The sequence below is a fragment of the Culex pipiens genome, chromosome 3 (genome assembly GCF_016801865.2).
Source record: "Culex pipiens pallens isolate TS chromosome 3, TS_CPP_V2, whole genome shotgun sequence".
Lineage (NCBI taxonomy): Eukaryota > Metazoa > Arthropoda > Insecta > Diptera > Culicidae > Culex > Culex pipiens.
Genome location: NC_068939.1, coordinates 57357974 through 57430062, shown reverse-complemented (window position 1 = coordinate 57430062; position 72089 = coordinate 57357974). Strand labels below are relative to the sequence as shown.

The 72089-nt window shown below is 35.7% G+C and overlaps 1 protein-coding gene across 2 annotated transcripts; it reads right to left on the bottom strand.

The window, feature by feature from the left end:
• Window positions 1-28990: 28990 nt before the first annotated feature.
• LOC120416046 (U-scoloptoxin(19)-Sm1a) lies at window positions 28991-70202 on the bottom strand. Of its 2 annotated transcripts, none has more exons than XM_039577703.2 (3): window positions 69699-70199; window positions 36435-36584; window positions 28991-29341 (listed from the first exon to the last, which is right to left on the bottom strand). In XM_039577703.2, exons 1-3 carry the CDS (start codon window positions 69826-69828, stop codon window positions 29208-29210), a joined length of 414 nt encoding a protein of 137 aa, XP_039433637.1. In that variant the 5' UTR covers window positions 69829-70199; the 3' UTR covers window positions 28991-29207. The 2 variants fall into 2 exon arrangements, with proteins under 2 accessions (XP_039433637.1, XP_039433638.1); XM_039577704.2 differs by lacking the exon at window positions 28991-29341 and adding an exon at window positions 35469-35704 and having other exon boundaries at window positions 69699-70202.
• Between the last annotated feature and the right edge of the window lie 1887 nt (window positions 70203-72089).

Here is a 72089-nt window from a genome sequence, read left to right as displayed (position 1 = left end):
TAAATGTTTGCTTCTTTGAACTTTGTTGATACGACCCTAAGTTTCTGAGATATTAACATACAAAGGTTTAAAAACAGGAAATTTGATGTTTTCTAAGTCTCACCCAAACACTCCCCATTTTCTAACGTCGATGTCTCAGCAACTAATAGACTGATTTCTAATGTTAACATATGAAACATTCGTGAAGTTTTCCGATCTTTTCGAAAACAATATTTTCAAAAAAATAAAATTAAGACTAACATTTCAAAAAGGCCAAACATTCAATATTACGCCCTTTTGAAATGTTGGTCTTGATTCAAAAAACTTGAAAGCATTTGTTTTCATTTTTTTGCTTGTAAACCATTGCACAGAGGCTGAAATCGGAGTTTCTCTTATGTAAAAAAATCCGGGGAATCGATTGTTGATGGTTTCATCCACCGCACGAAACGGCAAAGGGTTCATTTTGCCCCGATTCCCCATTTTTCAACAGTTTTTCTTCAAAATCGCTCTGTATTTAGAAAAGAGGCTTCATGAGGCAATCCAAAATATACTTAACTTATGTGAAAATATCCAGGGATCCAATAAAAATAACCACATGCACCGCAAAAATCATCTAGGGCCCATTTAACCCCAATTCCTTGTAAAACAATTTTTAGACGATTTCAAATGTTAGGTCAGTTTTTAAAAATCTGAAAGTATTTTTATCGGAAAAATCAGACAATTTTACATAAGATTGATCATATGCACTTGATAGTTTGATACATCAAATAACATTTGAACATTTGAAAACGTCCAAAAATGCTATTATAGTGGAGAATGGGGTTAAATGGACGAAATGGGCCATAGATGATTTATGCGGAGCATGTGGTTATTTTTATTGGATTCCTGGGACATTTTCACATATTTTGGATTGCCTCATAAAGCCTGCTATCTAAATACAGAGCGATTTTGAAGAAAAATTGATGAAAAATGGGAAATTGCGGCAAAATGGACCCTTTCCGGTTTTGTGCGGTAGATGAAACCATGACCAATCGATTCCCCGGATTTTTTTACATAAAAGAAATTAGTTTGCATACACGGGAATCAGCCGCGATTAATTAAGTCCGATTTTGGGTCCGATTTCACCCACTGTGCATTGCATGGCAATATCTCAGCAACTAAGTGTCGTATCAACAAAGTTCAAAAAAGCAAAATATAGAAAATTTTCTCAGCTCTTCAAAAATATGTTTTTCAAGAGTGGACAAACATGGACATTTCCGAAGTTTTTTTTTTTGAAAGGGTTCTACAAGCTATTGTCTTTCATATGTTTATAGTACCTAATAAAAAAGTCTAGATTAAAAAAAAAATAACTGCGACTGTTTTCAAAAAAGTTACCTAAAAATGGCTATGACTGTAAAGCGGTGCCCTTTATCAAAATTTCATTAAAGTACTTTTCGATTGTTTGAAAAAATCAGTATTGATTCAATAATTTATAACTCGGTTAAAGATGTTTAAACCTATTCTGATAATTTCTGAAAAATTAGCATTTGATGTTCCCTAAAGCATAGCACAAAAAATAGTTTTTTTTTGCAAATCAAGTTTTGGTGACAAAAAGTTAAATTAAAAATCACCAAAAAAATTTTTTGTTTATAATTTTCTTTCCATGTTTTCCTTATCCATTCAAATTTTCATTGAAATTTTTGAGATTTTTGACATTTTTATTGCACTCTGATTTTTTGGGGTAATTTACTTTTAAACTTACATTTTTTTTTTAAATATTCGCACCAGCCTTACGCGGATTTAACTAGGCACTTAACACTATCAAGAAAATCTGAGTTTTACATACAAATTTTAGTAGTATTCATCATAATTTTAAGCGAGGTCAATCGTACTAAAAGAGCAGGAAAAAAAAAAGTGCAGGAAATGCATTGCACTCCTATTTTAACTTAAATTTCAAAAAATAAATCCGAAAAATATTGTTTTGTCCCTGAAAATAAAACATATTAGATATCAAATTTCAAGCTATTTTTTTGTATTTGAAACAAAGCAGGCTTTTCCCAAACACTATAAAACTTTGAGTTTTGGTCTTATAAAAAGATATAATTGTTACAAATTTCTGTACCGCATTTTGCTCGGATATTTTTTCGTTCACCCCTTCCCCCCGAGCCTCACCCCAAAATTCACTAATTAACATATATTTCCTTCAAGTAGACATCCCGATTGCCAACGATTCCAACTCACTATAAAACATTGAAGTTTGGTGTTTTTGTCAGGCCTTCGAAAATTACTGTAATGCTCGGGTTTAGACTGTTAATCATTCATACATTTTTAAAGTTACATGCTACTGTTGACCGAGCCACGTACCCACGCTTCCACCTCATAAGCGGTAGATCGGGGTTCAAATCCCGGCTCGGACCAACACAACTGGTGATATTTTCATTTCTGGATTCGATTGATTAGAAAACTATTTATCTTTATAACCATATGCGGTTTTTTATGTTCAGTTTGTTATTTTAACGCATTGATTTCATAAAATCCCAAAAAAAAGAACGGAATTCGGTGGAAATTGTGAAATTTCTGAGGGAATTCACACTTTTCTCTAAATCACAAAAATCCACAAACTCTAATCATCAGTAACAAGATTTGAATCAGGCAAGGTGTTCAAATTGCTCCAATTGGTGGAGCACAATTAACAAAATATGTTGATTATATAGAGCGTCTTAGCTGTAACTAGTCAAAAAGTTATTTAATCGGAATTACCTCATCAAAAGCAATAATTACTCTTAAACTTTAATCCATAATTAATGCCAGAAACCCCTTCAATGCATTTCAATTCAAAACACAGATAACTTTGCCGCCAGGTAGTAATTGAATATCTGATGGAGTCCTTATTGTAGCAAAAGACACAAAACTTTTCTACGCGTCCCAACGCCAAATTACTTCACCGTGCCAGCACCGGGACATCATCCTTAGAGACGCCCAGCAAGGATAAGAATTGTTCGTGTTGTCCCTGGGGGAAGGGCAAAGGAAAACTCAGGAAAAGTAACGACCGTCGAACTAGCACCGCCCAGTGGCAAGTCGGTGCGCAAATATGTTCGCTGGCGCTGTGTATAATTAATGAATTTTTAATTAGGTTTTTGGCAAATACCTTCAATTAGGATACGCTGTCCTAAATTCCACCCTCAACTAAAACGACTTTTGTAGCTTCCTAATGAAGCAATATTGTTCTGTATAATTCCTTTTAAAGATGTTCAAACCGTGTTTGATCACGTTTGATAATTGAATTTTAAACTATTTGTAAACTACCAGCTTCAAGTTTAAATCAACAAACTGCAAAACAAATACACTGTTTTCATAATAACTTCTCCACCAGCAGCCGTGAACTTTGTCTATTGGTCAACCCAAACATCCCCGAAACGTACCCTTTCCAACTGTAACGAACGAAATTCGATTGTGTACCCAAACACCGGACAAACGAAGAAGAACTTTCGTCCACCGAACGGCCCAAATGAACCGGAGAACCAAAACTTTGCGAAAGTTTCTCGCAATTTTCCGGCCCACATTATACGTATTTCGTTGAGGCTGTACAGTTTTCCAGTTTCTTTGCGCCCTGCAAAGCAGTTATCCGGAAAAGGAAAAAGTTTATTTGGAAAAGAAAATCTATTGTGCTCTGTACGATTCTCCTAGTTGTGCTGTTTCCCTTGTCTGCAAAAGATTCATTAAATTCTTTTTTTATGTCCGTTTTAATGCAAATCAAACCTCTTCCTTTTGCTTGTAGGCTCAATACGCTGCCTTTAAGCGTTCGGATGGAAACTTTGTTTAAGTTTTATGTATTATACTATCCGAAGTCCTCGGAAAAACATATTTTCAGATAAACATATAATGGAATAAAAAAATGTGCAGGTGGTTATGTTACACATGACCAGTATGACAAAGAACTTTGCAAGATGGTTGTTGAAATTTTCGATTACATTGTCTGGTCCAAATTTCTCAAGATTCACTAGATTCATAATTACCATAAAGTTTGATACCCATTTTAACCCTACTCTTATGGTTCGGCAAATGTCCCCCCATCGGAACATCCCCGTGGCCTCCGGCCACTTCGGATTGTGGCCACTTCTGCTGAAATGTCAAATTTCATATCTAGTATCAAAAATCATAAAGTTTGATACCCATATTGCCCCAACTCTTATGGTTCGGCAAATGTCCCCCCATCGGAACATCCCCGGGGCCTCCGGCCACTTCGGTTTGTGGCCACTGCTGCTGAAATGTCAAATTTTATATCCAGTATCAAAAATCATAAAGTTTGATACCCATATTGCCCCTACTCTTATGGTTCGGCAAATGTCCCCCCCCCCCCTCCCCTCGGAACATCCCCGGGCCTCCGGCCACTCCGGATTGTGGCCACTACTGCCGAAATGTCAAATTTCATATCCAGTATCAAAAACCATAAAGTTTGATACCCATATTGCCTCTACTCTTATGGTTCGGCAAATGTCCCCCCATCGGAACATCCCCGGCGCCTCCGGCCACTCCGGTTTATGGCCACTACTGCCGAAATGGCAAATTTCATATTCAGTATCAAACACCATAAAGTTTGATACCCATTTTGCCCCTACTCTTATGGTTCGGCAAATGTCCCCCCATCGGAACATCCCCGTGGCCTCCGGCCACTTCGGATTGTGGCCACTTCTGCTGAAATGTCAAATTTCATATCTAGTATCAAAAATCATAAAGTTTGATACCCATATTGCCCCAACTCTTATGGTTCGGCAAATGTCCTCCCATCGGAACATCCCCGGGGCCTCCGGCCACTTCGGTTTGTGGCCACTGCTGCGGAAATGTCAAATTTTATATCCAGTATCAAAAATCATAAAATTTGATACCTATACTCTTATGGTTCGGCAAATGTCCCCCCCCCCCCCCCCTCGGAACATCCCCAGGCCTCCGGCCACTCCGGATTGTGGCCACTACTGCCGAAATGTCAAATTTCATATCCAGTATCAAAAACCATATAGTTTGATACCCATAATGCCCCTACTCTTATGGTTCGGCAAATGTCCTCCCATCGGAACATCCGTGGGGCCTCCGACCACTCCGAATTGTAGCCACTACTGCCGAAATGTCAAATTTCATATCCAGTATCAAAAACCATAAAGTTTGATACCCATATTGCCTCTACTCTTAAGATTCGGCAAATGTCCCCCCATCGGAACATCCGCGGGGCCTCCGGCCACTTCGGTTTGTGGCCACTACTGCCAGAATGTCAAATTTCATGTCCAGTAACAAAACCCATAAAGTTTGATACCCATATTGACCCAACTCTTACGGTCCGGCAAATGTCCCCCCATCGGAACATCCGCGGGGCCTCCGGCCACTCCGGATTGTGGCCACTACTGCCAGAATGTCAAATTTCATGTCCAGTAACAAAAACCATAAAGTTTGATACCCATATTGCCCCAACTCTTACGGTCCGCCAAATGTCCCCCCATCGGAACATCCCCGGGGCCTCCGGCCACTCCGGATTGTGGCCACTACTGCCGAAATGTCAAATTTCATGTCCAGTTACAAAAACCATAAAGTTTGATACCCATATTGCCCCAACTCTTACGGTCCGGCAAATGTCCCCCCATCGGAACATCCCCGGGGCCTCCGGCCACTCCGGATTATGGCCACTACTGCCGAAATGTCAAATTTCATGTCCAGTAACAAAAACCATAAAGTTTGATACCCATATTGCCCCAACTCTTACGGTCCGGCAAATGTCCCCCCATCGGAACATCCGCGGGGCCTCCGGCCACTCCGGATTGTGGCCACTACTGCCAGAATGTCAAATTTCATGTCCAGTATTAAAAACCATAAAGTTTGATACCCATATTGCCCCAACTCTTACGGTCCGGCAAATGTCCCCCCATCGGAACATCCGCGGGGCCTCCGGCCACTCCGGATTGTGGCCACTACTGCCGAAATGTCAAATTTCATGTCCAGTAACAAAAACCATAAAGTTTGATACCCATATTGCCCCAACTCTTACGGTCCGGCAAATGTCCCCCCATCGGAACATCCCAGGGGCCTCCGGCCACTCCGGATTATGGCCACTACTGCCGAAATGTCAAATTTCATGTCCAGTAACAAAAACCATAAAGTTTGATACCCATATTGCCCCAACTCTTACGGTCCGGCAAATGTCCCCCCATCGGAACATCCGCGGGGCCTCCGGCCACTCCGGATTGTGGCCACTACTGCCGGAATGTCAAATTTCATGTCCAGTATCAAAAACCATAAAGTTTGATACCCATATTGCCCCAACTCTTACGGTCCGGCAAATGTCCCCCCATCGGAACATCCCTGGGGCCTCCGGCCACTCCAGTCCAGGTGGTGGCAAGTTCCAATGATCGACTCCCGCGACTGCCATGTCTTAGTTGGTCCTTGCCTCCAAGCCATCTGCTCCCAGACCTCCAGGCCGTCTGCTACCGGGCCACCAGGCCATCTGCTTCTGATGTGTTCTCGTCGACGTCCAGCAATAGAATGAATTTTCGGGACCGACCGAGCCGAGTTTTGTTGGCTCGTCGACGATCCGAAAATTATGAGGTGGAGTGGGGGTGATTTTAGATACATCAGTCTCACGTCTCTCTATTGACTGATTGGGAAACGTTCGTTCATCCAACCAGCGTGCACCAAAAAGAGGGGAAATTTGCCGAGAGGGGAATTCGTCACGTAACGTTTTCGCTTCGCGAAAATTTTGGATTGACACCACGTATAGAATCCTTAGGACAAAGTTCTTTGTCAAAAAGCTTTTCATTGTGCTCAAATATGATCACAAGCATGCTCAAAAATTTTATTATTACTCTGTAGAAAACCAAAAATATTACAAAAATAATCTCAGAGGTTTATGGTACACAATTTTCAAGTTATTAATTATCCCTCAAAAAAGGGCAACCCAACCCCAAATTAGCCCAATCAATGCTGAACCCTTAACCCGCATCCACCCACCAATTATCCCAACAGCAAAATTGATTCCGGATAGCCAATACCGTACAAATCAAATCAAACACCTCCCGGTTGTGCCGGAACAAACCACTGCTTGTGCCACCGGATCTCACCCATCAAACAGGTCCTCCCTGTTCCTAGTTCCTGGACGTCCAAACCAAATTTACATAAACTCCTACAGCGACCGACAACAACCACCTCGATGGCCAAGTCGCCGTCAGTCCGGACTAGACTCGTGTCTTGAGCGTGAAATTAAATTCCGGCAGCTATTACGGCGATCCTGGCCCTGGGAGAAACTGCTTCCATTCTAGAGGAAGGAGACCAATTAAAGCTAATTTAATCAGTACAAACATATGTGCTTTCCGCACAAACTCGCCCGAGATGTTTGTTTAAGATGTGGCACAACTTCCGGAGAACTTTGCAGCGCAAAAGCGTCGCGTCCGCTCCGCTCTGTTTGTCCAAGTTTGCTCAAGTCTTCGTTCCCGCAGGAACAAACAAACGTACTTCGGGGGCGACACGACCTTGGAGAGCGTGCTGCCACGTGCATGTGGCTCGTATTGAAATCTGAAAAGTAAATTTAATAATAATTGAATTATGCAAATTTACACCTGGGTGAGCAGTATTCTTTTTCTGCCGGGGACCGCGTGCTTGGAATATTCAAGTACCACCCCCAAATACTTCTTTCAATTGGTAGAGATTTCTTTTGAAATTGCCTTTTTTCTGGTTGTGTTTTTGGCACGAGAAGGAGTTTCGGTAGGACCGTCACTTGAAGCAAATTGCCAAAGCTATAATGCAACACAATCAGAACTAATTCAGAATATTTTAATAATAAAATAAATAAAATAAGAATCGGAAACCGTGGTGTAGGGATAAGCATGATTGACTCTCAAACAGTCAGCTTGGGTTCGATCCCAGATGTTCCCGGTGGCATTTTTCGAGACGAAATTTGCCTGATCATGCCTATTGTATTGGCCCCGGTCTAACCTAGAGGTTAGGTCGTTTGCTCAGTCCAGGTGTAGGAGTCGTCTCCCAGGGTCCAGCCTCGGTGGAGTCGCTGGTAAACATTGGGTAGACAGTTGGACTCAGAATCCAAAGGTCGTCAATTTGAATCCCGGGATCTAGCTAAGGTGTAAAAAGAGGTTTGCAAGTGCCATAACAATCAAGCCTTCAGGCACCTTGTTTCTAGTAGGAATCTCGCAATCAAGAACGCCAAGGCAATGCTGTAGAGCGAATAATTAGATTTTCAAAATAAAATAAGAATATTCTAAATAAACCATTAGTTTCATATTTTACCATCCACAAATCACGCAATCCTTTAACGTTAATTTTTGCAACAGTTTTATATATGAAAAAAATATATAGTAAAAAAATAACTGGCGACCAACCTTCCTTTTGTTAACACAATGGTCATCAAACGGGTGGCGTGCGGCTTACCAGAAATCCTCTAGAAAAGTTATGAACTTGTTTTATACGATAAAGGAAAATGTTTCAAAAGAAATTAAATTAAATCAAATAATGGGAATAACAATTCAATTTTAACACCTTTGATATTTATAAGGATTGGAGAAGTAAAAAATAAGCGTTATCACGGTTAAAAAAACATTTCCAAGTTGAATGTATGGAAATACTGAAAAAAAATCTTTCCTTTTTTAAAAACAGAGATTCTAAATACAATTAGTTTCAAAAAAAGTAAATTTCATTTATTCGCCTATAATAGCAAAACAAAAATCCAATCTGAAGACCACTTCGGATGTTCCTGCAATTTGTGTAAACTTAATTCAAACCTAATTTTTCCAAATTCAAGCAGCATAGGTCTGATGAAACAATGATTAAATGATGCTCTAAGTTTAAAGCTCTGGGTTTAAATTATTTATTATTCACGCGAGTAATTCATTTTTTAGAAATTATTTTCATAAATCCAAAATTCAAAAATAAATACATTCAAAAAGAAATAAATCAAGAATAATTTTACAATACCTTTTGAATTTTGAAAGTCAGTACTGTCACTAAGCGATGTAATTGACTTTTTGTAATTTATATTTTTATTGCAAATGCTTAAACAAGTTAATCCCAATTGAATCGAGTTTAAAATAAATATAATAATACCGTAAGAAAGCCGTTACACAATAAACTGGATCCTTCGGCAATATGATTATAATCTAAATAATTTGTTTTTTTTTTTCTTTGGTTGGCATATTATCCTTTTTGAATGTTGAAATATATAAGAAAATATTTTTCTCAAAAGCAATTATTTTTCGAAGTTTTTTAAAGATACGATAATTTTTCATCACTCATTGTTTGCGAGATATAAATCTAGAATATTTTTCTATTGAATTGACAATTTCCATTGAATTTCTTCCAGAAAGGCCATTATTTAAAGCTCATTTTTCTAAACACATACCACAAAATCTTAAAAATATTTTGATTAAAACCTTGTCCGGATCTATTCCAGAGCAGGTGGAAAAAATAGAAAAGTACATGTTTTGTTATCGTCATCCGAGCATGGGCATTCGTATTATTACCTTTCTGTGGTACCATGACAAATTCTGGTAGGGTTCAGCCCTTTTAAATTTGTCTTAAGGATTATGCAAGAGCAAAATTTGGTATCATACCAATTTAAGGTATTGTTTCGATATTGCAAAATTGCAGAATTTGTCAAAAATAAGATAGCAAATTTTGGTATGATTTTGGTGTAAGACTGTTTCATCAAATTCCTCTGAAACTATGAGAATACTTTTGACCAACTTTGACAAAATCGTAAATTTTGCGCTAAAATGATGTCTCAATGCCAGTGCTTTTATTGAAACCGAATATTTCAAACTTGATATTTAAAATTATTGATATAAAGTGAAGAAACCGCATTTTGATATTATTTTGGTATTGCAGTATTTTAACAAATTCTTTTAAAACTTTGGGCAATTTTGGCCAATTTTGACAAGGGCATGATAATTTTGCGCCAAAATTACTTGGAAACAACAAATTTTATAAAATAATGTTAAAATTATTGAGCAATTCAAGCATTCAATACTACACCTTTTTGAAATTGTAGTCTTGGTTTAAAAAAATGGTATTTGAAAAGATCGGAAAATTTTACGAATCTCATATTTTAACATGGGTAATTCTCTACCAACTCACACGAAATCGGGCAAAGTTGCCCCGACCCCTCTTCGATTTGCGTGAAACTTTGTCCTAATGGGTAACTTTTGTCCCTGATCACGAATCCGAGGTCCGTTTTTTGATATCTCGTGACGGAGGGGCGGTACGATCCCTTCCGTTTTTGAACATGCAAAAAAAGAGGTGATTTTCAATAATTTGCAGTCTGAAACGGTGATGAGATAGAAATTTGGTGTCAAAGGGACTTTTATGTAAAATTAGACGCCCGATTTGATGGCGTACTCAGAATTCCGAAAAAAAATGTGCAGGTGGTTATGTTACACATGACCAGTATGACAAAGAACTTTGCAAGATGGTTGTTGAAATTTTCGATTACATTGTCTGGTCCAAATTTCTCAAGATTCACTAGATTCATAATTACCATAAAGTTTGATACCCATTTTAACCCTACTCTTATGGTTCGGCAAATGTCCCCCCATCGGAACATCCCCGTGGCCTCCGGCCACTTCGGATTGTGGCCACTTCTGCTGAAATGTCAAATTTTATATCCAGTATCAAAAATCATAAAGTTTGATACCCATATTGCCCCTACTCTTATGGTTCGGCAAATGTCCCCCCCCCCCCCCTCCCCTCGGAACATCCCCGGGCCTCCGGCCACTCCGGATTGTGGCCACTACTGCCGAAATGTCAAATTTCATATCCAGTATCAAAAACCATAAAGTTTGATACCCATATTGCCTCTACTCTTATGGTTCGGCAAATGTCCCCCCATCGGAACATCCCCGGCGCCTCCGGCCACTCCGGTTTATGGCCACTACTGCCGAAATGGCAAATTTCATATTCAGTATCAAACACCATAAAGTTTGATACCCATTTTGCCCCTACTCTTATGGTTCGGCAAATGTCCCCCCATCGGAACATCCCCGTGGCCTCCGGCCACTTCGGATTGTGGCCACTTCTGCTGAAATGTCAAATTTCATATCTAGTATCAAAAATCATAAAGTTTGATACCCATATTGCCCCAACTCTTATGGTTCGGCAAATGTCCTCCCATCGGAACATCCCCGGGGCCTCCGGCCACTTCGGTTTGTGGCCACTGCTGCGGAAATGTCAAATTTTATATCCAGTATCAAAAATCATAAAATTTGATACCTATACTCTTATGGTTCGGCAAATGTCCCCCCCCCCCCCCCCTCGGAACATCCCCAGGCCTCCGGCCACTCCGGATTGTGGCCACTACTGCCGAAATGTCAAATTTCATATCCAGTATCAAAAACCATATAGTTTGATACCCATAATGCCCCTACTCTTATGGTTCGGCAAATGTCCTCCCATCGGAACATCCGTGGGGCCTCCGACCACTCCGAATTGTAGCCACTACTGCCGAAATGTCAAATTTCATATCCAGTATCAAAAACCATAAAGTTTGATACCCATATTGCCTCTACTCTTAAGATTCGGCAAATGTCCCCCCATCGGAACATCCGCGGGGCCTCCGGCCACTCCGGATTGTGGCCACTACTGCCAGAATGTCAAATTTCATGTCCAGTAACAAAAACCATAAAGTTTGATACCCATATTGCCCCAACTCTTACGGCCCGCCAAATGTCCCCCCATCGGAACATCCCCGGGGCCTCCGGCCACTCCGGATTGTGGCCACTACTGCCGAAATGTCAAATTTCATGTCCAGTTACAAAAACCATAAAGTTTGATACCCATATTGCCCCAACTCTTACGGTCCGGCAAATGTCCCCCCATCGGAACATCCCCGGGGCCTCCGGCCACTCCGGATTATGGCCACTACTGCCGAAATGTCAAATTTCATGTCCAGTAACAAAAACCATAAAGTTTGATACCCATATTGCCCCAACTCTTACGGTCCGGCAAATGTCCCCCCATCGGAACATCCGCGGGGCCTCCGGCCACTCCGGATTGTGGCCACTACTGCCAGAATGTCAAATTTCATGTCCAGTATTAAAAACCATAAAGTTTGATACCCATATTGCCCCAACTCTTACGGTCCGGCAAATGTCCCCCCATCGGAACATCCCAGGGGCCTCCGGCCACTCCGGATTATGGCCACTACTGCCGAAATGTCAAATTTCATGTCCAGTAACAAAAACCATAAAGTTTGATACCCATATTGCCCCAACTCTTACGGTCCGGCAAATGTCCCCCCATCGGAACATCCGCGGGGCCTCCGGCCACTCCGGATTGTGGCCACTACTGCCGGAATGTCAAATTTCATGTCCAGTATCAAAAACCATAAAGTTTGATACCCATATTGCCCCAACTCTTACGGTCCGGCAAATGTCCCCCCATCGGAACATCCCTGGGGCCTCCGGCCACTCCAGTCCAGGTGGTGGCAAGTTCCAATGATCGACTCCCGCGACTGCCATGTCTTAGTTGGTCCTTGCCTCCAAGCCATCTGCTCCCAGACCTCCAGGCCGTCTGCTACCGGGCCACCAGGCCATCTGCTTCTGATGTGTTCTCGTCGACGTCCAGCAATAGAATGAATTTTCGGGACCGACCGAGCCGAGTTTTGTTGGCTCGTCGACGATCCGAAAATTATGAGGTGGAGTGGGGGTGATTTTAGATACATCAGTCTCACGTCTCTCTATTGACTGATTGGGAAACGTTCGTTCATCCAACCAGCGTGCACCAAAAAGAGGGGAAATTTGCCGAGAGGGGAATTCGTCACGTAACGTTTTCGCTTCGCGAAAATTTTGGATTGACACCACGTATAGAATCCTTAGGACAAAGTTCTTTGTCAAAACGTATTTTTCATCGAAAAAACACTAAAAAAGTTTTAGAAATCCTCCCATTTTCTGTTACTCGACTGTAAAAATTTTTGGAACATGTCATTTTATGGGAAATTCAATGTTCTTTTCGAATCTACATTGACCCAGAAGGGTCATTTTTTCATTTAGAACAAAATTTTTCATTTTAAAATTTCGTGTTTTTTCTAACTTTGCTGGGTTATTTTTTAGAGTGTAACAATGTTCTACAAAGTTGTAGAGCAGACAATTACAAAAAAATTGATATACAGACATAAGGGGTTTGCTTATAAACATCACGAGTTATCGCGATTTTACGAAAAAAAGTTTTGAAAAAGTTACTTTTTGCGTTTCTCTTTGTTTTGTCGTCCGTGTCTGTCGCGGGTGACCATGAACGGCCATGATCGATGACAACCAACTTTTTCAAAACTTTTTTTTCGTAAAATCGCGATAACTCGTGATGTTTATAAGCAAACCCCTTATGTCTGTATATCAATTTTTTGTAATTGTCTGCTCTACAACTTTGTAGAACATTGTTACACTCTAAAAAATAACCCAGCAAAGTTAGAAAAAACACGAAATTTTAAAATGAAAAAATTTGTTCTAAATGAAAAAATGACCCTTCTGGGTCAATGTAGATTCGAAAAGAACATTAAATTTCCCATAAAATGACATGTTCCAAAAATTTTTACAGTCGAGTAACAGAAAATGGGAGAATTTCTAAAACTTTTTTAGTGTTTTTTCGATGAAAAATACGTTTTGACAAAGAACTTTGTCCTAAGGTTTCTATACGTGGTGTCAATCCAAAATTTTCGCGAAGCGAAAACGTTACGTGACGAATTCCCCTCTCGGCAAATTTCCCCTCTTTTTGGTGCACGCTGGTTGGATGAACGAACGTTTCCCAATCAGTCAATAGAGTCCCATAAAATGACATGTTCCAATTTTTTTTACAGTCGAGTAACGGAAAATGGGACAATTTTTAAAACTTTTTTAGTGTTTTTTTCGATGAAAAATACGTTTTTTCGGAATTCTGAGTACGCCATCAAATCGGGCGTCTAATTTTACATAAAATTCCCTTTGACACCAAATTTCTATCTCATCACCGTTTCAGGCTGCAAATTATTGAAAAACACCTCTTTTTTCGCATGTTCAAAAATGGAAGGGGTCGTACCGCCCCTCCGTCACGAGATATCAAAAAACGGATTCGTGATCAGGGACAAAAGTTACCCATTAGGACAAAGTTTCACGCAAATCGAAGAGGGGTCGGGGCAACTGCTGTGTGAGTTGGCGGAGAATTACCCACATTGTAAATCGGACCATTAGTTGCTGAGATATCGACATTAAAAAAATAGTTAGTTGTTTAGGTGAGACTTGGAAAACAACAATTTTCCAGTTTTTAAACCGTTGCTTGGCAATATCTCAGCAACTAAGGGTTGTATCAACAAAGTTCAGAAAAACAAAATATAAAAAAAAATCTCAGCTTTTCAAAAATATTTTTTTCCAAAAGTGGGCAAACATAGACACTTATTTCAAAAAATGAATAACTGCGACTATTTTAAAAAAAGTTATCAAAAATGGCTATAATTTGAAAACGGTGCACTTAATCAAAAATTCACTAAAGTGCTTTTTGATTGCAAATTCAATTTTACATCAAAATCGTTTTTGTAACGAATATTTTGAAAAATCAGTCAAAAATTGGTCAAAATCAAAAAAGTTTTTTTTTTTTGCAGATCAAGTTTTAGCGCCAAAAAATGAATCACCAAAAAAAAAATTGCCACGTATCATTTCTTTAAGTGTAGTCCTTTTCCATACCTTCAACTTTGCCGAAAACACCAAATCGATCAAAACATTCCTCAACAAATACAGATTTTTGAATTTTCATAAATCATTTTTGTATGGACAGCTGCTAAATTTGTACGGAAAATGATATGGACAAACTAATGATGCAAAGTGGCTTCTTTGGGCATACCGAAGGCACCAAAAAAGTGTCAGTTCAAAAGAAAAATTTCAATTGTTAAAAAGACCGATTTCGTAGAGAATTGATCTGTTGTGGAATATTTTTCAATATTTATTTAAAAAAATAAATTTCAGAACCTTATTTTTTTCATTTTTAATGAAGTTGGACAGTTTAAAGCCTTATAGAATAATGAGATCACAGATCTTAAAAAACTCTATCATTTATTTTTGAATATTTGTGATACTCCATAAATATGATTTTTCTTAAGGGGTTTTGTGATACTTTCTACCTTGATTTTATGTTTCATTTTTGGGGTTACATAATTGTTGAAACGATGAGAAAATTCGAGACCAAATAAAAAAAAAAAGATCAGAATCATTTCTAAATTAATAATCTTTTTTTTAAGTCGAATAACAACATTCTACGGTTCACGCAAGAATTCTTTTCAACCCAAGAATTAACTTTGTTACAAGTGGTGTGCCAGCTTTGGGCACGTCTTTTACCGGCAATAAATTACCTCCACAATGAGTGGTGACGAAATTGCAAGTGATTTCATTTCCAAGCTCCCTAGCAGAAACACTGGATGGTTATGCCGATCACGAATCTCTTCTCGTTTACTTTTCTGCTCCGAATGAATATTTGTATTCTTCTTTACAAACAAACTCTTGAACAGCAAAAACCACTTCAAAAAGTGAAAAAGTGAGAGCTTTTTGCCGCATCCGTATAAATCACAAAACACCAAATCACACTCTCTATCTTCAAAGCAAATTTCGTGTTTTGCCTGAATGGCGGTCTATTTTTTGGGGTGTTGTTCTACCGCCACAGTTTGGCCGGAAATCGACTCACTGCACACTGTCGCCACCCCCTTAATCTAGCTTCGGTCACCGAAAAACAATTCCTGACGCGGCGGCCATCATGCGACCACGACGGCCACCAACGGGCCGTGTACCCGTTTGGAATCACTATTTGCGGTGCACTTGTTTGCGGTTCACCAGCAGCCGCCATTGGCACTCAATGAACGTTTACGATTTGGCCGCTGCCGGTGTTTATTGTCCGGTTTGTAGGCTCTCCTTTTCCGCCATGGCGGTCAGGTGAAACAGACTAATTGAATGGTGAAATATTATGCGGTTTGTATTATTTAACCCTTTTTTTATTTGAAAAATTATATAACTGATAATTTTATAAATTGGCTAAAAGGTGACAAATCCAATTTAAAAAAAAATAAGACCAGTTGAAATTTCAACTTGCAAAATTTTCAAATTGAGGAAATTTTTTAAATTAAATGTGTGACAAAAATAACACATCAAAAATTGCTTTTCTGAACCATAACACACATCATTTCACTATTGAATCATTTCCGTTTCATTATTCCAAATGCGACAGATGTTTTCGATAGAAGCCAAAACTTCCCCAACGGAAAAACCTCCCAACCCCCACTGTCAAACTCTTCGCCACGTGACTTGTTTCTTTTCACACGTTTTCGCACTCTCAATTTAGCCAGATTACCATGTGTTTCCGACGACGACGCCAACCGGAGTTTTCATCAAATTGTTCTCCTCGTTGTGTTGTTGCCAAAATTGTTCTACGAGGCCAATCTCCACCCCGCCGACGACCGACACCAGGTTCATCTTGAAGTGATTCTCCTCACCTCACGCGTGGCCTACAATGGATGTGCCAAAAAGTGACTTTGACACGTCCACAGCAGGTTAAGGAAAGGTGGGGAGGGATTTTGGTATTATTTACGATAAAAGTTTCCGTTGTTATTTGAGAAGCCATAATAGATTGAGCAGTGCGTAGTGTACGGATGTGTGTGAGAGTTACTGAGGAGTTGGGGGGATTGCCTAAGTGGATGTCGAAGTATTATTTATTACGGGGAGTCTGCTTTGAGGAAAAAAAATCGATTCCTTGAACGGCCGCCATTCTTCTCGGTGTAACATCACCAACCATAGGCTAAGTGACTAGTACGTGACGAAGATAAATATTTTTTTGGCACTTGGAATTGATATTTACGTTGCCGTGCGATGCAAACTTGTGCTATGTTTTTGGGTTTAAACATACACGCCTTAAACCTAAACACTACTAAGCTAAACACCTAAACCTACTAGTGTCTTCCTTTTAACTTTTAACTGTCGCTGCCCTGGGCTCGTAAGTATTTGATACCCAATGGGTATTACCCATATTTACACGTAGAATTTTGGAGAGCCCGCCGTAGGATTCGAACCAGCAACCTTTGGATTGCGAGACCAGTTCGCGGTCTCCTGATAACCACCTCGGGCGAGACATGCACTACTCCAGTTTTTACAATTTTAAGGTACACAGTAAAAAATTGTGTAAATTTGGAAGGTGTAATTTTGGAAGGTTGAATATTACCTCTTTTATGATGTAATTTTACCTCAATTTAGACTGAAAATGCGACATTACAACAGAAAAGAGGGAAAATTACACATTTTCAGAGTTAAAATTACACATTTTTTCTGACATAGAAGATGTATCCCTTCCCAAATGTAATATTGCCATTATTTTTTTTTTTTCTGTGTATAACGTAGAAAAGGAACTATTTATGTTTAACACACGGAGAAAAATGAGTTCTCAAAATCGTGAACAAGCGTTCATGAAATTCGGAACCACAAACAAAGTGTTCAAATTTCATGGTACGATTTTAAAAAAACGTACCATGTAATTTGAACACTTTGTTTGATGTTCCGAATTTCATGAACGATTTGTTCCGAATTTTGTTCACGATTTTGAGAACTCATTTTTCTCCGTGCATAATGTTTATTTTTAATTAACATGACAACTTCAAAGTATAAAATTTGATTTAAACTTTTAACGGTAAATAGATAAATATTATGACAATCGAAAAAACATCGGAGATTTTAAGATCATCAAGATAAAAATACTTATTCAAAAATCGGGATGCTTGATATTTCATCAATGCGATGACCAAATTGACCAGCTAAAATTATGCAAGATCCATTAGTTTAATTATTCATAGATACATTTGAAAGTCCGAAAAAAAAGTTTTCCAAAAACCTAGATAAAATATTTTATATTCTGCAACATAGGGTGTATATTAGGGTGGGTACGTTTTTCAAAAAGTTCTCGGATCAAGTTTTAGTATGGTTCCCCTTGTAGGGCATGCCCATAGGGACTTTCATGCCAAATATCAGCTCATTTGGTTGTAAACTGGCTGCGCGCATCAGGGTTAAAGTTTACATGGGAATTACTATGGGAAATTGGAACTTTTTGTTCAAACGCTCCTACAGGTCTGGGAACATCACGCGCCAACTTCTGGTATGGTCAGGCCTATGGGGAATGGTCTGGAGAACACTTTTCCCGAAGAGAGCATATGGATTCGTTGTCCCTAGACCTGGCGCATCGGCAAACAATCCGATGTCTCCGGAATCAACGGTTTCCACTCAAAAAGCATCAAATTTTCCTTAGCATGCTATGAAAGCTTGATGAACACCGCGACGCCATATGTCAGACAGCTACCACGTGGGTGAGAAACGGCTGGAATATTTAATTGCAAACCTTCTTTTAACTAGAAAATGATCATTTCGAGTAATCCTGATATTATTTAGTCGAATTCCAAATCTTTGAATAGCAAATTTGTATTTTTTTGCAAATGTTTTAACCACGTGGTAGCTGTCTGACATATGGCGTCGCGGTGTTCATCAAGCTTTCATAGCATGCTAAGGAAAATTTGATGCTTTTTGAGTGGAAACCGTTGATTCCGGAGACATCGGATTGTTTGCCGATGCGCCAGGTCTAGGGACAACGAATCCATATGCTCTCTTCGGGAAAAGTGTTCTCCAGACCATTCCCCATAGGCCTGACCATACCAGAAGTTGGCGCGTGATTTTCCCAGACCTGTAGGAGCGTTTGAACAAAAAGTTCCAATTTCCCATAGTAATTCCCATGTAAAGTTTAGCCCTGATGCGCGCAGCCAGTTTACAACCAAATGAGCTGATATTTGGCATGAAAGTCCCTATGGGCATGCCCTACAAGGGGAACCATACTAAAACTTGATCCGAGAACTTTTTGAAAAACGTACCCACCCTAGTGTATATTTATTATATAACTTATTCGTCTTTTATGGATTACCGTGTTTAAAAATATGTTTGAGATCCTTTTGGATCAAGTTCAACATGAATAAATTAATTTGGTAAGAAATTAGTCAAGCTTGTTTTGATCTCCTTGCGGTGTTAATTCGGAAAGTTTTTGAACAATCCTATGAGAAGCAAAAACAAAACAAAATTTTCGCACAAAATGTATGTTTTTTAATAATTTAAAATATAATACCTGTTATCAATTTTCCAAAGTTCCTAAAACGAAACCAATTATTATTAACGCTGAAAAATGCATTTCTAATTGTAGCGATAAAATTTGTAAGTTTGCTGAAAAAATTACTCTGATTTTCTGAATTGTTTTTAGGAGATATTTTTTGAAAAATATCGAAAAATCTAAACGACCTGGACATTACAAAAAATTTAAACAAAATAAAATTTGTAATAGAAAAATACTTAACAAATTGTCAATACAATGTACTGTTATCAAGTTAAAGCAACTGAACGATTTTGGATTTCTTTTTGTTATTTTTTTGCATTACTTCTGAAAATATCTATAAAAGATAATTTTCCTTACTTCATAAATCAAATGAAATTTTATATTGTTTTTATTTTATTGATTGTAAAGATCAGAAATTTCAGTAAAGGTTTCAGAAGAATTTGCTAAAATGCCCAACCAAACTAGAAAAGTTTATTTTTTTAACATTGAAAATTGGACCTACAGTTTCCGATTTAAAAATTTCATGCTTATTAAGTAAAACTTAGGAGCAATTCTAGCCCAAAACATGTTTTTTTAGGTACTTTTTTCTCGACTCTTTCCGATTTCAATGAAACTTTGTAGACATGTTATCCTACGCTTATACAAGCCATTTTCGTGTATATGGAGTTACACTCGATAATGACATTTGAGAAGGGCGTAAGTATTTTAAATATTTTTGTGTTTCGTAATTTAAATATAGCTGTACCTTGAAGCCGTTGCATCGTATAAAAAAGTGGTCAAAGACAAACTTATAGGAAATTTGACGAGCTTTCCAAAAAAAATACACAAAAAGAAAAAAAAACATGCCACTTTCATGACATTTTTTGATTTTTAAGTTTAAAAGCTCACCTTCAAGGTGAGCCCACGATTTTTTTTCGCTTAAAATTTGACGTTTGACATGGAATTGCTCTTAGACAAACTCATTTTAATCGCTTCAAATTCTTTGTCCAGCTATACTTATAGCTCAGAAACTTATGGCCCAATTCTCAAAGTCTCAGAGTGAAAATTGTAAAAAAAATCTCTGATCTTAAAAAAAAAATCGACGAGGTGCTTTGCTTCACACAAGTTTATTTCTATAATGCAAACCAAATTAATTTGATGTTTTTGGTCTCGTAATATTTTCAAAACAAATAATTATTAGTTATCATCAAAAAAAGAAAAAAAAAATCGAGCATTACATAATCTATGAATATTCCAATGATGTTTATTGATGGTTCTCTCACAAATACAAGTATATTTTTTAGATTGTGAATTTGTTTTTGCTTTAAAAATTATTTTTTTTGTCCTTGTTTACGATATTTTCTAATCTAATCTAATCTAATCAGACCCTAGCGCAGCCAATCTTTCGAAGGGATCCTGGAGAGTGCCTTAGGTTAGATGACGCCTAGCACTCTTCTTGTCATTCATTAACATTTGTAGTGCGCCATTGCATCGGAATGCATTGAAACATCACAAGCGTTAAAGCGGCCAGGCCTACTGCGTAAAGCCATATCGCAGAGATGACTCGTAATTGGGTTGAGTTTGAGCGCAGAGTGTTCGAACAACAACACAATTCTGAATCGACAGGGGAGGAAGAAGCGTGGGGACACACCACCATACGCTCCGAGATTTTGGTTGTATTCGTTAGGAGCACCATGCTAAGAAGGTTTGGTACTCCGGGACCCTCTGGGATGGGACATTGTATTTCCACGAATGCCCTGGATACTATTTGCCGTGGTCATAGCGCCACAACTCGCTCTGTCCTTGTTTACGATATTTTCAAGAAAAAAATAAAAATGATTTTTTTTTCGAATTGCTATTTTTCCGAAAAGTCCTAATTGTAACTTACAACTCTGCCGGACAAAGTTTTATAATAATAAAAAATACAAAGGAATAATATGCGAAATCGTAGAGAACCACTCTTCTGTGCAAAATTTTCCGAATATCAATGATTTTTACCCAGACTTTTAGGTTTTATACCGAATTTACACTCAATTTTAAATGTGTTCAATGAAAATTTCAATTTAATTCATTTTTTTGACCCCTTTTTCTGTGGAAATTTTGAAGGGAGCGGGACAAAAACTCCAAATCCAAGTGAAATTTACTTGGAGATACCGTGGAGATTTTCCCTTGCCCCCATAAAAATGTGGGCCATGAACACTTCCCGTATTTCAAATCCCGTTCCTTGACCCTGGTGCGCAGTAGAGATGGGAGCGGCCGGCAATGGACGGCTTTCATGGTGATGAAAATCTGGTTCAGATGGAGTTGGTTTTATTCCCAATGATCAATTCCTAGACAGCTTGGGCATAAACTATCATCTCTTTACATGGTGAAATTCAACCAAATCTATTTTAATACTGATTTGGTTATTTGTTTGCTAATCACCTTTAAAAAAGAATCAGCTTTGTATGACAATCGCGAGAACGGGATCCTGCTTGTGAACCTAGTCTTCAACGTTAAAATCGATGGTATTGTTTATCCTTAGAACATAAAAATAGCTTTCAATTAGAGCGTCCAATTTCCCGTCCCGGGAAAAAAATTCCCGGGAATTCCCGGGATTTCCCGAAAATAAACAAATTCCCGTTTTCCGGGAAATTTGTAAATTTCCCGGGAATTCCCGAAATTCTAGCACATATACATTTTCTAAATTTTTGGAACTATTTTTTGAAAATGCCCTGACAAAATAATAAATGAACAAACTTAACATGATTTTGTTCAATTAAATGTATTGATTGTTTTATATAATTAATCAGATTATCAGAAATTATGATATCAGAATTATTTCTGATATTATTAATTTTTGAAACAACTTGGAATAGTTCTTGTTTAATGAGTATTAAATTATTACAATTCGGTAAGCTTTTAACAGATTGATGTTATTTCATCAAAAGAATATTAACTCCTTATCTTCAAATTAAAGTTAAGATTTTTTTACGGTTTTGTTTACCTTGATCAAATGAGATGAATATCGAATTTGTGCAAAAAGAAATAATTCAATTGGTTGAATACCTAGTTCTTCAGAAATTACAATTTGAAGTAAAAGAATCATGGAGTTCTGGTGCAACTACAGGTGTTAGAGGGTTAAATGTGAAAACATAGAAGACTTTTTGTGGAATGATGTCAATTTACCGTATAATTTAAATCATGTTGCATAATAATACAAGAAAATCATTGAAAAATTACTTTCTATTGTTTGATCCCGAAAAATGCAAAAATATATTCAAAGCTTGCTTAAAATATTTGGAAACATTGAGTTGTTTGGTGTAAAACCAACACTAAATAGTCATTTACCATTTGTTCAAGAGCTGAATCGAGTATTTGTCATGAGAATCAATTTCTGCAAGTCTTTTTTCTCATTTCAATTAACTAGTCATAGAGGCAAGTTTATAATTTCTCATTAAAAATACCTAAATACATTTTCTTGTAGTTGAATGATTTTTTAAATGCAGTCAAGCTGTTAATTGATCTTCACACTTACTTAAACCATTTATGTTGATGTCCTATACAATTTTGTTGCATAATATTAATTAAAACCAAGATCATACAATTTTGTTGTATAATATTAAGTAAAACCAAGATCATAAAATTTTTCAATAAATTTAAAATTTCCCGGGAATTCCCGGGATTTCCCGGGAAATTGGTTGAAAATTTCCCGTTTCCCGGGAAATTTGTAACCCCGGGAAATTGGACGCTCTACTTTCAATACACACTTAAAACGAAAACTAATCGTCATTTTGAGAACGATTCTCATTGAATGATCCCCCCAATCAGTATCAGGTGACAGTTTCGGAAAATTTGCATTCCAATCACCTCTATTCATTGAGCCCTTCCAACCTGATGCCAATCATACAGTTTCAGTCATCAACAGAACACGACGTCCACACAGATTCGTATCACAGCAGCACGACTAGCCAGTTGTGATAGTGACGAGAAAGTCATCGGTATTCCCGACGAACGCCCGTAACGTGATTTTTCTAGCTATAAAGAGGACATTTCGTCCTACACCCTTTTCCCTTCTGCAGAACTGTCTACGGGTTGAGGTGATTCGATTCAATTGAATCCATTTCTGCAGCACGCGATGACGACCATTTTAGGGTTCAATTTAGAGGGATTTTAACCATTCAGTTCCCATTTCGATGGGTGGCTCGGCAGTGTTGCCAACTCGAACCACTTTTTCCCATGATTGGAACCAACTTCCAGAATGCCAGATAACAGAACGTTCCCCCACTTGCCTTCGAATCCTATAATTAATATTCTATATCTGATGCTGCGAGATTGCTAAATTTAAATCACGTTCGTTCAGTTCCATTAAAATTTGCATCAATATACAGAGCGTCGATCTGCTGTAGTGGCTCTACCTCCCCCGGAAGGATACCATAGCTTTGCCTTAACGACTCTGTACTAGGTTCAGCTTTGGGGGTGCGAATGGCAATCGAAACTCGATATCCTTGCGCGAAGTTGGTCGATTCCGTCGATGCGTTTGGCAGCACGCCTACCTAGTGCCACTTAGAGGTGGAACCTGGAGACCGCACGTATCGGATGCAGTTGCAGTAGCTTGCGAACCAGGGAAATTCCGTGAGCTTTCGATCATTCGCAGGCTCTCACTCATATGAGCCTGAACCGTGGCAAATTTATTCTGGACACGCCGAAAGTCAAGTGCCACTTTTGAGGTCGCTAGTTGCATCAGCCTATCGAATATTAAGCAGCCAAAACGCTTAGGAGTTCTGTGTAATACAAATTGAGAAGTTTTTAGTCATAGGGATCTGTTTTTTTTTGTTTTTTGAAAAAAAAAAAAATGCTAGCATAATTTAGTTGTCAAAAACCAATTTTGAAAAACATTGGTATTTAAGGACTAAAATAAAAAAAAATCGACAATATTTTGCTCGGTCATCAAATGTCTCAACAATGCGCCATAAAAGTCCGATTTGAATAAATACGATGAGAACTGAAAAAAACAGGTTTTGTAACGGGTTGCTAATAACATTAATTGAATTATTTTGATTTTAACTTATAAGCATCTATTTCAGAAGTTTTCAGCAAGGGTTTCCAGCAAGGCCTTGGGCTGGCAAATAATAATAAAGTTCTTTAATTTTAGGTGGTAATTCATAAATTACATCAAAATTTATTTGAATTAAAGTAATTAATTAGTAATTGAAGTGATTGTTGAGCACATAAAATATTTTTTATTTAAAATTGTACTAATTAAACTAATCTTTTTTATATTTCTGTCAATAATTTGTTATGACAATCCACAATGTTGATTTTAATTTAAATAAGAGTGTCTGGCAGGATTACAAAATTACTGACGTTGCATCAATAAAATTCAGAAAAATCTAACTTAATCCACCTTGTGGTTGGTACCTTCCTCACTCTTAAGGAACCATCCATAAAACACGTAAACACATCAGAGGGGGGAAGCGATTGTTCACGCTCCATATAATTTTTTTTTTATGGAAATTGTCCACGAGGGGGGAGGTAGGGCGTTTGTGTTTTCAAAAATTACCCACGTGGTTTATGGATGGTCTCTTACCAACAAACGGTGATTCGATGGGATTAGACACAAATTTCATCTAGTTTCCGTTTTGTAAATTTTCCGGGAATTCCCGAAATACAAGCGGAAGTATACATTTTCCTACCATTTTGGCATCAATGTTTTGAAATGATACAAAAAATAATTATGAGAGAATTTCATTCATTTCAACCTTCATATTCATATAGTTCAATAGCTTTAGCTTTTCTATAAATTTTATGTCATAGTTTAATTCAGATAATATATACTTATTTATTATTTAGGAATATTGTTATCTTATATGTTGGGTGACAAAAATTATGCTTTTATGCATTGAATATAAACTATTTTATTTTCGACAACCTATTATAACATTTTTTTTTTGTTATATCATTCATATATATTCACCTCTTCCGGCCAGTATTAAAATTGAGATTTGTTTGACGTTTTTGTTTATTGGTTGAAAATTGAATTGATATAATTAAATTATTCAAAAAGAGTTGTTCGATAAGAATTTGTTTAAAAGTATTCGAGAAATTACTGTTTGTTATAAATTTATAAAGCACGTAAGCTACCAAGGGCATTAGAGGGTTAAATATAAATAAAATATCGTTTAATGTCAACCACTTTTACACTATGAAAATTATTTTAATCTAATTAATTAATTAATTAATTAATTAGGCCATATAACCATATAACTTAAATTGTACCATATTTGAAACCATGAAAAATGATTATAAACAACTTCGTTTCATATGAAATTTACTCAAAGAATGCAACCATATTTTAAAAAAAACATGCTCCAAATATTTTAAAACTTTGAATTGTGATTTCATGAAATAGTGTTTCACGTTGAATAGCGCTAGATATTACATTTTAAAGGCAAATTCAATCATATTCTATTTATTCACAAGTTGAACATACTTGTTCTGGAATAAGTTATTTGCCATATAAAAACATTATTTTTGCATGATTTTTCACTTTCAACTTTATTGTCACTGAGGCAAATTTAAAAACAATTTTATTGTTGTGGAGCATAGGTTTTTTACTGTTCAAACACTTTGAATAAAAAAATGCTACTCAGCAAAAAACACTAAAAATATTTTTTTTATTTGGTACGATTTGAGAGACAGCATAAAAAAATAGAAAATCTGTATATTTTCTCAAAGTTGCATGATTTTTGTACAAGCAGTCAAGCCATTGAATGATCCTCAGATTCATTTTGGCCAATGAAGTTGCTGTTCTCTCAATTCTGTTGCAAAATATCAATCAGGATCAGAATAAATTTCGTTAAATTTAAATTTTCCCGTTAATTCCCGGGATTTCCCGGGAAATTTGTTGAAAATTTCCCGTTTCCCTCGAGGTTCACTTGCAAAAAAAAGTTCAAAGCTCGGTAACTGAGGAGTGGTCAGATGTCAATGTATGACACTTGTTGGAGATTTATTGTTTGAATTTAAGAATGAACACATTTGTTATGAAAGTATGAGTTGGTAGCATTATTCTTTCGATTTTGGCACTGGGCCCTCAATAAACTTTGCGGGAACGATTCTACGACTCTGAATTTTGGGTGTTTAATATAAGCTGAGATATGTGCATTTTTGTAAAATAAATAGCAATTTTCATCAAAATTATTGGACTTTACACGCTTACTGAGATATTACAATCCCTTATATTAATTTTGTATTAGGGTACGTTAACCATTAGTGGACCCCTTTCCTATAGTGGACCCTCTGAAGCGTTTTTGATGAAAAATTCAATAAAATCACAATTTTAAGCGTGTTGTTGTCTACAAATCTTTTATTTGGCATGTTCAGCATCATTTAAAACAATGTTGACTGACATTGAATCGTCCTTTTCACCAAAATAAGTGTTTTGAGTTCGACATCTGAAATCAGCCATGGCTACTAGCATTTTCACAACAAAACAGCATTTATATTTTATTATTGAATTAACTATCCAATCATTTTTGACTGATCATTTAACTTCAGCAAGTCGAAATAATGTAAGTTTAAGGAACTTTACTAAAATAAAGCGAAGAACTGCTCATTTTTCGAGCAAAAATTAGGGGGTCCAATATAAGACAACGAAAATCCAAACTTTTCCAAAAGTGGACCCCTGTTAAATAAACCTTCAAATATGAAGAAAACGTTGTATTTAAGCAAAAGTTTGTCTTCAACATACAATAAATGCTTGTTGTAATCAACCTAAACGCATATTTTTTTCAATTATGAGTATAAATATAGCTGTTTTCATGTTAAAAGTACCAACAATTCTGAAGCCGTAAGAATTTAAAATTTATGGAAACTATAGTTAATTGTACTTAACTGAAGCATCATAATTGTAGTTTGAAATGATATTTTATAATAATAAATCATTAACAAAACATTTTTTAAATAAACGTGCGTGGTTTTATCAGCAACTGTAAAGCAACTGTATTGTTTAGTTTCGGTCCACCATTTATGTAATAAATATGGAAAAATTTGAATCAAAAAACATTTTTAAATTTATTTTTATTTTTACAGTAGTTTTTGAAAAGTTTTCTCTGATCTTTTACGGAAATAAATGTGTTTAAATGTCTGTTAGATTTTTCCGTTGTTTAAAGCCAAATTTGTTAACAAAACATATTTTCTTATGATGAAAAGTGAGCAAAATCCATCTTTTATTCGTTATATCTATCATTAGACCTACACCATGCATCAAATCATCCAAAATCGTTAAAATTTGGTATAAAAATAACAGTTTGCCTATAGTGGACCCGGGTCCACAATCGGATTATGGACCCGGGTCCACTATAGGAAAAGGGGGTCCATAACAGGCAAAAATAACTTTTTTTTCAAATGGCTATTTTCTGCTCAAAAACGAATAACTGATGAAACAAATAGTCAAAATTTTTCAAAAGACTTCAGATTTCATTGTTTTGTACAGAGGGTTATGAAAAAGTGCTTAAAATATTAAAAATTTGTAAAAAATGTGTTTCGGCTCTACTAGGGGGTCCACTAATGGTTAAAATACCCTATTTATCTCGCCAAATTTTGCTTTGATATCGATATTTTAACGTTATGATTTCGTTTAAAAAATGCATAAATTAACTATTAAAAATGAAAATATTTCTGGTTGGAGAGTTCTGGAAAATAAAAACGTGCAGTTTGTTCTGTTTGGTATGCATCTTGAATGCTTTCAAATTCATATTTTCAAAAGCATACAGATAAGTAACTTTTTAATGCTTGAGCCTACTTAGCATTTCAAATAAATCAGAATTTTTATTATATCATTCTAGCGTAAAATCACCTCTCAACAAGCCATAAAAACGTATAATTTGCGGCGAACGTGTGCACCAAAGCCGATCACATCCCATTAATTAAAATTATGCGAATCATTTGGGAGGGATACTTCCCCTCCTCCCACTCACCTCCCGTGGTAAATACACCTGCATTGACCAGATGTGTCGAACTTTTATTGCACACGAACCGGAGCAGCAATACGGAGCATCGAAAAAAAAATCAAATCTAATAACGGGCTTCCGGAACGTGCCTCGATTGGATCGGGAAACCGGTGCTTCAACGTCAATGGCGACGACGGCTAGAGAACCTTTTCTGGCAGGTGCTGCTGCTGCTGCCAGGGTGAAAGGTGTCCGGGCGAGAAACATCCACGTCAACAAATTTGCCCCCGGGAGAACCGAATGCGGACGCGCCACTCCCGGGCCCGGGGGCAGATTGGGGAGTCCAATTATTCAAATTGTGGGATCACGTTCATAAAATATGATTTCGACTGCACCTAGGTGGACATAAATTATAGGCTTCAGGTAGAAACCGGTGCCAAATTTTTCGGGGAAGTTTTTTGAAGTAAGAAAAAAGGTTCAAAATCTTTTCGAAATGGAAGCAGAAAAGCTACTGCAGTTTATTGATTATTGAATAAAACAAAAAAAATACTCCCTAAATAGATGTTATATAGACAATCAAGCATTTTTTTTTTTAAATTTTCGAGGTACTCGCGTTATAAATCCTCAAAACATGCCGTAATTTCGATTTAAAGCTCTCCACAACTTTAAATGATTACATTTCTGCTCCGTCTAAAATCGAATTGCCTGCTACATTTAATGTGTCCACCAAGGTAGCGGGGCAATAAATTATTCACATCCCCTCGTATGTACATTGTACGTATGTATTTCACATCTAAACCAACTTTCTCGCCAAAAAGCTCTGATCCGCTATTCTCTTCCATCCCCGTCAACCCCCAGACAGAAAATCCCAGAATGAAATATTCGAGTGACTTGCGCGAGAAATATCCAAAAACCGTTCTTTCCAAGCCTGGACTAATGTTTGAAAATGGTACATTATAAAAGTAATGATTTCTTTCAACTTAAAATAAAATGATCCATTTTTGAAATACTGTCCCTGAAAAGGTGTGTCAAGCTCGTGCCACCATAATTCAAATCCACGTGGATCGTTTTTATTTCGCAAAGTGTCCAATGTTATAGCCAAGCATCCACGTGTCCAATGTGATTTTGATAAGTACGCTGCTGCTGCTGCTGCTGCGAACGTGGCGCGTAAATCCAATAAAGTGGCGACGGCGGTGGACTTTTCAGCTTCAGCGTCTAGAACGTCAACACGCAGCAATGCTCGCCCTCCTGGCAGTCGTTGGCCGGACGTCGCAGCCCGAGCGCGTTACAGTGCTTCATGCATTCGCCCTGGTATTCGTTGCACGGCAGCGAAAGCTGCGATGGCATCACTGCGAGGGGGAGGGAGGGAGGAATGTTTTCAGTTAGTTTTGGGGTTTCGATATGATAGTTTAGTATAAATAGATATCCAGAAAGAGATCTGTCAATGATTTGTGAGTGCCTCGAAATGCTTGTCAAAATTTAGTGGCCCGATTGCAGAGATATCTAGGTCGTAGAAATCATGAGCCCTGGTTGGTTGGGAAAGTGACATCTACCGGTGAGAAATAACCCTAAATGAGGATCACGGATGTCTATTGGTTGGCTCCCAATCAATCAAATGGTCTTGTTTCAAATGGGTGCATCGACATATCTCTTCCGGGATCCCTAAGTATAAATAATGATCAATTTCTTGTGAGATGTGTAGATAAATAACTGATTTGGAGATTTGATGAAATCGACCTTACCTTTTAAGCGAATCAGTCAAGACGATATTTAAAAATTTGCAAATAAATTGATAGAACTCAGCAAAGAAGGCATTATTTATTCCATTTGGTTGCTAAATTTGCAATCTTGTTGCACTTTTTTTCATTTTGTTAACTTGGGGATGACATCTTTCCTTCTTTACAAATTAAACAAATTATGCAGTAGCGTGGCTCACGGATATATGAAAAAGACAAAAGTGTTCAATTTCGAACGCCTCGACCGAAATTTTGTAGCATTATAACCACAGAAGCTAGCCTGAAATTTTGAGCGCATTTTGGTAATGTTTAGTTGTTCCACTCTTGATCTGAATTTATAAAGAAATTTCAATAAATTTAATTTATTTATTTTCAACTTTTTAACTCTTCTTCGAGAAAGTTTTCCTATGCCGTATGATTTTTTTCAGAATAGAGGTTTCTCATAGGTTTTGATCCGGGGAACAACTTTGTAGAACATCGCAAAGCGCTAGGAATCAATCCCGGAAAGATACAGACAAATTTTTAGAGAACGTTGAATTTTGTTTACGTACTACAAAAAATATCCTGTATCTTTTCGGGATCAATTACTAGCGCTTTGCGATGTTCTACAAAGTTGTTCCCCGGATCAAAAACTATAAGAAACCTGAGAATAGGAAATTTTGATTGGGTTTTGGGAAAATTTCTCTATGAAGAGGTTAAAAGTGAAAATTTCCCATAGTAAATTTTTAGAAGTTCCATACTAACTTCAGGTCAATGGTGGAAGTACTAAACCTTAACCAAATACGCTCAAAATTTCAGGTTATGTTCTGGGGCCATATTGCTACAAAATTCCGGTCGAAGCGTTCGAAATTGAACACTTTTGTCTTTTTCATATATCCGTGAGCCACGCTATTATGCAGATATCTTATAAATAAAATAAAGTTAAATAGCAAGCATAACAAACTAAAGACTATGCAATTCTCCTCATTGGTTCATCCATACAATTTTTACTGCTTGGAAATTAATCTTCCAATTAATTGTGTGTCTTTGGCAAAGTTTGGTATCGATCAGGAGAAATAATTTTAAACTAAAACATAGAAAAAGTAAAAGAAAAATTTTGAAATGAATTGAGCAATTTTCATTGTTTTTCAGTAAAGAGCATTTAGAGGACGTGCAGATCAACAATATTATGCATTTTTGATGTTGTTTATTTATAAATAAAACGAGAATTGATTGAAAAGCAGCATTGTTTTCAAATGGCGCATAGGACCGTTCTGAAAATGAACCCGAGGATTGGAATTTAGTATGATCGTTTCAGAGATGGAGCCATGGCTGCACTTAAAAATAAATTTAATTGACGTGCTCAGACAAAAATATAGATTTTTTTGCTAATATTCGTAACATTTCTAGAATAAAGCTTGCAGAGATGTTTATCTATTTAGAGCACAGAGGCATCGATTTGTGAAATCATCTGCTCCTTTAAAAAAAGTATTTTCAAGTCTATTTTTTTTACAAAAGCTGAATATTTGATATTAAACCTTTATTTCAAAATAATTGAATTTGATTTTCGGTAATTTTTTTTATATATTTACATAAATTCTAAAGAAGAAACTTTTGAAAACAATTAGAAGTGCAAAGGAAATAATTTTTGAAAGTATTTTTTGCCAAAAACGATTAATACGTCAAATTAAAAAAAAACATGTTTCCATCGTTCAAATTCGTAGGATCCCTTCAATTAAATGTTTATATGATTAAAAAGTTGTACCAGTCAGCGCTTTTATTTTTTGATCATAAGAATGCAATTTAATCTTATTAAAATGACAGAAAAAGTAAGTTATTTTCAAAACAGAATAGGTAAACAAATCTGCAATTCCTTTTAAGATAAATTTAAATGTGGGTTGAATTAGAAAAGCTGTTAAGCCATGTTTTTGCATTATTATTTGATATTTTTGTTTGATTTTGGTTGAAAACGGTTACAGATCAGCTGAATTAGTATAAAAATTTCCTAATTTAAAGCTATTTAATGCTCCAGAATCTGCGGTCTCGGAATGTAGTCCCAATTCGCCCTAGTTGGTGGTACTTACTTTTCCTGTCATTTCAAAGTGATGAAGTAGCTTACTCTATCGTCACCAAATAAAAAGTCTTGATATTTTCGACTTTGCATAATTCAAGCCCAACTTTTGAGATGACACCCAACTTACAATAATTTTGAATACATGTACGACTCCTGTTTAACTCCCGCTAAAAATTCTCTCTAAGTGATTCTCTAAAATCTGCATTTTTTTTTGTCCATGTATTCTCTATGTCAAAAAAGCCAAAATTCAGATTTTCAAATATTCACATGACCATTTTGTATGACCAGCCCTCAAAATATAATGAAGCCTTTCATGGAAAAACAAATGATGCCAAATGGCTTCTTTGGGATAAGTGCATGGACAAAGTTTCATTCTAATAATAAAAAAATGAAAAGAAAAGTTAAAATACGAAACGACAAGTAAAGTAACAATTTAAGTTTTTTTACTTTCTTAAAGATAGATTCAAGTTATCTTAGCCAAAAAATATCAAAAAGCCAAACTTTCTCCAGAACAACAATAAATCAGCGTTAAACCTGAGTTAAGAGCAAAGTGGACTATTTTAGGAGGTTATCAAGAGCGTTTATGCGGAGTAATTTAAAACTAAGCAACTTTGACGTTGATTTTTACAATACTCTGCAAATGCTCTTTATTGCTATTCTAAAACTTATTCTCAAGCTTCAAAAATTTATAACAACAAAGAAGAGATCTTCAAGACTGTAATAAAGTGAACTTAAACTTATTTGCTCTCGTTGATGATAAAAAAGATTTGTCGAAGAAAACCCAGTTCTGAATTTTATTTCGTGAAATCCATTTAATCTTTTCGAAATTAATTCACAAATGGCCGATGAACTCAAGCTTACACCGATAATTATATTATAATAATCAAATAAATATAACTATGACTTTACGCAGCCATTTTTATCGTAAAATTCTTGTCATAAAAATTTCACTGATCAATTTTCTTAGATGCCTCGAAAAAATATGCATCGAAGGTATGAATCTTTCAAAATTACTATGATTTGTAATTTTTAATGGAACAATTAATTCTACATCAGCAGAATTTTCAACATGGCTTCCGTTTTTGGGCGTTATTTTTTCATGTTAACAGTCTGGACCCGAAGCCTGATTTTTCTGTTACATTCTTATTGGAATTCCATATAAACTGTAACGGGGATTGCAGGCTCCGGGTCCTGACTATTAATATGGCTGATCTCATCAAATCTATTCTCTCTTACTCAAAGCAGTTATTAGAGCTATGTTTCTTGAGAAGCTCTTGTTCAAGAATAAGTAAGAACATGTAGACTGCAGTAAGCTTTAATGCGGTTTTATCGCAGAGTAAAACGCGTAGTATTGCGACCGTAGCGCATGCACATATTTGTTTGCAGGAGGTAGATCCGAAAAAGATTTTTGGAAATGCTTTTTTGTCGTTGGATTAAAACAATGACGTTAATTATTTTTCAAATCTTTTTATTTATTCATTGAACGGCCGCGATTTTTGAAGAAAACACTGATCTCGCACTTGAATCTAAATGTAAGGACGGGTACTGGACACGGATTCACCGGCAGGTTGGTGTTTTGCTCGCACCTTATTCGACAGCCTTGACGAGAGCCTTGGCCACTTTAACGGCAATTCAGCCTCAGCGCGTTCCACATCAGTAGAGGCCGACGAAAGTTTGCCCTGGGCGCCGGACAGGAGCTCGCGGCACGCACCGACATCCAGATCCTCAACCGGGTGGGCTTCTTCGGCCAGCACCTGTCGAAAAAAAATCACAGGGGAAAAAAAACGTTGAAATAACGAACATTTTTAGTCACAGTAATCAACACGAAACCAATAAAAACACTAGCACTCCGCGGGACATTTTTCTCCATTCTCGAAACGCCTAATTCTGGTCCGGATGCGTCGTGCCGATTTTGCGTGTCGGAGAGGTCACTAAACTGACTGACTGTACGAATATTCAGTGATTTGACAGATCAAGTTCAAAGACTCTTGAATTATGCTTTCATTAAACGGAGTAGTTTTAGTTCAGTTTTAAGGCAGTTTTGGCAATGTAAAATGGTCTCTGGGATAACTTCAAGTCAAACAACGAAGAGTGGCATAAAACTATGTGTCATGCTTCTAAAGTGCTCTTGAAGATACTTTTAAGAGATTTCTATCGTAAATCTTTAAAGTTTTGTTCAATATCATTACAACACCGAGTAGCAAATTTTAAATCTTTTATAAAACCTGCTAAGAAGTAGAAGCATTTTGCTTGTTACTTGGGAAATTACTCATTGAAGTTTCACAATAAATCTAAATATTCATAAATGATTTCAAACATGCTAAATATGATCATCAACGCAAAAAAAACTACTTTTATTGTTTTAAGTTTATTTAGAATTATTTTCCATTGATTTTTATTTATTATTATTTTGTAAAAAAAAAGTAAGCAATTCTCTGAAATTTCGATCATTCGATTTTTTTTTTGTATTTTTTAATCCAGCTGAAACTTTTTTGGTGCCATCGGTATGCCCAAAGAAGCCGTTTTGCATCAATAATTTTTCATAAAATTGTCCATACAAAAATGTGCACGAAAATTCAAAAATCTGTATCTTTTAAATGATTTTTTAATCGATTTGATGTCTTCGACAAAGTTGTTGGTATGGATAAGGACTGCTCTGAAAAAATGATAAACGGTAAATTTTTATTGATGATTTTTAATTTTAACTTTTGTTGCTAAAATTTGATTTGCAAAAAAAAACAATATTTTTATTTTTTTTCATTTTCTGGTATGTTTAGAGGACATCAAATGCCAACTTTTCTGAAATTTCCAGAACGGGCAAAAAATCTTCGAGCGTGTTATGAATTTTTGAATCAATACTGTTTAAAAAATATATATATCGGTTGCAAACATTTTTCAAATTTATTTTTCGATGTAAAAGCGAATATGCAATCAAAAAGCACTTTATTGAAATTTTGATAATGTGTACCGTTTCCAAGATAGCCATTGTTAGGTAACTTTGCTAAATTCCTAAAGAAATCAGTATTGATTCAAAAAATCGTAACACGGTCAAAGATTTTTTGACCGTTCTTGAAATTTCTAAAAAGTAGACATTGTATGTCCTCTAAAACATATCAGAAAATGAAAAAAAAATTGTATTTTTTTGCAAATCAAGTTGTAGCGACAAAAAGTTAAAGTAAAAATCATCAAAAAATTTAACGTATATCATTTTTTTCTCAGTGTAGTCCTTTTCCATACCTACAACTTTACCCAAGACATCAAATCGATCAAAAAAACCTTTCAAAAGATATATATTTTTGAGTTTTCATGCATCATTTTTTATGGACAACTGCCAAATTTGTATCGAAAATTATATGGACAAACTAATGATGCAAAATGGCTTCTTTGAGCATACCAAAAGCACCAAAAAAGTCTCAGCCGGGTTAAAAGATACAAAAATTTAAATTCATAAAAAAGACCGATTTCGTAGGGAACTGCTCATTTGTCCCTGATTTTTCGCTGATTTTGAAGGAGACTTATACTCAGACAAAATGTCTCAATAAATTAAAAATGTAATACGCAAAACTAGTGATTTCAACATAAGCATTAAAAAAGATACTAAATATATCAGCAATAAAATAATGTTTTCTGGTATCCAAAGCGTTTATTTTCTTAAATTTACATGATTTCTAATCATCAAAATATTTTGCCCAACTCTTAAGACGACACCACCCCAACTTACAATAATTTGTACCATATTTGCGAGCTTCTACAGCCACCATATAACATAATTTACTCAAAAACCCCACAAATTCAATGCAGATTGAGAACACAACAAACAGATCCTGTTTCGCAATCCTTTGCTGGCATTTGAAGCATCGGGTAGCACCCGTCTACGCACTGTCCGAGATACTGCCGACATCGCAGATCTTTTGCCGGTCGCACTAAAAGTGAAAGTTTCAAGAATAGTTCAGTAATTATACTAAATTAAACAGTTTTGTTATTGATACAAACGATCAAATTTGGGGCATGCTCTCCAATTGTGTTTTCGCCGGTTGATATTGCATGTAAAAATTAGTTGATAATCCAATTTTGAAACATTTCTGGAATTTTCCATTTTATTTCAGTTCCCCACAAGTCTCCCCGGTCATGTGATTTACAGCCCAGGCCCGTTCGTCACGCGTTGCCACAAAGTCTATGACAAAGTTCTGAACCCAGCCCAGGAATGGCTTCCATGGGACCGTTGCTGTTCAATTGAGCCTGACAGCATCAGGCCATCATCATCACCAACAACGCAGCCACCACCACCACCCTGAACAAACCCAACAAAGTCGACATTAATTTGAAAAACTTGCTCCGTGTTACAACTTGTTGGCGCTGAGGTTATGGTGATGGTGAAATTTTTAACAAAAGTTTATGCTTTGTTTTGTTTTTAATTAGTGTTACAAAATTTAAAATTTAAGACTGTGAATCCACAATTAGTGATGAGAAATCGTCAATTTTTTGATGATTTTAATTTATCATTAAATTTATAATGAGCATTAATGTATTTGTAATGAGGGTTATTTTAAATGAATTTTCCAATATTAAATAATTAATTTGTCAACCAATCGATTCATGCAAGTTAGTAAAGGTTAAAAACACTTGAATCATGCTCAAAGGGAGGCTATTAACCTTCGTAGCAGCACTCGACGCCCCGATGGGCACTTTCCGGGCAGAGGCCACTTTTGGTGGTGGGCGATTTGCAGTCGGACCGGTGGACGCAGAGTCCACCCTGCCGGGCGCAGGACCACTCCGTCTTGTACACATTCACACCCAGATATGCTAGAATACGAGTAGGTATCGATGGGAGAAATGGAAAAGAAAGAAATAATTAAGATCAATAAGTCCAAAAGTAGCTTGATTTATCGCATGAGGGCCACAATAAGTGGTATTAATAGTTCAACGAGCTATCGAATCAATTGCCTAGGATCGAGAGGATTTGGGCCTTTGCTTTTAATGACCGTTGGTTATAAGTTTAGTTTAAGAGAAGGAAATTTTCAAACAAAGTTTGGAAAAAAATAAAATAAATTACAATATAAAAAGATTTTGAAATTTGGAGAAAAGAATGTAAATTTTGAGTACTTTTATCAAAAACATAACTGCCCCAAGTAACATTTTTTTCCAGGAGTTCTACAAGAGCTCTTTAAGATAGCTACAGCATAGCCGTTTGGACCGTGGTAGGATAAAACTCTCTTCAAGTACTCTTCCAAACTCCTGAAGAAGTTTTGAAGAAAATTTTATCCTACCGCGGTCCAAACTGCTATGCTGTAGCTATCTTGAAGAGCTCTTGTAGAACGCCTGGAAAAAAATGTTACTTGGGTGGCACCATCATCAACAATTTCCAAAAACAAAATTCCAACCGTCAAAAGTGACAACACCTAACCTGCCTGGTCATCAATCAGCCACGGGGTGGTGAGATGATGGTTTCACGTGATGAGATGAAAGCACTAAACTTAATTGCGTAAACATTCCATTATAAAGCCATTCTACGGCACTTTAAAGCCCGATTGGCAGCTTCCGCCACTACGGTCGGATAATTGTGTCTCTTTCGCCAAGGTTCAATCTCATCTCCCATCGGATCTGACGGTGCCGCCATCATCATCGGTCCATCGCGTGGAGCAATTTCGAAACAAGCCGCCACCGATTTCCGTTAATGCGAGGACGAGGAGCGACAAGTTTACGCTTCTTTTTTTCGCCACGCTAAAAATATCCCCACCGCTTCCAGACAAATATTTGCCTTTGTTGACAGAGTGTAAAAAGCTTTCGCATCGCCACCATCATCTCTTTCAGGCTTTCCACTATTGCTAGTACTTGTGCAAAACCGTAGGGAATGATGAGATTTTGTTGACATTCTTTCAAAAAAATCTAAAGAAAAATTTCTTTGAACTTCTAGTAACAATTTAAATGATTTGATAATTAGTGAAATTTTGAGCAATCTATTTTAATCCTGTGTCCACCAAAATAAGAAGTAAAGTATTTTTTTAAATAGATTGCTTTGATTTTTCGTTATTTAACACCGGCCAACAAAATTTCTACGCAGACTCAACTTGAGGGGAAGCATGAACTTTGGGGTCTCAAGAATCACGTGCATTTTGAATTGTTCAAAACTAGTTTGACTGAACTGAATGTTTTTTTCCCAAAGTTTGCATAGAGAATAAGTGCGGTACGTTTCTCCTACACATTGCATGCAATTTTTGGGTTGTTTGCAAGAGCGACAAACTGCCCTAATTCTCCAGACAAACTACAACTTCAGACAAACTATTTTTGAAAAATTCAAAATGCACGTGATTCTGGAGACCCCAAAGTTCATGCTTCCCCTCAAGTTGAGTCTGCGCAGTATTTTTTGTCATTTTTTGTAGATCAGTGTAATTTGGTAACTCCCGCTCTCGATGGTCCCTTCAATATCGACAACAAGAGAGTCTATTGTATATAGGGGAACAACATCTAATTCCAGCGTGCCACTAATGTTGGCAGGTCAGAACTTTGACATTCAATTAAAGCGAATGAAAAGCGTTTTCAATTGAACTCGAGTGATAAATAGATCAATAAGAATTGAGCAAGCAAGTTTCTATCAACAGTTTTGTAAAATTAGTAGTTTAAATAGTTAAAATCAGCAAATTGGATGGAGTTAGGAGCAAGTACTTAACCTGCCAAACATACGAGAAATTCCCCTATATGATCTATTTAAAAATCCATATTATTTCTTATCCTATCCCTCTCCTTTTTTGCTTCCATATCCAAAATTTTGAAAAAAAAAGTTGCATGAAACATAGACAACAACCAATTACTAAAAACAAATAACATTATAACTGATCCGGAGCGTTTGGTACGGTTTGTCCACTCATCCTTGCTCACCTGTAAATTCTGTGACATGTGACCCGTTCACAGATTCCTCTTTGCGGTCAATGCAACGCAGTATACGGAGAAAACAGAGTTCCCAAAATCGTGAACAAGCGTTCATGAAAATGGGAACCACGAACAAAGTGTTCAAATGCCATGGTACGTTTTTCAAAATCGTACCATGGGATTTGAACACTTTGTTCGTGGTTCCCATTTTTATGAACGCTTGTTCACGATTTTGGGAACTCTTTTTTCTCCGTGTAGGCCAGGCCACTTTAATGATTGCAAAATAGTAGTTTATGCAACAAGTTGCAAAAAGAGGATATTTTCAGCACGAGTCGTACATTTATCCAACGAGGTTCACCGAGTTGGATAAATACGACGAGTGCTGAAAAAATCAAGTTTTGCAACAAGTTCCATACAACATTTTTTGCAATTTCGAAAAACACCCATTGAGTGAAATTTTAAGTCGAATTTTCATGTATTTTGTCAATAAATCGTTTAAATCAAAAAATTGTTGAAAAGTGTTACTTTTCGAAACAAGTGCTGAAAAGTACATTTATCCAACGAGGTTCACCGAGTTGGATAAATACGACGAGTGCTGAAAAAATCAAGTTTTGCAACAAGTTCCATACAACATTTTTTGCAATTTCGAAAAACACCCATTGAGTGAAATTTTAAGTCGAATTTTCATGTATTTTGTCAATAAATCGTTTAAATCAAAAAAATTGACTTTTTGTCAAAATTTTCATGTATTTTGTCAATAAATCGTTTAAATCAAAAAATTGTTGAAAAGTGTTACTTTTCGAAACAAGTGCTGAAAAGTTCAACCTCCCCTACATTCACTCTACAGCCATTCCAGTCTGGTGTAGGTACCTTCATCCCATCGTAATTTCCCAAAGCCTCTTATAATGGCAAAACGGAAGCTACGCCTAGCCTCTACCAACGACCGACCGGTGTGTAGTGGCAACCGCGTCGACGGAACAACAACGACGGAGGTCGATGATGATGGCTTTGCGGTTTTGTCGAAAATGTTTCCACGCGCAAAAATCAGTGCCCGGTACGGAAGGTGTAGAAGTAGCATTGGTTGCTCCTTCCGGTCCACTGCGGGACTAAAGAAGGATTTCCTGATCTTTGGGTCAGAAGATTTCGGCACGCAAGTTGGGTTCCACGGCAAATTACGGAATAATATGGGTTTCGATGGAAGAGCATAACGAAATTTTATCATTTTTCGAAAATTCAGGTGGACCTCCACTCTTATTCCATGGCGTGTCACCCAGCAAACTACAAGCTAAAATATCTGAGCATCACATCCATTCATTAGGTGTTGTTTCGTAAGAGCTTTTCCTGATGAAAGACTTTTCCTCACCTTTTGTGTGCGTGAGGGTAGAACGTGGTGTCTATTGAATCGCACACATCGACCCACCGACATGCCGGCCAGATACTGACTCTCCGGACCGACGAAGGATGAAGATTCATTTGAGAAGCTCTTCCGGTAATGTTGGAGGTTCATTTCATTTCGTCTAGTCTTGCTCGACCAAGGACGACTCGGTACAGCGAGGTGCGTGTTCGGTCTTTTGAGATGCTACGCCGAGCAGCCTACGTTCCATTGATATTGAGATGAATTGATGCTCATCGTCGAGTCGTTTTGCTAATTTGATGCGAGGCTTCAGTAGAAGTAGAAAATTAGCTGAGGATTTGGAAACTTGCGAACAAAATTCGCTGGTGTTACTTGGTTTAAAGTGATATTTGTTTACTTTTTTGAAGCCAGATTTTCACCTAAACTCTTCAATCGCTACAGCACTTTAGCAAAACTCGAAAGGTTTTTTTTTATAATTTATACAATACACACAAACACCCCATCATATCTAACGAGGGACAGCTGCTGTTAGGGGTGGAAAAACGTTCTATTTTTTATTCATTTGGTGACGTATTTTATCGCTTCCTTCCGTATAGCGACGGGTATTCTCTCCCTCTTCCAGCTGAAGAAAACGAAAGAAAACGTGTTAAACGCCACTTTCCACACGTTTCCCGTTCAAAGAAGGTGGAAAACCGGAAGTCGACTGAGAGTGCTGCTGTCAGTTAGTATAACGCAGCAGCAGTCAGTGTGCTGCCATCAGGGAAAGGGAAAAGATGGTCACATTTACCGGCAAGTTAGCTACGTGACCTGGACCTGGACAAAGCTGTGATGCCGTTTTTAAATTCAACCGATATATTTAAGCTCGATTGTTCAATTTGGGTTAAGCGTAATGTGTCATCAGGTGGCGGTTTTGGAGAACGTGGTTCAATTTTGAAATTATGTGCTATTTTATTATATGAAAATGCTTTGAAAAGGTAATACAAATTATTGATTTCAATGCCGTAAGATTTTTGAAAAAAATACCAACAACAACCTTCATTTGACCATCCAATTTTCTCTGACAAAAAAAAATACAAATCAAGCAGCCAGTGAGTTGGAAACCTACAAAAACCAAGAACTTTTCACCATCATCATCCTCCAGACTAGCCCCGCGGGGAAATCTCGACTCGGAATGGTTCCGGAAGCTGTTCCAGCCTCTGGTTCAAGCAAACTTAACGCCAGTCAGTTTCCGTATTAGCAAAGGGCGGGAAAATTGCCTCGACCTACCGTTCCGTGTCCCCTCCCTGGGATGCCATATAGTAATCAAGTGAAGTGCACAAGGTAGTGCTGACGATGGTTCCACGTGCGGCAGAGAGACGGCACCGGGAAATAAACGCCAATTATCATTCCGCGCCGCGTCTAACGCCCGATTCTACATGCACACATTCCCGCCAACGGCCATTAACATTAATAACATCATAATAAAAATAATTTTCTCTTTGATAACAATTTCCATCCATTTTCATTTTCCACACGTAGCGATCGGTGTGTGTGTGAACAGACACACATTCTGGTACATGGCGCGGAGCTTTTGAAACTGCACGACACACACTTTTACACACATTCGACCACCCACGCAGTATGAGTGGGGCTTGTTTTAAGGATGTCGGAAGAAGAGTACTACTGTTTCGACTACTCGGAAGAAGCAGGTGTGATGAGATTTGCTTTTTTTCTATTTTTCTTGTTTTTTCTGCCTAATTTTGGTATGTAATTCTCTGGCGTTTTGGAAACAAAAATGAATCAATATTAGATTGACCCTTTCTACTAATATTTTTACTATATTTCATACCATTACATCACTAAACCTACTATAGATAAGCCAAACAGCTTGAATTTCTTGTATTTGGCTCTGTCGATTTTTTGTGATTTAGACTCAAAAAAAACATGTGCAAAACAAACATGCCAATAGAATCTTCACAAAATAAGACAATAGTATATCTTCTACAATTTAAACAATTTTTACAAATTTAGATACGCTTACATACACACTTTTGTCTGTATAATCTGTGCAACATGATGATTCAGACAATAAATTTTGAATGCCGAAAATGAGTTAAGTTCAACAGTTACCGTCGAAATAAATTCAATTTTAAATTGTTTTTAGCTAGTGATTTCCAGCATCGTGTGAGACTGATCAATAATCCGGAATTACTTGAAGTTTATGGGAGTAAATCAGTAATTCCGATTTTTTCCAGTTATTCCACAGTAATCATAGTAATTAATGGCAATTTTTTTTAGGGAAATCAATCTACAGAATTTGATAGAACAGTGAAAATATTAAAAAAAAAATTATCTTGATAACATTTTTGCAGTTTTTTTTTTTTTTGATTATAATTTTTGTCTGTAAGAAGTTTTCCGCACTGTGCCAGAGTTCAAGCAAGTTATTCAGTAATTCCGGAATTACTCAGTAACTTCACAGTGGTGTGTGTCATTCCAGAATTACTCAATAGTTCTGCAGTCATTCAAGTTTTCAATAATTTCTACTTTAGAAGGGCAATCTGGCAACACACAATGACAAATAATTTAAAAAAATAGATAATATTTATGTCTTTTTTACACAAGCTTTTAATAATGAAATGAATAGAAAAACACACAAAAAACTAACAAAATTTCTAAAAAATATGATAGGAAAAAAATTAAACGTTGCCAACATGATGAAATAATTTCACAAGCATTTTAAGGCATTAATTGGTATCATTTGCCGAGCGGTCATGTTTATTTTAAGGAAATAACCAATTGAATTTCGATTCAGAATGTATCATTGAAGGCCCTTGAAACATTAGTTTCCAAGTAGTTTCTGGTAATTCTAAGTAATTCTGGGAAATTAAAGGTAATCCTACACATATTTCCAGTAATCTTGGTAATCCCATTCAGCTTGATGCTAGAAAACCCCTTGGTTTTTAGCTGCTGTACTTGGAATTCCATAACAATTTTATAGTTTTTGTTTCGATATTTGATTTATCTGTTAAATTTGAACAAAAAAATGCAACAGCTTGATATCTCCGGAACAAAAAAAAAACAGCTATTTCGATTAGGTCACTGAATATGTAATACAGTACATTGATATCTTTCACATTGTCTGATTTGTGTTAAAATTTTATCATGTGAAAGAAACTAAAATCCAGAAATTTGAGAGAGAAACGCTTTTTGTTTCATAAAATTGGAATAAGAAAATGGGAATATCTCTAATTATATATAATTAAAACTAATGCTTTTTCACAACAAAACAACATTGACAACATTGTTCTACAAACTGTTCTTTATAATCTGATTGCTTAGAACATGTTTTAAAATGTAATGGCAGTGATTTGAAAACATAATTATGGAATCCAATTCGGTAATAAATGAAATTTTAATTTTAAATATTCATAGTTTAGTATCTGGGCAATAAGTTGCTATATTTTCATGACAATTTGTACAAAGAATAACCAAATATTGGGTAATTTTGATTCTTCCCGCATTAATTTTGTAAATAATTAAAAATAAAGCTAGAAAAACACTGGTAAATTTGGTCCAAAAAGTAGTTATTTGCAGTCAAATATTGTTGGAATATATAATTAAGAAATCTGTTAACTATCTTTAAAAATTGATTAAAAAATCTCAAAAAATTGCTATAGACCCCCGATGGAATTTTCAATATCAACCGAAATGTCGAAATAGTAGTCCTTTGGCAACCTGCCAGCAGCGATGCATTTCCTCCACAAAATGACCAGAATGTTCCGAAAAGTGTAAAAATTCCAAAAAGCCAAAAGGTGTTGTTTTATGAAATTAAGAGGCAGTATTTGTAAATATTGCTCGGTTTGTTCTAGAGGTCGTATCGAGGTGCTCTGATTTGGATGAAACTTTCAGCGTTTGTTTGTCTATACATGAGATGAACTCATGCCAAATATGAGCCCTCTACGACAAAGGGAAGTGGGGTAAAACGGGCTTCGAAGTTTGAGGTCGAAAAAACATTAAAAATCTTAAAATTGCTCGCATTTCCGTAAAACTCCATCAATTCCAACTCTCTTAGGTGCATTTGAAAGGTCTTTTGAAGCACTAAAAAATGTGCCATAGACATCCAGGGTTGGTTTGACTTTTTCTCATAGGTTTTGCAAATTACTGTTAAAAATAGATTTTTTTAAAACCTTAATATCTTTTTGCAACAGCCTCCAACACCCATACTCCCATAGGTCAAAAGATAAGTAATTTCATGCACTATAATCCCACGGTATTAACTTTTTGGCCAATCGCAGTTTTTCTCATAATTTTTCAATTTTTCTAGAACAAACATTTTACAACGTTAGTTTTTGCCCTGTAGGCCGCCATAGCGGCACTTTTTGGTCTCAATTTTGTCATATTCGAAATCCTCGGACAATTTCACGTAAGTTAGAAGTATTGGAGTTGTAATTTAGATTTAAAAAATAAATAAATAAAATATTTTTGAAAAAAGAAATAGGTCTTATTTATTCTATGATCAATACGTCAAATGCTGTATCAAGTAGGCGAAAACCTGTTTCACCCCTAATCCAACAAATTGCTAAAAAATATTTTAATTCATTCATAATGGCAATTTTTGCAATCAAATTTACAACTCCAATACTTCTAACTTACGTGAAATTGTCCGAGGATTTCGAATATGACAAAATTGAGACCAAAAAGTGCCGCTATGGCGGCCTACAGGGCAAAAACTAACGTTGTAAAATGTTTGTTCTAGAAAAATTGAAAAACTATGAGAAAAACTGCGATTGGCCAAAAAGTTAATACCGTAGGCTTATAGTGCATGCAATTACCTATCTTTTGACCTATGGGAGTATGGGTGTTGGAGGCTGTTGCAAAAAGATATTAAGGTTTTAAAAAAATCTATTTTTAACAGTAATTTGCAAAAGCTAAGAGAAAAATCAAACCAATCCTGGATGTCTATGGCACATTTTTTAGTGCTTCAAAAGACCTTTCAAATGCACCTAAGAGAGTTGGAATTGATGGAGTTTTACGGAAATGCGAGCAATTTTAAGATTTTTAATGTTTTTTCGACCTCAAACTTCGAAGCCCGTTTTACCCCACTTCCCTTTGTCGTAGAGGGCTCATATTTGGCATGAGTTCATCTCATGTATAGACAAACAAACGCTGAAAGTTTCATCCAAATCGGAGCACCTCGATACGACCTGTTACACATTGGTGAAAAACTCGCTCTTAAGCCCTTTTTTAAATCCATTAAAATTGCTTGTTTGCATAACTGTTGGCCAAATGTTTGTTTATGTTCGCGCGTTTTGGAGGTTATTTTGAGCAACTTTTGTTTACGAAAAACTTTACTTCTCTTTCTTTATTATTGCCTTGTTTCATTTTTAGTATATTAATTTTTAATTTGCATTATTCATGAACAATTTATGCTTACTCTACCACTTCCTATCACAGCTTTTCGCCATTCCAGTTTTTCTCATGTTTATACTTTCACTTTTTGAATTTTTGCCTGTTTTCACATATTCTACTATAGAATGATACCATTATCAAAAACGAAACTATTGGCACTACGCCCCCCGGGCATGGCCTTCCTCTAACGTGGGATTTCTGCTCCAGCGCCTCGGACGAGACAGGAGAAACCGGGACCGACGTTTTACTTCACCATCCGATAGAAGCTCAGTGGATAAGGCGGGAATCGAACCCGCGTCTCATAGCATCATCGGGATCGGCAGCCGAAGCCGCTACCCCTGCGCCACGAGACCCACATTATCATGTAAATTGTAAAAAAAAATCTCAGGAGCATAGTCTGGTATTTTACCAAAATTACCTCTTGCATAACATATTGGAAATGTTATAATTTAAATACTGCCAAAGTTGACCACTAAACAATACTATTTTCAAAGACAAAAAAAATCGAAAACACACAGCCCTAAAATTTGCTCAAATCAAAAAGTTCTTCTTTGCAATACTTTTTCAATCAATCAAAAATTGGTTTACTAACAAATGTTTGACGAAGTTTTAGATCGAAGCCTGCCTCGAGACAGGCTTCCTTTGTAGAGAGTTAATTAAACTTTGCAATTTTTAATACCAAGCCATAGGACCCGAACCTGGACCGAATGGAACAAATCCGAACAATATTCGCTCAGCCAAATCCGAGAAATTCAAGTGCATATTTTTGATCGACATCCCCATGTCTTTTGCACAGAGGAGGAAAGTATAGCCTTTCCACAATTAAGAAAGCAAAGAGATCGATTTTGAGTTTTTTTCTCTGTTATTGAATAATATGATTACAAATAAAGTTTGTCTTTTAAACTGTCTGATAACCTGAACTGTTGAAAATTCTCCAATATAGAATTTAATTACTGTTCGATAAACTTTTCCCCAGAGAACCAGTTTGATGGGTCATGTTCAAGTTTTTTTTCCTCCTGCCCACCGTTGATGATCATGTTCTTCGCTACTGTAGTATGTTTAGAGGTGCTATACTTTTCGGTGAGTTATGGAAATGGCTTGTACGACGACGTACTCATTCTAAGCTAGACACGTTTTCCGGTCGGTCGCGTGGGAGGGTGGGAAAGGGGGCTGAGCTGTTTTTCCTTTTGACAAACATTTAATTATTTCTCGGGCTATTAAAGTGAGTTATGGCTTAAAAAAGAGTCGAGCTGATGTTTGCAATTACCGGCCGATGGAGCAGAGCGCGCTATACAAGCTCTTGTTGTACGACGGGGTGGGGAGAGCTTTTCCGATGGGCCCGAAATTAAATGCCGTTTTAATTTCATGCGAGATGTTGCTGATGCTAGGCACTACACTTTTGTTACGCAAGACATAAATTGGATGTATGGGCAAAGTTTAACGTTTAATGTTCAGAAGTTTTCGAAGGATATACTATTTAGACAATTGTTATAAATTTATCCTTAAGAAAAACACATTTAAATTTATATCATAACAAGATTCAATTTAATTTTAGTTTCAAGGTAAACTCATACTTAAAGTGATCCATGTAGAAAAATAACAAAAGATTCCTTGTATCAAATATTGAGGACAATATACAATTTGAGTGAAAGGATCTTCATGTATATTTTATGATTTTATTCACTCAGCTTATTCGTAGGTTCTAGAAGACCCCAGCGTTAAGCCTTGATGTTTGATTTATAAACACACAATCAACCAAGATCAACAGAAAAACTTTTGGCTGCAACATAAGGAAAATCAATTTCTCAAATGTGTTTATTTAGGATGGATATCCCCCCTCGAAGAAGGCAAATGAACAGTTCTCTCCTACAAGAACAATTTCAATCAAACCATACAAGCATGCCATCAAGCATAAATTTGTCGGATTTCATTACATCATCCGGTTTGCCAGTCGTTAAGTAAACTGTAATTACGCTTAATATTTTATTCAACGACCTCTCGGAATGACGAAGCCCCTTCAGAACAATTTTTTTTAAATGCACATTCGTTGCGAAGAATAATCTCCGACTTTCAAATATGTCCTCGGTAGCAGATGTCGGTAATGCATTCCAATTTGGGACCGCAGACGAATGGGAAACTTTTCGCTCCAAAATTTCTACCACATTTTCACGAGACCCACAGAAAACTTTGTCGTTTTCCATCGGAAAGGCAAATATAGTGAACGTGAAATTGTCGGCGCGTAATTTTCCGGAGAGGCCGGAAAGACGCAATCATATGTTCGGCAAATGATGGAAACGGGATCTCATCTGCTTTCTCAAATATAAGTTCTCATGATTACAGGAACACTGTGAATTTGGGGGGAAAACATGAGTTTTTAGTTTGCTTTGCAACAATTGTGAGGCTCACTTTTTTCACGAAGCAAAATTTCAATCTTATGAATTAATAAAATACGAATCAGAATCAGCCATCCAGAACGATTCCAACTAAACCGAACAAATTTTCGTTTGTTGGAAACTTTTTCCGCTTCAGCAAAAGCGCATGACTTTCCCGTGGAATTCGGTGAATTGATTTTTTACTTCTCGCCCTGGAAATGCCACACCAAGTGGAGCAAATATTTATTTATTTCGAACGTTAAAAAATGTGCTCCATGAACAAATCAACCGCCCAACACAAACCGCTCGACAAGAGCAATTCCGAAAAAAAAATAAAACAAAAAAGTGCAACCAAATTCGAGAGTATTTCCAGAATTTTATTCATCTGACCGGCAAAGTTTTGCCCACATGCATAAAAAATCACTTGTTCGGTGTCTGGTCAGTATGGGTGGACCCGACGAGAATGTTTTATTGTGATTATTTTTATTTAATTTTTAATTGCAATTTGGAGTGTATCATTTTATTTTCCTTATTTTTTTTGTTGATTTTTAATCGAGTTTTTGGGCTTTTGATAGTTTATCTGTTCATTAATTAGGCTGATGCAAATATTTTATGACGTTATGTCTTTTGATTCTGGTCAAATTTGGAGAGGGGGGGGAGGGAGGGGGGGTGGCAAAAAAATGTAATTAATAGCCATGGTATTGAAATTTGAATGCGAAAGCTGGTTAAAATGCTTTTTACACTTGCCCAACCCGAGCAGACGGAAATAACTTGGGAATAACATTTTTTGTTATTTGAAAATACTAGGCAAATAACATTATATGTTATTTATAACAAGATTTGTTATTCATCGTTATGATTTTTTTGTTATTGGATTGTTATTGTAATAACAGACTCATAACATTTTTAGTTATTCTTCGAACAAATCTTTGTTATTATTTTTTGTTATTTTAACAACTAATCCGATCATCCCAATAACATTTTGAGATATTCTTCCATAACAAGAAATGTTATTCCAAAGTTGTTTTGGCTTTCAACCAATATCAGACCAATAACAAATTTTGTTATAATAACATAAACTGTTATTATACCCTTATGCAAAAATGGATTTTTCAAGAAGATTCCATAACAATTTCTGTTATTTTAACAGTATTTGTTATTGAAAAGGCATGAATTATGTTATTACCGTCTGGCCGGGAATTGCTTTGCAATCATATGTTTTAAAAATATCCAAGAATTAAAGGAGAAGAAGGAAATTCTCGTATTTTTTTCAGGTTAAACACTCGCTCCTAACTCCATCTAATATGCTGAATTTCACTATGTAAACAACTAATTTTGCAAAACTTTTGATAGAAACTTGCTTGCACACTTTTATCACTCGATTTCAGTTTAAAACGCTTTTAATGAGCTGTGATTGAATGTCAAAGTGCTGATATGGCAACAATAGAGGCACGCTGGAATTAGATGCGGTTCCCCTATTTTTTTTCGCCAAAAAAAAAATATTTTTGCGGTTCTATACATTTGAATTCCGAAAAAAATAATATATTTTTTATCCATCCCAGACACGCAGAAAATTGCACCTATTTCAATTAAAATTTAAAGTTTTTTGAGATTTTTATTTGCCTCCTTATATTTTGGACCGAATTTAAAGTGAGGTGACATAAATTTTGAAAAATATTTACAACGGCCTTTTTAACGTTTTCGAATTGTTTTGCATTGTTTTTTTTTACCACTACTTTGAATTGATTTAAATTAAAAATTTTGCAATTGTTTTCAATTGTTCTGAATTGTTTTAGATTAATTCGAATTGTTTTGATTTGTTTCGTTTTGTTTCGATTTGTTTTGAATTGTTTTGATTTTTTTTTTTGAATTGTTTTGAATTGTTTCAAATTGTTCCGAATTGTTTCAAATTGTTCCGAATTGTTTCAAATTGTTCCGAATTGTTTCAAATTGTTCCATTTTTTTCAAATTGTTTCGAATTGTTTCGATTTTTTTCGAATTGTTTCGAATTGTTTCGATTTGTTTCGATTTGTTTCGATTTGTTTCGATTTGTTTTGAATTTTTTCGATTTGTTTCGATTTCTTTTGGATTTTTTTAGAACTGTTTAGAATTGTTAAGTATTGTTTACACTTGTTAAGATTTATTTTTTTTAATTGATTTGAATTGTTTTGAATTGCTTTGAATTGTTCCAAATCTTTTCGAATTGTTTAGAATTGTTTTGAATTGCTTAGAATTGTTTAGAATTGCTTAAAATTGCTTGGATTATTTGAAATTGCAAAGATTTACATTGAGTTATTTTGAACTATATTGAATTGTTATGAATACTTCAGAATTGTTTTGAATTGTTTTGAAATGCTTTGAACTGTTTATATTTGTTTCGAATAGTTTTGAAATGTTTTGAATTGTCTTGAATTGTTTTGAATTGTTTTGAATTGTTTTGAATTGTTTTGAATTGTTTTGAATTGTTTTGAATTGTTTTGAATTGTTTTGAATTGTTTTGAATTGTTTTGAATTGTTTTGAATTGTTTTGAATTGTTTTGAATTGTTTTGAATTGTTTTGAATTGTTTTGAATTGTTTTGAATTGTTTTGAATTGTTTTGAATTGTTTCGAATTGTCTCGAACTGTTCGAAATGTATCGAATTGTTTCAAATTGTTTGTTAAGAATTGTCTATATTTTTTGGATTGTTTTGAATCGTTTTGAATTGTTTTGAATTGTTTCGAATTGTTTCGAACTGATTAGAAATGCTTACGATTGTTTAGAATTGCTTCGAATTGTTTTGAATTGTTTAAAATTACAAAGAATTATATTGAACTAGTTCAATGTGGAATTGTTATGAATAGTTTAGAGTTGTTATGAGTTGTTTTGAACTGATTTGATTTGTTTTGGATAGTTTTGAATTGTTTTTAATTGTTTTGAATTGTTCTGAATCGTTATGAATAATTTCGAATTGTTTCGAATTGTTTTGAAATATTTCAAATTGTTTCGAATTGTTTCAACTTGTTTCGAATTCTTTTGAATTGTTTCGAATTGCTTAGAACTGTTTTGAATTGTTTAGTATTGTTTACAATTGTTTAGAATTGTTCATATTTTAACCATTGTTTCTAATTGTTTTGAATTGTTTTTAAATGTTCAGAACTGTTTGGAATTGTTATGAATTGTTTCAAATTGTTTTGAATTGTTTAAAATCGCCAAACATTATTTTGAATTATTTTGAATTATATTGAACTATCAGGAATAGCTTAGGTACCATCCATAAACCACGTGGACAAGTTTGGGGAGGTGGGGTTGCAATTTTGCACGCTCCATACAAACAAGATTTTATTTGTTTGGAAATTGTCCACGATGGGGTGGGGGCGTTGAGATTTCAAAAAAAAAGTGTCCTCGTTGTTTGTGGATGGTCCCTTAGAGTTGTTTTGATTTGTTTGAATTGTTTAGATTTTTTGATTTTTTAGAATTGTTCAGAATGGTTTAGAATTGTTTAGAACTCTTTATAGTAATTTGAAATTGCTTAGAATGGTTTAGAATTGATGAAAACAATTGTTTACAATTGTTTTGAATTGTTTTGAACTGTTTTGAACTGTTTTGAATTGTTTCGAATTGTGTCAAATTGTTTTGAATTGTTTTAAATTGCATCGAATGGTTTAGAATTGTTTCGAATTGATTAGAACTGTTTCAAATTATTTAGAACTGTTTAGTACTGTTTAGAATTGCTTGGACTTGTTTAGAATTGTTTAAAATTGTTTAGAATAGTTAAGAATTGTTTAGAATTGTTTGGCATTGTTCGTAATTGTTTTGAATTTCTTAGAACTGTTTAGAGTTATTTGAAATTTTTAAGAATTGTTTAGAATTGTTAATTATTTTTAAGAATTGTTAAAAAATGTTAAGAATTGTTTGTGTTATGTGATATGCAAATCTTGATTTTTGAATGGTTTTGAACTGCTTTGAACAGCTATGAATTGCTTTTATTGTTTTCAATTGCTTTAATTTAATTTCCAAATTCATGATAGGTATGAATATATTATTTTGACAAAAACATAAATCTTAAAAGAAATAAGTCCGATGCGAACTTTTCTTCCAGCTGGTGTAAGTCCTTTTTTATGAATTTATGGATTTTTTGAATACGATTCTAAGATATTATTCTAGTACTTAAAAATTATACATTTGCTGTTGTTTTAGATAAAGTCTGCTCGGGACCCTCCATCACCAACCAGTGATCATCAAGAGGCAGGAAAAATTACACCCAGGCAGAGCAGTAAAATATTTTAGTAATGTATCCTACGCTTCGCCTTTGTTCGGAAAAATTTAGGTCACATTTGGTTTTTCCCGTCAAGCATGAATCCCACACCCATACATCACTGACGCTCGCCGGCCAGAGTGTGGCCACGGTTGAGCTTTGGAATCGGTGTCGAGCGATGAAAATTTGTGCTTGCTTTGAACCGAAACCTGCCACCACCCTCTCAACCGATGACGCTCCCGATGAAACGTTTGGAACGTTAAATAAAAATTGTTTTTTAGCCAAAGCTGTTTTTTCGCCGATCTTTTCCCAGCTTTGACCTCAACGAAAGCCAAAAAAAGCAGCAGCGATTTTCGTTGTCGTCCGCAAATTACACCGCCGTGAGCAATTAATGCAATTAATTTCGCTGGAAAATCTTCTTGAGCTTTTCCCGCGGCGGTGCCATATCTTTCGACGAGGAGCACCGATGTTTTTTTTCCTGCGAGAAGCAGCTCGGTTAGTTGGTTCGAGGCTACTGCCTTCTGACTGGAGTGCACAACCTGGTCCTGGCTAATAACACAGCGAACAAGTCAAGCCACAGGACCACGTTTTTGCCACGGTGGCCGGTCGGTCGGCTGGCCAGGTTTCCGAACTGGGTTCCGTACGGTGGCAACGACGACGCAGATAGCAAATGTTGAAGTGGGATTTAGCAAATAGCTTGCCGCGGGGGCTTGAAAATCTACGCTCTAACGATCACGACAACTAGCCAAACTAGTGCCGTGGGGTGGTGAAGTGGGCATCAGGGGTGAAAGGGACGACTCATTTTTATTCAAATTCAGTCTAATAAGACTTTATAATACTATATATTTTTAGATTTTAAAACCAAAACAAATTTCACATACAGTTAACATAAGTTCTTTATTTCACCCCATATGGCCCTCACTCACGATTCTCTTCTTCCCGGGTTTACGACCAATAGCTAGCTAAGCCAGCTAGCCGGGGCCAGGATACCCTGTCGTGTCATGTCTTGCGGACCACAGGAACCAACCCACCACCAGCTCCTGGTTGACTGGGCTGATGCTGAGGGAACTAGCTCGTTAGCAGATAGTATTTTCGCCGGGGCCGACATCTGTGACGGTGTGGTCCAGGAGCTGCTGCAAGCGTCAAAACGAAAGGATATGACTGTGATGGGGGTCTCATGATTGAAATTAAGTTTAATAGTCCGGATGGCGCAGCGAACGGGCCTGCCGAGATTCGAGAGGGGCTGTTCCACGAGAATGGCCGCTGCGACAGCTGAGACGACTCGAGCTCGGAAGGCTAACTTTAGCTTTGGGCTATTTATTTTGCGGATCTTGGGGTTGGGAAATTTGTGGAGTCCTACTTTGGCCAGGCCGCATGGGAGATCCAAGGAAATAGTTGGAGATATGTCCTTAGAACGCTTCAAATTGCGCATTACGACGTGGCAGATGGTGATGGATAGTAGTTTGAGCAAGTTGCTCATTAAAACATTTTAGAAAAGGGTTTGGCAACATAAATTCTACTTCGGATAACATGACATCGTTAGCAAATTGTCAGGTTACTTTACTTTGCCGGAAATAAGCAGCATATAGTGAATCATTAACTCATATTGCTAAACATTGTTAACTCTGTTCCAAAGATCTTTTTTTTTTTTCAAATATTTACATACCTAGTTTGTTTGTTTGTATCAGATTTCTATCTCTTTCTAGCAAAAGTTTATGTCAGGTGACTTATAGCTGTTTTATTTTTTTGGCTGACCACCCGATATGTCAGCCAACATATTTCTCAGGGCTGTGACAGCTCGACCTCGATGATTGTTTGCATCAGGACACTGTGACGAGAAATTCGTCATTTTTGGGTTAAATTATATTTTCTTCACTGCCTTTTTGCTTAATTTCTTTTTTTTTTTTTGTGGACCCGGAATTAGAACGGGAATATCCAGAAAAAAAACCGCGAGATTTTTTCTGAACCGGGAATTTCCGAATACCGGATTTTTTACTTCTCGGTCCTGAGATTTCCCGAAACTGAAAAAAAAACAAACTTTTGGCAAGATACAGCGATTTTACTGAAAAAAGTTTGATTTTACTAATCACACTTAATAACAATTTATCAAACCCTCAATCAACTTAAATTGAATAATATATAAACTAAAATCTTAAATTCCTTCAAATTCAATTTTCATCAAAAAAATTCACAACTTTTACATTAAAATCTCTTTATTTTCTCCAATATAACAATTCATTTATCTTAATCCCAACCACACATCCAAAACCAAAAACTACAACATCATTTCTTTTCTTACTCTAATTCTATAAACCAACTCTAACTCTTTTCCTAATTCTTTAAATTATATTTCCATTTCAACCACATTTATACCCAACTCAACAACCAACCCTTCAACTCCCAACTCCAAAATTAAATATCTACTAAAAAAACCCAATTATTTATAAATAATTTAATAACATATAATTTATATCCATAAACAATAATCTAAAAAACATCAAACATATCAACTCACTACTAACTCTTCCTCAAACTCCCAAAATACAAATAAATAATATTTTTATTCTACACAAACATTTATTTTCCAACATCATCCCACAAAATTATATATATTCATTTTAACACCCCCAACAATTCTCCATCCCAATTTTCATCTTACCCTACAAAATTAATTCGTTTTTTTTTAATAAAATAAACAACCTCATAACCTAATTCTATAAAAATCATCACACAAAATTATACTATTTCACAGTATTATTTATTTAATAGTTACAAATATCAACCAAAAAGTACCCTTAAAAAAAACATCATAAAAAATAATCAAACAAAATTATCCAAAACTCAAAATCCCAACCAAATAAATACAATAATAACCTATATTAATAAAATTTTAAATTTTAAAACACAAACCTACACAAAATTATCATCTATAAACATGGTTTCAAAAATCTGCCGCCGAGTTATAAATTTTTGAAAAAAATTGTGATTTTTGGAAAAAATCAAAGTTTCATGCAAAAACAAATTTGACATTATTTTTTAATGCAAAATTGAATTTGCAATCGAAAAATACTTTACAGATTTTTTGATAAAGGGCTCCGTTTTCAAGGTATAGCCACCAAAAGTATGATTTTAGCGAAATATTAGCAGTTTTTCAATTTTTAAAAATAGTGACCATGAGTGACCACCTCAAAAAAAAAATTTTTTTTTTTTGAAAAGTTCAGAAAATTTGCTATAAAATTGTCTAAGAGACACTGAAGATTGGACCTCTGGTTGCTGAGAAACAGCGGCTTAAAGAAAAAGAAACACGAAAATTGAAGTTTTCTAAGTCTCACCCAAACAGCCCACCATTTTCTATTGACGATATCTCAGCAATAAATGGTCCGATTTTCAATGTTAATTAATGTTTGGCCTTGAACTTAAAAAAAAAAAATATTTTTAAGAAATGGTCACTCATGGTCACTATTTTTAAAAATTGAAAAACTGAAAATATTTCGCTAAAATCAAACTTTCGGTGGCTATATCTTGAAAACGGAGCCCTTTATAAAAAAAAATCTGTAAAGTACTTTTCGATTGCAAATTCAATTTTGCATTAAAAAATAATGTCAAACTTGTTTTTGCATGAAACTTCGATTTTTTCCAAAAACCACTATTTTTTCAAAGAAATCATAACTCGGCGGCAGATTTTTTGACCATATTTCTCTATGGCTCAAAAGTTGCGGATTTTTGTCCCCTAAAACATATAAAAAATCTAGAAAATCAATAAATACGTATTTTGGGAAATTGAGTTTTATTGCTAAAAAAGTTGATAAAAAAATCTGCAATTTTTTTCCGTGTACCTATTTTTTTTTCTCAAAAGTCCTCAACAATACCTACAACTTTGCCCAAGACACCAAATTGATCAGAAAATTCACTCAAAAGTTACAGCTGTTTGAATATTTACATACCATTTTTGTATGGACAGCTGCCAAAATTGTATGGAGACTTGTATGGGTGAACCAATGACACAAAATAGCTTATTTGGTCATAGGGAAGGCCCCCACAAAGTTTGAGTCAAATAAAAAAAAATACAAATAAAATCCATTTCCGGTTTTGGTAGAGAATTGCTCAAACTGTAGAAAGCGTCTCTTTTGTGTGGCTGTTTGTGTGCATGGGGTGATTGGTCAGTATAATTGAATAATGCCGTCATAAGTGCAGTGCTTCTGGGGACGCGCAGTCCTGTTTTTTCGCGAAAATTTTCGTCTCTTTTGTGTCGCTGTTTGTGTTCAGATTATGTTCCACCAGTGCAAGCGGATGGTTGTTTATGTGCAAAGTGAAGAAAAAAAATAGGGATTGTGCCTGCAAGAATGCTGAGTGAAGGGACGCGTTGGTTGGGGGAAATTATTCAATTATGGTTGTGTTTGTGTGCAAAGTGAAAAAAGCAAAAAAAAAATTAAAAAAAAGAAAAAAAAACGAATCAGGATTGTGAGATGGATTTTTGCGGTGTTTGATTTGTGCTGTATTCGGGATCGTGAAAATCAGGAGTGAGTCGCGCTGTAGTTTTGAAATAAGATCGATCTTGAAAATTATTCATATTAATCGGTGAGTTATTGTGTGCTTCAAGCCCTTGTGTTGAAAAGACCTTCCCATAGCTCCGTAGCTCGGAGGGCTCGACGTCGGTTGTTTGTGTGTTAAGCCCTCTCCATAGCATCGTAGCTCGAGAGGCAACGAAAATCAATACCTTATCTAGCTAACAGAAAGAAGATCGGAAGACACTTGATGGTTGAGTTCGTCGCGTCTATTCCGTAACAAATTCATGAACTAAATGATTATATAATTAAAAATCAGACTACGCTATCATTGCAGCATTGCGTTTAACACCTCATTTTATAAATAAATATTATTTGGTTTTATCTTTCCACAGCCGGCTGTCTAAGATTAAACCATTTCATTAAAAAATTAACAACAGTTAAACGGGAAATGTCTCATCCGCAGCATCCGATTGTTTGCCTTGAGAATAAAATATAATACCTTTCAACAAACACTATGATTTTGGGTCGCATCATCATCTTCTATGATGAATCCTGACCAAACACCCTATCCTACTAACAAGTTTTCAGGTTCCTGGCGCTCGTGGGGTGTAAGCACAGAGTAAATCAGCTGCCCTAGTAACAACCTGCGCTAACTAACATTCCCGTCCCTTAAAATCGAGATCTACAAACTGACATGGCGGGCGCCGTTGGTGGCCAATGACTGTTACCTATTCGCAACTGATCTTGTTTTGGCAATCATGGTGTTTTATCTTTTCAGCGCATTCATACATGCTGTTGATAAGGGAAATACCACTTGATAGTCGAAGCCTATGATCAGTAGTGCTGAAAGGATATTACGGTTCTGTTCAGCAACGGAGAAGGACAACCATGGGTGCTCTCTCATGCTCATGCTCATGCTCAGAATTGCTCAAACTGTAGAAAGTCTTTGGCTCAAATAGTTACAAAGTTGTGATTAAAAGAAGAAAAAGTTTTTTTAGAAAATCGTCTAAAAAGGTAGCGGTGCCAAAAATAGAGGGATGGTCCAATCAGCACCAAACTTGGGATTTCTGTTATCTATCGATAGATGAACGTTCCCTCCAAGTTTGATCCAAATCGGTGAAGGTCGAGTCCTAAAGTGTACTCAGTTAACCTGGAATGATCCATATATTATTGAAAAGACTAGTTATTGTATTTGAATATTCATGATTGTAAATTGTAAAAAAAAATACCACATTGAACAATGTTTCATATAACTAATTTTTTTTTATCATGATGATTAGATTTTTTTTTATTGATTTCGGTTGACACAGTAATAGAATAAAACAATTAGTACATAGATTTTCAAAATGTTGCTCTAAATTCTCCTGTACCTATTCAGACTGCTGTCCCGATTATCCCCAGTTGACGGTAGAGACTAAAAGAAAGATTTCATAAAATGTGCTAGGTAAAACATAAATTTTTTGTCTAAAATTTTACAATGACTTTATTTTATCTGTCTTTTTTTTTGTTTTTTAGACACTTTTAAAGAATTTTTTAAGCAGTATTTGTTATTGAAATGGCATGAATTTTGTTATTACCGTCTGCCCGGGATAAGATGAACTCAAGCCAAATATGAGCCCTCTACGACAAAGGGAAGTAGGGTAAAACGGGCTTCGAAGTTTGAGGTCCAAAAACCTAAAAAATCTTAAAATTGCTCGCAATTCCGTAAAACTTCATCAATTCCAACTCTCTTAGTTGCATTCGATAGGTCTTTTGATTTTAAGCTCGAAAAAACCTAACAAATATAATGAAAGCAAAGATTTTATGACTGTTTAAAAAGTTTCCCGTGAAATTCAAAACCCAGGACAATTGGACGCCCTATCCGGAATAATCTGCATTGTTTCGAAGAAACCTATCAAAAATCTAATATTTTATGTCAATCCTTGAATAAAACGATAAAAAAATAAAATCATTGAAAGAAAATTCGATTTTTTTGAAATTCTTTGTTTAATCTACTATTATCACACCAGTAATCACAGTCATTCACATTGTTCACCGCTCGATTCATCCAATTTTCACAGCCGTTCCGGAGTGGCAGGTGGGAGCCAAACTAAATGTTTGTGTTATTCCCCTTCTCCTGTTGTTAGTGCTGACGCTTCCGGTGAGGCTATTAAATAACGCTCCCAGCATGGCCTAGACATTTCCAGCTTTTTTTTTCGCTTTTTGTGTGTTTTCTATCTGTGTGTTGAAAACGGAAAAAATAGTTAAGCTTACTTTCAGACTTGATTTTTATTGTTTTAAGGTTTAAGAAGAAGAACTCAAACAATTTACATACTGCAAAATTATGGTCGAATTATTCAAACCGAACATTCCGTGCCTTCTCCCTACTGAGTATGATTCTCACGGTTTGTTCCAATAGGACATCGTGTGCCGGTCGTTGATTGCATCAGGCCTTTCCCTGCAAGCTAAGTTTTTTTTTGTTCCGAGCCGCAATCACACCAGCTCGAGGATGTGAACATTTTCCGATTTCCACACCTACTTTTACAGGGCCCTACAACCGAATCAATTTGTGATAATAACAAAAACGGCTCGCTACATACTGGTTAACGAACCAAAATCTAGGAATATGGTGGTAAAGACCACACTATGGGCCATCTCCATACAAACAGGCGGCCAAATTATTGTTTTGATTTTTAAATGTGTTTTCATACAAATTTGGGTAATTGTATGGTATTGAAATGATATACGTCGATTTTTATGACTTTTCATGTTTTTCAATAGTTGATTGTTTATAATAAATAGTCTTTTCATACATTTGCAAGTGCAACAGAATTGCATATATATTGTATTGCAAGTTTATATTATTAAATTATGGATAAGCTAATACATCCCCACTTTAAGGACACAACCCCTCCCTCCTCTTTCTTTCACCCCCCCCCCTCTCCTCCTTCCCTCCAACAAAATTTTGTTAAGCGTAATAAATTCATTTTAAGTCAAATATTTATTATTTACTGCTGTGTGTTTCTTTTTGTGAGTCCATGCCATATAACTTGAGACCCCCCCCCCCCCCACCCTTACGTGCATAAATTGCGAAAATTTTAATTGTTAAATCAAATAACAGAAAAATTAATTTTATTCAAAATATTAATTATGAAGTAAAACGATAAAATACAAACCATATTCTTAAAATTCATTTGATTATAGAGTTTGTGACAGCTTCAGGATATGTTAAAGGTACTTTTTATGATGTTTTGTACTAACCAACATAGAACTTAAATGTGGATCAGTTTCATGGATTGATCGCAGAAATTCATCATGCTAAGTCAACATTTTGATGAATACTTTTTCCGGTATCAAACTGAGATTCTCCAGTTTCGCTTGAGAAACTTCGGTACGAATACCTTATTTTGACTAAGGTACTCAATTTTAAATGTAGGCAACAGAAAATTCCAATAAAGTCATTTCGAACTTCTTGAAATCAGGTATTGATTTTTGAAGCGACGATGCCCACGAAGTAGGTAGCAAAGCAAGTGAAATAAACGGGCGCATATGTAGATTGCAGCAAATTTTGATAAAACGTAAATGTTCAAAATGGCATATCTCCGAAAACGCAAAAAATCGCAGGCTGGAAATTTCAGCAATGTTAGATTATAATCCAATCTTTCAAGTGATCTTAGTTTCATGTTTAGCATCGGTTAGCAAAAAAAGTACTCGATTAACAAACACAAAAAAATATGATTTGTCAAAAAAATGCTCCAGTTATTCGATGAAAACTTCAGTTTTTGGTTTGGAAACAACATTTTATCTATTAATAGTTTCAAAGCTTATCTCATTACCTTTCCAACGATGTATATTTGTCCTAATAAAACATTTAAAATGGCTGAGCTATGTTAAAATTAAACAATCAGCCTTTTTTACGAAAAACGCTAGTTTTTTACTCCATTTTTTGACTTTCAGCTTGCGTATCTCCGTAATGAACAAACTTAGAGCTTTGAAAATTTGGATTTTTCTTAGTTAGAATGTTTACTTTCGAGAAAAAAATACCAAAAAATATTTGGAGAAGGTCACTTTTTTGAAACTTGGCCACCCAATGTACCATAGTGGACCAGAGCCAAGCGACAAATACTTTTTTATAAATTTTGTACTTTTCTATTGAATTTAGAAACCTCAACCCTGGAACAAAGAGATGCTCTAAGAGCACTCAAAACCTTTAAAAAAGTCCTGGTCACAAAAACCCATCGGAACTGGAACTTATTTACAACTAGAGGGTGACGAGCGGGAATTCCCGGGAAAAAATCCCGGGAAATCGACAATTTTTTTGACCTCTCGATTCCCTGGAAATTTGGTCGAGACTACCGGGAAATTTTAAATTAATAAATATCGAAGCCAAATTATATAAACTAATCAGAAAACCATTTGAATAATTCAAAATTGTTTTGAACATTGAATGTTAAATGTTAGATGTTCAAGTTAGAATAAACCAACATTTTTCTCATCTTCTTATTCAGAAAGTGTAAATTTTAACATTGTCAAAAATTCAAAAAACTATAATTGAGAGAAGCCGAAAACAAATGTGGACCCCAAAATTTACCTTAAAAAATATTTAGCAGTTACACCCCAGAAATGAAATCAAATGTCTATTTTCAAATATTTATTTTGTAATTTCTAAGAGGCAAAAGATTTTTCAAGTTAAAGTGAAGACTTCCATCATTGTCATGTTTTTTCGTTCAAAGATATAAATTTTGCGCCGCTTTCAATATTTTGACAAAATTCCTTCAACAAGTTGTTAAGAATAGTGCCTTACATGTGCTGATTTCTTTTGGTAACGATTATCCAATTCCTTGTAAAATTATGGACGTCAATGATTGTGCCACACAATCATATATATTTTTAAACGCATTTGATTAAATCAAAAATTCTTTCAGTGACTTGAAGAACTCAAAACCTGGCACATGCTGATTCCTTTTGGTGTTGAAATTCGTTAAATTGAATTTAATTCAGAATATTTTATAGTAATGATCAATTTTCTTCGATATTGATCAACGGTTTCACATTAAGTTCAATTTTTATATCTTCTCTCGAGCATAACAATCTTCATAATCTAGTTTTTTTGTGAACATATGGATTTTCCTGATAACTGTTAATATTTCTTCTATGAATATTTACAGTTGACCTTAAAAATAAAAAAAAAAATGTTGTTTTGAGAAGTTGTTCATCATTTTGCAAAATTCCTGATACTGGGAAATTATATATTATTTTCATTTATTATAATTCAAACAACAATTTTGTGAAACTTTTGAAAAATCACTCAGTGCGAATTAAGATTTGTAAATATTTTAAATAACAGTTTTGAGTCTTAAAAAGAGTCTTTAAATTACAGTTTTGAGTCTTAAATAATAAGGCAACTTGAATAAACGTTTCAATGAATTAGCATGAATTATTTGGAACCGAATTCATTAAATTTACGACTTTTAATTTTAAATTTTGGCACTATTGGCATAGTCAAAAAAACTCCCGGGTCCCGAGAATTCCCGGGAAATGACCAAATTCAACTCTCGATTCCCGGGAAATTGAAAATCTCGAGAATCGCCACCCTCTATTTAAAACGGATTCCAACCATTTCCAGTTCGTTACCGCCATAGGCCAATGGGCGTTATTTGTGACCAGTTTTTTTTTTCTTTCCATTTGAAAGTTGTTGTCCCTTTGGCATACATTTGTTCAGGTTGGTTACTTGATGTGAATCATTTGAATTGTAAAATTTGTTGAATGATTATCAATGCTTTCAATATAAGTTTATAAAAATATGGCATTATTCGGAAACTATCATACGTTTCATAACAATTCGTTTTTATTAAATTTTGTGGATGAATCAACACCATTTTTGTTTTTATTTGATGAGCATTTTTTGATGTGTTGGGCATTTTCAAACAACAAATCGTTTGAACCTTGTAAATTTGACTGCGAAAGCAAAAAAAACATCAAATCCTGCATACCAACAAACAATCGAATTAATAATAAACTACCGTATGGAATGTTTTTTGAAATTAATTCTGAAAAAAAAACAAAGCAAAATTATCATTGGTGAGAAATTTTAGACATTACATGAATCAAAATCTAATTTATTTTATGTTGCATAAAATCATAAAATTGAATGTTACCCCGAGCAGACGGAAATAACTTGGGAATAACATTTTTTGATATTTGAAAATACTAAGCCAATAACAATTTATGTTATTTATAACAAGATTTTATATTCGTCGTTATGATTTTTTTTGTTATTGGATTGTTATTGTAATAACAGACTTATAACATTTTAGGTTATTCTTCGAATAAATCTTTGTTATTATTTATTGTTATTTTAGCAACTAATCCGATCATCCCAAAAACAGTTGGAGGTATTCTTTCATAACAAAAAATGTTATTCCAAAGTTTTGTTGGCTCTCAACCGATATCAGACCAATAACAAATTTTGTGATGATAACATAAACTGTTATTAAAGCCTTATCCAAAAATGTATTTTTAAGAAGATTCAATAACACTTTCTGTTATATTAACAGTATTTGTTATTTAAAAGGCATGAACTTTGTTATTACCGTCTGCCCGGGACATAATGTATGATTTTTTTGTTATTGGATTGTTATTGTAATAACAGACTAATAATACTTTTAGTTGCTCTTCAAACAAATCTTTGTTATTATTTTTAGTTACCAATAACCAGATGGAGGTATTCTTCCATAACAAATAATGTTATCAAAAAGTTGTTTTGAGACCGAGCCACGTAGCCCAGTGGTAACGCTTCCGCCTCGTAAGCGGTAGATCGGGGTTCAAATCCCGGCTCGGACCAACACAACTGGCGATCTTTTCCCTTCTGGATTCGATTGCTTAGTAAAGGGAAGGTAGTGTATCGTCACAAACTGGACCTTATCACGACACCTTAGGAAGACAACCTATGAAATGTTAACATTAATCTTAACATTTTAAAATTAAGTTGATTAATAAACTGTCACTGAATCCGCTTTGTTAATGCCGGCCCTGATACTCTTCACGGGTGTTCCCTTCAGGAACAGGGAAAGATTTACTTTACAAAGTTGTTTTGGCCAATATCAGACCAATAGCAAATCTTGTTATGATATGTTTATACAGTATTTGTGATTGAAATGACATGAATTTTTTTGTTACCGTCTGCCCAGTAAGTAATTGCAAAGACAATCGTCAGATTAATTATACTTCGTTTGCGTTCAGTTCAAAATTAATTAAAGACCATAATTTAATCTCTAATGAATATCTGCAGTCTGTTGCATCCTAACAAAAGCATTCCATTCATCATTCCTCCCACCAGAAGAGAAGTTGGACACATGTTGCCAGCTGTCAGGTACATCTGGCAAGGACAGCCCAACAATCCAAGAAAACCTTTGGCCCCAAGCCATAGAAATGCCTTTCTCAAGAGATAGCGAGAAAGCGGAAGTCAATGGTATCGATTGTCGATGGTAATTTACGATAATTGAGAAGTAATGTAATTGTTTTGCTCTTTACTGGGACACCGCCGGCCACCTTCCACAGGTGGTTGAACATAAACATTGCCAGACAAGACAAACCGACAGCCCTTGGGGGGCAAGCCTCCAGCATCCAAAATCGATAGAGGAGTACATTTGCATATGACGTGACCTTTTGAGTGTTGAGGGGTTGGGAGCGCTATAATTTGTGCAAATGTGTATCCGATGCATCCCCCGAGGACAAAAGTGAGGCAAAGATCAGCCCCAGTAAGCCTCCCAGGTGAATGAAATTTGTAATTAGTTCCCGTAATGGGTATTTAATTGCTTTTTCAATCATCGTCATCATCATTCGATACGGTCGTCGATTGTGGTGCGCAAGCAAATTGAAATGGGAATTGTCACCGGAGGGATCATTGTGGTTTGTTATTTGGAGTTGGATTCAACACATTTAGTAAACCATTCTGTTATTGTTCGTGGCCTGATAAAATTATACTTATTTCTATAATTTTATTTCCAACACATTCAAATCCAAAATTGATTGAAGGTTCAACCTTTAACTTCAGCAAACAAAACTTCCTTCTTTTTTCAACACAACCAACCTCAGAAGATGTGAATCATCATGCTTTTTATACGACCAAAATCCCGCCAGACGCGACCATGAATGCAAATGTAAACATGGAACTATAATCAATCATGAGAGCGCCCCCTTGTCAGACACCCAGAGTTGTTGGCCGTCGTCAACCGGTGGCACTGGCCACCGTCAAAAAGAAGGAAACAACAACAAACATTATGGTAAACGTTATCTCAAACAAAGTTTGCATATTTTTTTAGATACTTTTAAGTGTATAAAATGGGAATTAAAATAAAATAAACATTTCCAAAAACAATAAATTACAACAGGAAAGTTCAAACTAAATAAAAAACATGGAATAAGACAAAATATAAATCATTCCAATACAAATAAAAACAATCTTCCATCACGTTACACTTCCAACAGTGCATCGTTAAATGTGTGAACGATCGTCTCGATGGCGGTCGGTGTCGCATCGAATAACCATAAAGCGTTTAACGTTTTATCCAAATCAAACATCGTCATCAACGCACCATGATGCCAATACACAGAAAAAAAAATAATTGAGAAAATATAATGTAACGTGTCCCAAATTAGGGCACTTACATTATTTTAAGCATTATTTTATTTAAATTTAACAAAAAAAATTAACAATTGAAAAAATAATAACAATTTTTCAAAGTGCTCTCCAAAGTTTTCACAAAGGTAGCCAATCACTTCGACGCCGTCGTGCTAACTTGTCGTAAGTTGTTTTTAACGTTCTGAGAAAAACGCGTTTAAATGTTTTACCTTGAATAAACAAAAACCAGAGCACGCAATGTAAACAATAACAAACACGTTTTGTTTGGCTGACCATTCTGTGCATTATCCCGAAGTTTGGTTGAAATTGGTTGCTGGAGTCCCGAATTATAATTATAAATGTTTACGGTAGTCTAACATGTACGTGCGTCAAACGCGTTCTGACCTGAAATCCCTTTGGCAAATTGTCGCATTTGCATCAATTTTCAGACTGTGTCAAGATAGCACGTCAAGATTGAAACTACTTTCATGTATGAAAAGTGACAAAAATGCACAAAGTTTTTTTCGGTTTTTATGGAATATCTCAGAATTGAAATCGAATTTTGGGGATCTTTGAAGGCCAAAAACTGAGGCATTGTGAGCTGCACAAAATGGCGTTCTTAACTCAATTTGACCCAAAATGGACATACGACAAGTTAGCACGACAGCGACGACTTGCTGACACTATCCATTGAGTGTTGTTGAAGGAAGCCACTAACAACAGGGCTTTTCCACCTGAGCTTCGTGGTTTGGCACGTACCTAATTGTCACATAATGGGTGGTTGGATGCATCACTTGCAACGACATTTTACACAGTAAACAAAATCATGAAAGTATTGCATCTCTGAGTGTGATAAAATTTGATTTAAGAAAAATAATTAATTTAAGGTTAAACGTTGTTTTAGTTCATGTGTATTTCTCACGTTTTTTTTTTGATTGAACAAAACCTCAAAGTTGTGATAAAATTTGTATGTTAACACCTGCATCCACAAATTCCAAGATATCAATAGCAATCAAAAACAGACAAGTTTGTTGAAAAATTCCATAGAATATAAAATTTATATATTATATCTTTGCATTTTTTGGAGTTTTTATAAACAAATGTTTATTTCCATGTCTTGAATCCATTTTCATAATTATAAATTTAATAGAACAAATAATTTAAAATAAAACTTTTCATCCACTATTCATCCACTAATGCGCAACAGATGACTCACCAAATCAATAATGTTTTGAAAGTGAATGTGTGTGTGTGTGTGCTCCTGGCTGTTGATTCTTATCAATTGGCTGGGGTCATCACCTGCTTACCGGGGAAGTGGCGAATAGTTTTGATTAGTGGTCATTGCACGTGTGAGTGGGGCAAATACGTAGTATGCAAATCAGCTCAGCGTTGAGTAATTTGCTATTTCTGTTTGTTTTTGTAATGCCATCGAATTTCGAATTGCAGCTTTGGAGTTTAGCAAAAATGAGCTACAATGCAGTTTTAAAAATGCCTCAAATTTATTATATGATGAAATAGAACAAAAGCAAGAATTACCAAAATGAAATTAAGATAATTTAATTAAACAACAACAAAAAATACTCAAAAAGTGTTCCAGAAACTACATATAAAAACATGTCAATAGAAAAATAATCACAACTATTTATGAATTCGTAACTTGTCACTTTAACAGTTGACTTGTTACTAGATAGCACACTAGCGACAAATTCTCTTTATCCGTTTTCAAATTATTTAGTTGCTTTAATTCAAAGGTGCCCGAAACATGGCCCGCGGGCCAAATGCTGCCTGCGGGCCCATCTTAAATGATCATGTAAAATGGTCACCTAAAAGTGATTTATGATTTTTTTTTTTTAAATTATGTTTTAGTGAACATTTCTATTTGTTACTAATATAAAACTAATGATACATTCATAGCATAGCATAGCGTAACGAGTCTGCACCACGCTGTATGAGGGTGCCACAATGGTCAATTCAATATTCTTAGACAATTTGATTGCTGCTCGGTACATCCAATATATTTTCCACACTGTGCTCGAAGGCTACGCCCATACAGTCCCGTGGGGACTGTTAAATGACGAAAATGTCAAAAAAAAAAACAAAATTTCCAAAAACATCAGCTAAAAGATATATTTAACAATCATTTTTCATAAAATTATTTTTATTAGGTCCTTTTCGGTGCTGGAACCTGGTTCCAAGTCGGCTTAGGTAATTAAATTTGTCTTAAAGCTTATATTAATTACTATTCCACAATCTTTTAGTTTGAAATAACGTTATTTAAAAACCATTTTCATATTTGCCCCGCTACTCAAAAACTTTGAGCACCCCTGTTTTAATTGCACATTCATTTTTAAGAGAGCTTTAACAAATCAAACGTTGTTTTTTCAGAATTCTAAGCCTATATTTAAATATTGTTTAATAGAAATAAAATCACAAAAATCCTTAATAACTTAAACACTGTCCAAAAATTCAAAATAATTATTATTATATTTCATTTTGCGATCGATTTTTTTCAGGGACAGTTAAAAATTGGCTCAGTTTATTTATTATATTTTAAATTATAAAAACAAAATTAAAAAATGTTAGAACAAATTCCTTATGACCAAAATACTTGGCGATAATGAAAAAAGCCCTAAATGTGGGTCACCAACTCACACAGCAGTTGTCCCTACCCATTTTCAATTTCCGTGAAACTTCTGCTCGTTGGTCCCTAGTCACGAATCCGCGGTCCATTCTTTAATATCTCGTGACGGTGGGGCGGTACGATCCTTTTAATTTTCAACGCCCAAAAACATAGTTTACGTAAAAAAGTTAAAAATAGTTTTAAAATCAATTCCATTTTGCGTTGGTCAACTATCAAAAATCGAGAGAAATTTTCAAATCTGTTATAACCCAGAGTGGTATTTTTTTTCGTTTAGAACATTTTTTTTTTTTTGCAGGGTTACTTTTAGAAGTGAAACAATGTTCTACAAAGTTGTGTAAACTTAAATGTTTATGTTAAACATAACGAAAAAACTAACTTAATCCACCTATATGGCTGGAGCCTTCCTCACTTATTATCAACAATGGGTGATATGAGTGGTTTGGAAACATATTTCAGCTATTTTTTGGATCCGGAATAAAAATGTTCATAAATATCACTTAAATGGACATATATCGAGACAGGGTTGCCAGATCTTCAATGTTTTGGACTCGTTGGATAGGTTTTTCAATAACCTAACCAACGATGGGTCGGATGGTGGATCCGGACATAGTTTACATACATTTAAGTGAGATCCGGCTTCCAAAAAGTACATAAATATTACTTAAGTGGCCATATATCGAGACAGGGTTGCCAGATCTTCAATGTTTTGGACTCGTTAGAAAGGTCTTTTGATAACCTAACCAACGATGGGTCGGATGGTGGATCCGGACATAGTTTACATACATTTAAGTGAGATTCGGCTTCTAAATAGTACATAAATATCATTTAAGTGGACATATCGCGAGACAGGATTGCCAGGTCTTCAATGTTTTGGACTCGTTGGATAGGTTTTTCAATAACCTAACCAACGATGGGTCGGATGGTGGATCCGGACATAGTTTACATACATTTAAGTGAGATTCGGCTTCTAAATAGTACATAAATATCACTTAAGTGGACATATCTCGAGACAGGGTTGCCAGATCTTCAATGTTTTGGACTCGTTGGAAAGGTCTTTTGATTACCTAACCAACGATGGGTTGGATGATGGATCCGGACATAGTTTTCATGCATATAAGTGAGATCCGGATATATATGAAAACACATTTTTATATATAACTTTTTAACTACTTATCGAAACTTCAAACAATTCAATAGAGATGTATGGGACCTCAAACCAAGTCGAATGCAACCGGTTTGATCAAAATCGGACCAGCCAGTGCTGAGAAAACTTGGCAAGAATTTTTGACACATACATACATACTCTCACACACACATACACACACACACACACACATACACACACACAGACATTTGTTCAGTTTTCGATTCTGAGTCGATAGGTATACATGTATATAGGTCTACGAGCTGTTTTTCAAAAGTTCATTTTTCGAGCAGGATTATAGCCTTACCTCAGTGAGGAAGGCAAAACATAACGGGTTTGTTAAAAACCATCTCGATTATCGCGATTTTATCAAAAAAAATCTGAAAAAGTGATGACTTTTGGACCAGTGATTCAAACTTTTAATCCTTAAACCTAAATTTTCTGCTTTTGAAAGTATTTTTTGTGAAGTCCAGCAATTGTTGCATAAGAATTACCCTTTTGGACGTTTGTTGTGGCACGAGCACTGCTTGAATGTGGGATTTTTCTTGAATAAGAATCAAACCAGATTCTGCCGCTTATCACAAAAAATATTGTTTAAAAAAAGATGAATTTTATAAGAACAAATTGTATGGATTAGTGTTACCTGTTCGTACAAAATACATAACAAGTTTTAAATCTACACTATTTCAGAGATGTTGTTCCTGTCGCCAAATATGAATTATAATTTAGGTTTTTTATTGCAAAAAAGACAATATTTTAATTAATCTAGAGTAAATCACAGCCTATATAAACAAATTGAACTCACTGCGTTGCACCTCGTCATTTTCGCGTACAGCCGGTGGCGGAACTTCCGCTGCACTCTGTCCAGCAACGTCAACGGCAAACGACATCACAACGCTCATCGTCACCAGCAAGGTTAACGCGTAGAATTTCATGTTAGCGGCTTTTTCCCGTTGTTGATTTCGCTCCCAAACCCAAGCACTGGAACAATAAACCGCACCTTCACTTAGAACACAGATGTTTGTCGTTTGAAACTAGATTCGTTTGATTTTGTGCAAATTGCCGTGTGAAATTGTCGCCGTCAAAAGTTTGCTCAAAAACAACACACCTTTTTGGAATTTCCACTTGAGAGAAGCGCTCTTTTGCAGGCTGAACTTTTCACGGTCGTTCGTTGATTCACGGTTCTGTTATTCTTTTCACGACTGAGACAAAACTTCCACGTTTGTCCTAGCGATACCGGTTTAACTTAGTGGCTGCTGTTTTTATTAAGTGTTTGCTCGGAGTGTCGGCGACTGACGACTGGTGAGCGTTTATGAGTTATCAATAGCTTTTATAGACTCGCGCGCCACGCCACGCCGCGGCTCTCCACACTAAACACTACACACTACTGGTGGAAGTGTTGATGCGGGGTTTTTCACCCGTCAAAACACCCCTTCCGAACGATCCATCGATGTCCCATCAGTATCATCGTCAGTTAAGTTATTGTCTCTTGAGCTTCGATGCGGCTTTTTGGCTTTAGTTTGTGAACGCACGACTCAGGCGTGACAAGCGTGGTTTCGCGTTCTGATATCAGCACTGCTGACGATACTTTTGCATACTGTTTGGCCCCGTGTGGAAACCGGCATGAAAACAACGTAAAAAAACGCAATTTAGAGGAGGATATGTGAATGGTGCTGTATTTTTGAGAGTGGAGCACATTGCAAATCTTAATTTAATTCGTCCATAAATACAAATTTGGCAGCAATACAATACAAAATGCTATTAAAACATTCATCAATTTGCATATTAAGATCTGGATTTCTGATCAATTTGGTGCCCTCGACAAAGTTGTAAGTATTGCTTGGGACTTTTCAGATACACGGAGTTTTTATTGAGTATCTCAAGATTGAAATCGAATTTTGGGATCTGTGAAGGTCAAAAGGTGAGGCATGGTGAACTGCACACAGGGTTACCCGGCCAAATTTGGAAAAATCTGGTAAAATCTGGCAATCGAAAATCGTACAATTTCGAATAGGGAAGGAGAGGGAGGATATGAATAAGTTCATAAGTTTGTAGAATTGAGATGTTTTTGTAAATTTTTTTATCTCAGAATGATTTATTTTTCATTTTTAATAAAATTAATATTTACTTAACTTTTCGATTTTTATTTATAATCATTCCTTTTAATCATTTTTTTCTAAATTGGCAGATACCTGAAAATCTTGCAAATCTGGTACAGAGTATGATTAATCAATGTCAATGTCTGTTAATCAAAATTTTCGGATATCAAATTTAAGCATGAGCATGAGCATGAGAGACCACCCATTGTTGCCCCTCCGTTGCTGAACAGAACCGTAATATACTTTTAGCACTACTGATCATAGGCTTCGACGTAGGCTTCTAGTGCAGTGGTGTTTCCCTTATCAACAGCATGTATGAATGCGCCGAAAAGATAAAACACCATGATTACTAAAACTAGATCAGTTGCGAAAAGGTAACAGTTATTGGCCACCAACGGCGCCCGCCATGTCAGTTTGTAGATCTCGATTTTAAGGGATGGGAATGTTAGTTAGCGCAGGGCAGCTGATTTACTCTGTGCTTACACCCCAAAAGTGCCAGGAACCTGAAAATTTGTTAGTAGGATAGGGTGTTTGGTCAGGATTCATCATAGAAGATGATGATGCGACCCAAAATCATAGTGTTTGTTGATAGGTCGATGCTTGTGTGCTCTCTTATACTAACTGACATTTTGGTAGTTACGAGAAAATCGACTTTTTAACTTTGAATTACTGTTTCTGGGAAACTATTCAACAAACAATTGTCCTAATAATTTTAAAGTATGCTCCTGACATAACTTAAAGACATGGTAAAATATGAAAACTTTTGAAATGCAAAAAAAAAATTAGCGGAGAAATTACGAAAAAAAATCATGCTTGCAATTAGCACAAGTGTGTCTTGAACAGTGATTTGTATTAGTTAGCACAAACGTGCACAGGGCAAATTTTGCAGTTGAGCTAAAATGCTTCTTCGATGGCAGAGTCGTGTATACTTCCAACGTGGCACTTGGTACAAAAGTGCGGAGAGTCATTTTATTGTTAAAATAGTAGTTATTGTTTGTTTCAATGTTTTTTGCGTAGTAACTTTGAATTGTTGCTAGTTAAGGAACATTTTTCTCAACAAAACTTTTTTAATAGACTTGTTTATCATTAAATTAATT

Excerpts from the sequence above, each read along its gene's own strand:
- LOC120416046 (XM_039577703.2), bottom strand. The coding sequence starts at position 69,828 with ATGAAATTCTACGCGTTAACCTTGCTGGTGACGATGAGCGTTGTGATG. Across the intron at positions 36,585-69,698 it reads AAATGACGAGGTGCAACGCA|CATATCTGGGTGTGAATGTG; the intron begins GTGAGTTCAATT and ends CTCGTATTCTAG. Across the intron at positions 29,342-36,434 it reads CGTCGAGTGCTGCTACGAAG|TGATGCCATCGCAGCTTTCG; the intron begins GTTAATAGCCTC and ends TCCCCCTCGCAG.